General features: G+C 35.3%; 1 protein-coding gene across 1 annotated transcript; it reads right to left on the reverse strand.

The window, feature by feature from the left end:
- Positions 1–8555: 8555 nt before the first annotated feature.
- Positions 8556–53543, reverse strand: LOC149165615 (uncharacterized). The gene is made up of 3 exons (XM_089432329.1): positions 52668–53543; positions 52446–52565; positions 8556–8618 (listed from the first exon to the last, which is right to left on the reverse strand). The coding sequence occupies exons 1-3, from the start codon at positions 53274–53276 to the stop codon at positions 8571–8573; spliced, it is 777 nt and encodes a 258-aa protein (XP_089288455.1). The 5' UTR covers positions 53277–53543; the 3' UTR covers positions 8556–8570.
- Positions 53544–72089: the final 18546 nt, after the last annotated feature.

The raw sequence follows: 72089 nt of genomic DNA on the forward strand, positions 1-72089 counted from the left end.
GAATCCAAGATTAAATGCCACATAAAGGAGTGCTTGACTGATATAAAAGACGACTCCAATCTCAGTCAACAAGACATTGCATGGGATCAACTCTAGAACTTCAATTTCATCCAGCAGCCAGAAAAGCCCCTACTATTAAAGAATGGCAAATAAGGAAACCTGAGAACAACTTTCAAGATTGGCTTAAATCGCAAGCAAGGCACTTCCTCTTTTTTGATGGAGCAGCAAAGGGAAATCCGGGCAAAGCTGGTGCAGGAGGTGTTGTTCTAAATCAAATTGGGGAAAAAATTCTCTCTTATGCTTGGGGACTTAGATATTCTACCAGCATTCAAGCTGAGGCCTTGGCCCTCTTCCAAGGACTCAAGATCCTCAAAGGTCTGGACATAAATGAAGCAATTGTTATAGGCGATTTCCAGGTCATTATAAACGCAATGGTTTCCAATACTCCAGTTTTGGACCTTAATCTAGCAAGGTTGATTACTAGGATCAAAGGTTTGGAAAACAATTTTCAGAACTTGAAGTACTACCATGTGTTGAGAATCCACAATAAAAAGGCGGACATCGAAGCCAATAAAGCTGCCCTACTCTCTGCCGGGGTCAAGTTGAAAGAGGAAGAAGAATCATGGGAACCCATTCCATAAATTGATTGCTGCCATGTTCTACTGTCTGCTATTAAACAAATTTGTTTGTATCTTCAAGTGGGGGAAAATCTCTGAAATCAACTCTCTGGGTGCCTTTCCAAGGAAGAAATCTGCAAGTTTCAGCTGCACTCTCATCCTTAGCAGTGAGATACATCAGGACAAAGAAACTCATAATGTAATCAAATTTTCGGCATTCAGGCCAAGATTAATATAAACACTCCATAACCGTTTCTGTAAAGAATATATATATATATATATATATATATATATTCATTGAAATTGAATATATATAAAAATAATGATTTTTTTCTTAATTTTTTCTCATGTATTAATAACATAAAATATCTATCATATTAAAAAAAAAATGTATTACAACAATAATCTCATTATAGTAAACTATTGTTAAATAAAAATAAAATAAATACTTATGATTTATACAATTCCAAGTTAATAATTATTGTTAATCCAATTTTTTAAAATGTTATTGTCTATTAATATTTTTATTAAATGATTTTTTTTTAATTATAAAAATGAGTTCAAATTTTAATAATTTCTTTTTTAAATTATAAAATAATTTCAAATTTACTCTCACACATTTCTAAATTCAAATTATAAGTTATACAGAGTTCACTTTGTAAATAAAAAATAGTAAATTGAAATTAAAAATAATAATAATAATAATAATAATAATTTTAACCCATCATTAAAACTTCTTAAATACAAATATCATCAAACTAAACCAAAAAAAACATTACCTAGAAAATTCTTAAATTTAAACCATCGCATGCCAATACTAATTTCACAAAAAAACATTACCTAGAAAATTCCTAAATTTAAACCATCGCATGCCAATACTAATTTCACAAATATTAGAAAAGGACAATGAAATTTCCATTCCACACATAAAGATTTGCATTCTATGGGTTTCTCCATGGTCGGTCATGTATGGGGATTTAGTTTGGCTTCTTGTTTGAAATATAATTTATACTCTCTTTCAAAGCACAAAAAACAAATACCATTTTATAAGATTTTTTATAATTTTGTAGATTTATTGGAGAATTTAGACATTATAAAATAAATAAATAAAATTTAGAAAAATGCATGCATGAATTGGTCAATCTAAGAGAAAATTTTCAATCTAATTTAATTAAATAAATTTGAAAGACCGAAATCATAAATATAGAAAGTCAAAAGGCAGACAAATGTATGGCAAAATATCACTTAAGATTTTTATAAAATATGTTTTTACACTTTCATAAATGTTCCATCTTTTTGCATTTTAAGCTATCCTAAGGTTATTGTTAAATTATGCACTATACTAATGTGAGATTAATGAGAGATTAATGATGGTTGTTAGCTTTCCTTACTATTTTTTATTCCCTTGGTGCTTGTGACTAAAGACATTGTTTCTTGTTGATGTTTTGGCCTAAATGACAATTGATTTTTGATGTTCATTCTTGCTTATAGTACATTATGATAGCTTGTTGATTCTTAATGTTCATTCTTGCTTCCCCGGATGCGGGTGGTTGCTAGACATATGGCGCATAAGGCTCGTCCGAAGGGCAGGTGTCCGCCCGGACGAGCCACGCATGCCAGGAGGACACACCATAAATTCACCAACCCGCTGCATTCAAGGAAGGGAGTTAAGGGTGTTGACAGAGGCGTCCTGTCAACATTCATGGCGCGTCTTGAGAAGCGAAACATGGCGCTTCATAACTGCAATCTCTCGGACATTCTCCCGCATTTCCCGTCTGCACCTGTTCTGATCTTGCAGGAGGTGACGGAGGTTCAGCACTTCGGCTCTCATTCTGGCCCTGAGAGCGAATGTAAGTGTTTAGCAGCTGCAGAGTGGGGCAATTGGCAGGCTCACAAGCAAGCCAGTTGCGATTCTGAGAATTTGGCAGTGCTTACTTACCCGCATCTCTCGTTGGCTCTTGTTCTGGTTTCGAAGGAAGTGGTGGAGGTTCAGAGTCTCGGCTCTCATTCAAGCTTTGAGAGCGAAGGTCAAGGCTCTGCAGCCACAGCTTTGGGCAATTGGGAGGCTAGGATTCGGTCTAGCAGTAAACCTGTGCCAACAGTGGTGTTGCGTTGGGGAATTGATCGCCCTGTTCAGAGGACCAGAATGCAGCGCAATCGTGGAAGGGGTAACAGTGGAAGGGGAGGCTACAGTGGAAGGGGAGGCTACAGTGGAAGAGCCCCCTCGACTTCTTCCTCAATTGAAGAAACCTCTGAGTGCAGAAGGCCGAGGGGAAGGCCCCCGGGCAGAGGCAGAATAGGGGAACCTCCAGCGCGAATGGACTGTGGGCATACGGAACACCCAATGGTGAGATACCGCCTTCCCTGCACCTTAGCCAATTCTACTTTCTTCGTGACTGTCTCTGTGGAGCACTGCAGCAATCCTTGGGAAGATGAGGAAGGCAATCCCCGTGCCAACCCTCCGCGTGTTCCTGGGATTGTTCCTACGGTGGAAATGGAATTCCCTGCTGTTGAGATGATGCGGCCCATACATGACCCGGGAGCAGGCCCGAGAGAACCTGTTTGTGACTATGGCGCTGGCCCAAGTGACCGTGGAACGCGCAACCCTGGTAAGGCCATCCTCCAGCCTCCCTGCTGCAAGGCGGAAGATGAACCGCAGACTACTGATGAAGATTAACATGCCCAGCTCGCGCTCCAGGTTTTACAGCAAGAATTTTTCTCTGTCAGCTCCCTACGCAGTCATATATGAATCTGTTACTCTGTCTCTATGTAATTGTGTCGGTTTTCTGTTATCTTTGTTCTGTGTCGATGTTCTTCAAGTGCTTTTGTTCATGTGTCAGCTACATGAGTGTTGCTCTAAGTTTTTGTCCATGTGTCCTATGTACTCCTGGCATGAATACTCCGGTGTCTACTGTCTGTCCTAGGACAAATCTTACAGGGCCGCGGCCCCGTTGTAATTTTGATGATGTAACTTTGCTCTTGCTGTAATATAATAGTTTAGCCTTACTTAGAAAAAAAAAAAAAATGTTCATTCTTGCTTATTGTACATTTGATAGCTTGTTGAATGTGATGCTTGGAAAACATAGCTATCTTCAAGTCCTTGGCATAAGCTTGGGACTAATGTGCATAGGTAGAGATAAACTATATTATCCGCTTTTGCATGTGTTTCCTTATTTCAAGTTCCATATTTATGATATTAACCATGTCCATTTATTGGTAATTGAAGCTTATCTTCATGTGTGCATAAACAAAGTTAGTTGGCTAATGTGATGTTGTGATGGCTGTGAGCTATCTTCACCATTCACAATTTCCTTGGTTTGCTAGTTGGATTAGATATTGATGGTAAAGGTAAGCTACCTTTCATGCTTTTTGAACTTACTCTAAGTTTCATGTCAAAATTATTTCTATTTAGCGAGTGCGTGGATGGAGCTTGGATAGGATAAACATCGAGACAGGGTACATTGAAATATATAGAAAGAGAAATATTACATAGAAACTATGGATGAACTGAGCCTTAACCAATTAATGCATACTTAAATGAAAAACCAAGTGTTCACCATTTCTTCAATGGAATAATGTTTCATTGGGTCCTTTCGTCAAAAGAATCTATGTTGTTTGTTATCACCTTAAAACTGTTCACTTGTGACATATTCAGCAATTCTATCTAATTTTATCATAACCCTCACCCTCTACCTCACACCACCCCACCATCATAGAATCTTAAACTTACTGAAATCAGCCAGCTCAACCCCAAAAATTGATCAAATTCAGGCAAAAAAAACAAAGATCTAAAAAATCCTCCTTTCATAATTCACTCTCTTCATTTCACTTTGTAATATCTAGCTTTATTAATCAAGATTGAAATTAACACATGATGAAATGAAAAATTCCATTCCAAAGAGGGGCTATGAAGCTCATTTACCTCATCAAACTTTTTCATAAAAATGTTGTTTACTTTATTGAGCCAAGAGGCTCATTTCCTCTACTTTATTGAGTTTAGAGGCTCATTTTACAAATTTACATACCAGTATGATGTGTCCATCATCAAAGTTGAAAATTTGCTTATGTTAGCCAAAATAAAAATTAAAAAATTTACAGGTAAAGAAATTAGATCTCTTAAATTATATGAAAAAATTGAATATCTCTTAACTTATATTAGATACTAACTTATATTAACTTATATTAGATACTAACTTATATTAGATCCAAGATCTATACTAGTTATTCATTATATTAATGAAAAGTTCAAAAATTAATATTCTTTGATTTAATTCTGTGTTCATGTTAACTACGGTTTCTTTTGTGTAGTTGGATTTCATATGTTGGATGAATTGGGGTTTAAATGAACACCAGCAAAATTTTTAATAATTTCTAGTATCTTTGTAATGAGATAATCTATCAGAGGTATTGAAATCAGACTTCTTATTCAGTAGGATCACCCAAAATTTTCTATCATCTTTACTAAAATTTGCAGAAATCAGACTTGTTATTCAGTAGGATCACCCAAAATTTTCTATCATTTTTACTAAAATTTGCATTTTGTTTTAATCTCAGAGGCAACTGGAAAAACAAACAGATTTCTTACCGGCTGGGTTTCCCCAAGTCCATGCTTCAGGGCCTGACCGGTTGCCTTATTGACCAGAGAAAACGAAGGACGGTCTGCTTCGTCCGTTACTACGCTGTACGTCTCATCCATAACCCATTGCTACAAAAGGGAAAATAAACTCTAGCAGACTCAGAAAATCTGACCACCAAAAATCCCATATAAAACATACAAGTTTCCAGAAAATTTGTAACAAAAATACCTGGAACTCGTCAATGGGATTCGCAGACGCCAAAACAGCAGACCCGTCACGGATCGCGAGCCAAAAATTGGGATTAGCCTTGGTAAAAAGCCTCACGACCTGCCCCCCCAAGGGCAGAATGAACTCACCTCCAGGTCGCGGGCACGAATCCCCTTGAGGCCCGTAGCCAGGCCACGTGAACGAATCGTCGGAAGGTCCACAGCGAGGTCGCGGGAACGAACCCGAGGAAGTCTCACCTTCTGGTTTCTGAAATGGATGATGAAATTCTTGGGGATGGCATTTCCGAATCCCTAATGAGCATGATGTGCTTCTCCATGTGTAAACAGTTGGTGGGCATGATGACCTGTGAGTAGGGCTGAGGCTGCGGCTGCGGCGGTGGGGAATAATAACCTGGTTCTGGGAATTGGGTTCCCGGGAAAGGATGGTATTCTCTGGCGCGGGGAGGACGGGGAAAGTCTGGACTCGGCTGGAAACCGTGGTGATGCTGATCTTGATATCTGTGAGGGAGTTGGCGCTGTGGGGGTATTCCATTATGTTCCTCACTGTTGCTGCGATTCGATGGTTTGAGCAGTGAAAAGGAGAGATTGCAGAAAATCTGAATAATTTGAATGAATGCATGTAGGGGAAGCAAAAATCAAGAAGCAATTTGCATCATGCTGGCTGCAAGTTTACTACCTAGTATATTGGTGCAGGTTGCTCTCAATTCTCAGCAAGGCTTGTAGCACAATCCTGAATCCTAGGAAAATAAATGGAGTCAATTTGGTGGGAGTCCAACTGTAAATTCGCACCTAAATCGTTTCAGATTTGGTGAGTCGGGTTATATGTTTATTCCAGCAGCTAAATCTCTGAGATTTCTTTGAACCGAAGAAAAAACTCAGAAAAGTTTCTTATTTCTTTGATGTGAGAGAAACTATAAAGAAGGTTCTAAACTCTTGAGTTTTCTTTGAACCCAAGGAAAAATAGAGTAAAGTTCTTTATTCCTTTGAATAGTGAGAGTAACTTTCTTGGAACTTTCTCAATAGTCACTGTGGAGGAGGAATATAATTACTTTTCACTATATAATGTTTAATGTTCTAAGTAAATATATAATTAAATTTACTTTTCAAGAATTTATACTTTTATTGAAACTTATCACAATAGAATGTCATTTATATCATTGTAAATCGAGGAATATAATTGATTTTCACTATATAATGTTTAATGTTCTAAATAAATATATAATTAAATTTACTTTTCAAAGAATTTATACTCTTATTGAAACTTATCAAAATAGAATGTAGATGTCAAAGTCGCGGCAAGGTAAAGTTGAGTGGTTTCAAACATTTCCAAAAACCATTTTATACAATTGGTTTATAAAGGCTTTGCCTTGACAAAAATCTAGCAAATCTTCCGAGGCCTTTCATCCCTCCACCATAGTCTGATATGAGGCTTGTTAAGTTTCTTTTAGGGCTTGACCCTCTTCCCTTTTCACAGAACAAAACCCTAATTTCAGTCTTAGAACTTTTGGTGTCTTCTTGCTCCTTATTTCAACTTGGACAGAGCCCTCTTAAGGCACAAATTACCTGCAGAATTCTTGACCTATCTCCTAGGGAAAACTTAGCGTCTTTCCCACACAAAACATACCATAAACTTATGCTTCTTCTTGCTGCAGCGGCTCTTGAAATTCTGCATCTCCTTCTTGGGCTAATGTAGACACAAGATGAGTTGCTATTTTGGTTCTTCTCTCACTCGTGTAAACCCTTCAATCTTGTCCTTGTGCACTCTATTCACACAAACCGAGGCACTCAACCTCCTTCAAGGTTTACATCAACATGGCTCAATCTCCTTAGACCAGGCCCTAAACCAAACTCAACCTTGCTCTCCAACTCTCCAAGATCTCAACACCCTTGTTCCCCCTTTAAACTTTGACTCAACCTTCTCAAAATTAGAGTCTCGATCGTCTCAATATTATCTCAGCCTCCATGAGCAAAACTCAACCCTCTACTAGGGCACACCTTACACAAGAGAAGTCATACCTCTTTTGCACCCAATGAGACCCTCCTTTGGCTCTATTTATCATTTTCTCTTCAGTCGTTTAGGAAACCTTTATATCTTAGGGTTTTAGTCTCTCAACCCATTAGAATAAACTATTAATTTCTTTAGGTCCTAAACCCACTACTTTGGGTTCAAAACTCCAACTCTAGATAACTTGCCCAACTAATTCCTTTAGGTGGGTTTTCCCTCTCGGAAATACCTTCCGAGCTACCCAAAATTTAATACTCTTCTCAGTAGCAACTACAAGAAGCTCTCACCACAAATGCCTCTTGATAGTTTAAGGAGTCTCAGACGGAGAATCCTCTGCATTTGCATTTGTATTTACATTTGCAATTACATTCGTATTTGTATTTTCCCTCAGCTTGCTTTGCTTTGGGATTGGATTTGATTACCACAAGGTCATGTGAAACGCCATGTACAACTCATCCTCATTGTGATCAACCATTAAAACCAACAACAAAAAAACAAGAAAACTCTGACAAAATTCTCATTATCTGCCTCCAAAATGCACACATGTCTTGACCTACTAAGACTTAGTCTTGAATAGTTGGGGATTTAATCTGCGGACCTTGAGTAATGGAAAAAGGAAAAAAATAGCTTAAATTGAACTTTTAATATGGGTTTTGCCATAAATTCTAAATGTGTGTAGAGCTTCACAAGATTTCTAACACAAATTGATTGAAGCTCCTTTCAATTTTAGGAAATCTTCATTTCATTTCTTTAATTTCTTCTTCTTCATCTTCGTCGTTGGCCCAGCCCTAGAGACTTCGCATGAATTTAGGCACCTTGTGATATCTAATCGTGAGGCACCAGTTTGCTTCTAACCCTGACCAGCTTGAAAATTCTTCACTCAAACTACGCCTCACAAATCAAGACTTGAGTTATAAGTCTTAGACAAGTTATATATCAGAATCTCAAACTTAATCTAGTATCAAATGCATCTTTGTCTTCATTAATAGCACCCAATATAAGAGCAATTATAATTCATGTACAACATAAAACTTCATCATAATACGTATGACATGAAATGTACAGAAAGATACATGGGAGCACCCTGCGACCTTACTCCAAAGTATAATTATATAAATATGCAATTTTGGTGTTTACATAAGGTTCAATTAAGGTCTCCAACTAATTCTCTTATCTTGTAGTTGGTTGAATCCTACAAGAATACACAAACAATGAATGATATTAGTGGTTAAACATGGACTAAATAAAACATTGAATTAGATGAAAACAATCCATGAAACAAACTAGACTAAACAACTCGAAACAAGCAAATGAAGCAAAACAAATCAACAAAGTAATGGGGAAAAAACCTTCTTTATTGATTGTTGGTAGTGGAAGAGTTATAAATAGACTTTTAAGACACTTGAAGAGAGTTTTTTGAGCAATGGTGTTCAGTAGCTCTCAACAAGGATTTCCCCTTTTCAATCTCTTTTGCAATTGCTAGACTCTGATGTAGGAGCATTCAACCCAAGGAAAATCATTGTAAATTAGTAGACATAGGGGGGTCATGTATTTTAAGGAATTTGGATTCCTAAGTGATGAATTAATGTAATATTTAGGCTTTTGAGTGCATAGAATAGGAATTAATTAGATAATGTGAGATATCTTGTAAATGCTCTCGAATAAAGGAGAACATGAGTGGTTAGTAATGACAAAAGAGTTAGAAGTCAATTATAACTCTTAAAGCAGTTCATGATTCGAGGAACTAGAGAGAGTTCTTAGGAATTAAATGAAGTTAGAAGTGGACATAGAGGATAGAGGACATTTAGGAGTCAGTTCAGTAGATCTAGGATTTGAACCAGAATTAGTTCAAAGAACCTTTTTGGTATAAATGTAAGCCTACAGGCAGAGTGAAGGAAGAGGCCATTGATAATTGAAGATCAGGCCTGTGAGAAACACACAGTCTCGAATGTAATCATTTGTTTATACTTATGTATACAGAGGTTTATTCCTAGTTGTGTAAATGTGTGAAATGAGTATTTTATGAATGAATTACATATGAATTCGTAGGTTCTGTAACAGGGTTGCAGACAGAGTTCTGTAAAACACGCAAAGGGAGCGAATGATTCAGGAATCAGCACGGGTTTTAGAATCCAATTGAAGAAACGGAGTGAAGCTCTGGAGAGAAGTAGTGAAGTGAGAATTCGCAGAGGAGTTAAACTCGGAGAAGTTGAGCAGTACAGGCGAAAAGCAAAACCCTAAACAAAAACCCAAACCACAGAGAAAACGCTGAAGAATTAGCGTAAATTCTAAGTAAAAAGGAAGAGCGGAGAAGTGAAGTATCGACGCATATGAACCGTTAGATCTCAAAGATCAACGGTCATCACATGATAGAAGAGTGTGGGAAGTAACTAGCTAAAGGCTAGTTTATAAGCAAAATGGTATTTCGGGCGGCGAAGAAACCATAAGTGGTATTGAGCGTTGAGCGCCGATCCCATACATATCACGCCATGTAGCAGCAGAGGTGAGAGGGGAAACCGCTTTATCGGGCGGTTAAACCCCGTGTTTGTGGTCGATCCGAAATCTACCGTGAACTGTTGGATCTTGCAGGAGGAGATCAACAGCGGGGGAGAGAATGCGACATGCAAAGTAAGCGGACCCGAAGGGAGTTATATGGCGCAGTTAATATGTTTTGAGTTCCGAAGGTTAATCGCATATCGGAGGAGATGGGGAACCACATGTTAATGTGACCTGTAGACTATAGCAATTGCGATAAGCGAAAAGGTAAACCTCAACAAAAGTGCCAAGGCCGTACCAAGGCGGAAAAGGTGTGTTTGCATATATTTCCTTTGTAAATGGTTATAAAGGAAAATAACGTCGGAGGAAGATTGTGTGCAAGTTGTTGATCGGAGATCGGAGGAAAGCGACATCGCGATATCACCGATAGGCCGATATAGCGTCGATCAGAGATCAGGCCGATCGGTAATCGGGGATCGAAGCAGCGCTGTGGAGCAACTAAAGGTGCGGACCTGACGATAATCATGAACGCGGGTTTATAAGGTTTGAAGTCTGGCCTATGTGTTTCGGTCGGGTTTTCCTTTGTAATCCGATAAAGTGAAGCCCCGGTAAAAAAGGTAAGATTGTGAGTATTTCCTTTGTAAATGGGTTATAAAGGAAAGTAGCGTCGACGGGAGAATTTACGTGTTAATATATGTAACCAATGGTTAAAGAAGAGAAAAGTTATATATATATATATATATATATGGTTTAGGGGTTAGCGAAGGGTTAATGAGAGGGTTTTAGTCCCGATAGGAAGTCATAGATGAAAGGCTTTAACAAAGTCTTATTTGAAGGCCTGAGGGTTAATTGAGGTCCCGGTATGTGGATATTACCTGAGGGTTAGACTTTTTTTTCCCACTGGAAAAATCCGTAATTTTCATTAATATGAAAAATTACATGTGTAGATGCATTGAAGCATATGTCGTAGTCATTTTATACATTTGTGCTTTTTGCAAAAAGATCGGTATGAGTTGCTGTACAGATTTACCACGCAGGGTATTCTGTTTGAGCAGATTACAGTGTGCCTTTCCGGCATCTATCTAACTGAAAACAAAAATAAAAGTTTGTCAAAATATATACTGCTGTCATATACATGCAAGTTCATTTAAACTGTTAGATGACCCGTTGTTGGATAACCCGGGTCTATGTATGGACGGTGATAAAAATTTTGTTCCTGTTGATCTTGGACCTCAGTGATCTCCCAGATGCCTTTGTCCATCAGCGCGGCCTCCTTGGATAATTTATCAGCGCCTTTGTTATATTCCCTGTAGATGTGAGAAACAGTGATATTGTTAAATGCCGCTTTGAGTTCGAGAACTTCATTCAATATAATGCTGAGTGTGTGTATGTGACAGGTGGATATGCCATTGAACCAATTTATGATGATCTGAGAATCCCCGAAAATGTTGATACTAGTGCAGTGGTGACTCAATGCAAAATGAAGTAAGTGGCGCAGTGTGATAAGTTCAGCATAATTGTTGGTTCCAGCACCCAGTCCCGCCTTTATTTTGAATAGATGATGCTCTGATATATGGATGATGATGCCGCCCCCACAGCTCTGCATGTTTGCGGCTCCATCGAAGAAGGCCCAAGGTGTGCCTTGATCGATACCTAAGGGTTAGACTATGTTGGTTAGTCTATGAATTATTACCATTGAAGGTTGAAGATTTGACTCCTTGGTGAGTTAAATACCTGGGACAAATGTGTTTATGCAGATCACATGCATACTGTGGGTGTAAGCGGGGGAAACCCTGCATCATTAGTGGTATCAGAGCAGGTTTGTAATTGAAACAATTGGTTAAAAACAAAGAAATTCTATGTGAAAGAATTAAGAACAAATTTACGTGTCAAAGATGTTTATGAAGGCAAGGAGGGATCAGATTCTAATCTGACAAGAAGTAGACACACAAAGGTGATGTGTAGCAGAACTTGTAGATGCAAGAAACAGAGGAAAATCCATTCAAGGTACAGGTAGAATGGTGAAACAAGATCATGCAGAGATCTTGAAGGTGAGGTGATAAGTTCTGTTTTGATTTGAGAATGTGTGTTTGTACATTAATGCACAGATAAAGGTGAGAAAGCTGCAGCAATCTAGAGCGAGGAGTGCTTGAATTGGTTCCAGAGGAAAGAACCAGAAAGATGCTAAAAGACTTAGCTCAAAGGAGAGAAGCTTAGTGAGGCATATGTAGCAAGAAGGAGACTTGTTACTGCAGAGGTATTGTTGCAGATCACAAAAGGAAATCCACAGAGGATGTGGGTAGAATTGCTAAGGTAATGAAGGAAGCTGGTAAGACTTTCTAAGTGAAAGAAGAAGTGGTCAAAACCAAGTATTTCATTGTGATTGAAATACAAGAGGACAATTGTGTTCTTGAGAAGTGCAGATGAGTTGAAGCCTAGAAGGAGCAGAGGGAAGTGCTCAAAGGAGGTTCTAGAGATAGAGAACTAAGGGCTTGCCAAAAGACCAAGTACAGAGGAAAGCTTGGTGAGGTAAGAGACAACAAGGAGGACTTGTTGTTGCAGAGGCTTAATGCAGCTCATAGTGAGTAAGTGAGGAGCTCATGAAGATAGAAGAGAAGAAGATGACTACTGATAGTCATAGTAGAGGTTCTGAGGAAGACCACAGCAGAAGAAAGATGAAGAAAGAGGATGCCAAGACAAATGGCAAGAGGATGAGTCAAGAGGAAATTGACAAAGAGATTGCAGAGTTAAAAGAACAACTCGATGCATTAAGGAGGATACTAGAGGGAAACCAGAGACTAGGTTGGGTCTTGAGGAAGAAGCCAATGGAGTGGCATGAGATGCAGAGAAGGCTACAACAAAAGCAAGTAAAGTGGTTGAGGGGAAAACTCAAGGAAGTTGAGTTGGAAATGGAAGAGTCCATTTGTGAACCAGAACAGGGGGAAATTATGGGAAAAAGTGAAGACTACACTGAAGCTAAAGAATGGAGATCAAGTGAAGATCTCATGGACTATTGGGATAGTTCAAAACAACATGAGGAGATGCTGACTGAAGATGAAGACTTGAAGACTGAAACTTCAAGTGAGGCCAAAGGGTCACATGGTTTTAAATCTGACAATTTGTGTATGTTTGCAGGTGAAACATGTAAAGAAGGACAATTTGCTAATATTGTCATAAAGGAAGAAGAAGATAAGCAGAATCTAAATTCTGTTCTGGAAGAAGATGAGATAGATAGGTCTCATATACAGTTGGGGAAAGATATCAAGCAACCAAGTGAAGGGCTTGAGGAGATTGAAGAAGAGACCATCGAAGAATTTCTGAGTCATAAAGAGAACTTGGAACAACAAGGAGATATGGTGGCTGAAACATCAAATGAGACCACAGGGTCTTATGTTTTTAAAACTGATAGTTTGTGTATGATGGCAGGTATTGTAGGAGAAAAGCAATCTTTTGAAGATATCTTCAGAGTAGATGAAGATCTAGAAGTAAAAGGTGACAAGGAAAACTTCTCAGAAGAAGAAGAATTTGACTGCATACAAAAGGAAAAGTCGATGGATGAGTCTATAAAAGCTGTCATAGAGATGAGGAACCGGGATCTTATTCTGATGAAGAATGAAGGAATATTGCCTCGGAAAGGTAATCGAATGAGTTTGATTAATGATTTTGATGAAGAACAAATGCAGGAGAATATTAATGCAGATGGTGAGACAAGGGTAGCTCTTGGAGAAGGTAAACAGCAAGAGATTAAAGGAAAACTTGAAGAAGAGACTATGTTAGCTGAAAACATAGTAAAGGATCATCAATTCACCATGATGATAGACACAGTGGAAATAGCCATGGAAGATGTTGAGATAGTCAGTGAAGAAGAAGGACATCTACTGAAGGATGTTAAGAAGGAAGAAACCTATGTAAAGGATTTAACCTTAGGAAAAATGACATCTGATTATTTATCAATAACAAAAGAAGGTATGGAAAATTGTGTGAAATTTCCAAATTCTACTCCAATTGAACTTATTGAGTTATATAGAAAGTTAGACTTTCAAAGAAGGGAGTTGGAAAAACAGAGGATAGGTGTTCAAGATAGATTGTTGAAAAAGGAAGACAAAAGAATTGTCATGAATGAAAATCATAAGAAAAAAGAGATGGTAATGAAAGTTCAGTAGATTGACACTGCAAAAGAAGGAGTTCACTACAGTGGACAAGAGCAGGAAGATATCATTAGAGCAGATGATGTGGAAGAGAGACTAGTTGATAGTCTCATGAGTTCTTTTGAAATTTCAAAACAACATATTGATGTGCTCACAGAGGAGAAAGAAACAGAGCAACAAACTGAATTGTTGCCAAAGGAAGATAAGGCACAAAAGCCTTATGTTTTTTATTTTAACAAGTGCTTTTTGAGTGCAGGTTTTGTTGCAGATGCTGAAGGAAATTTGGCACAGATGAGCAGCCAAATAAAAATGGAAGAAGATTCCGTGGAAGAATTTAATCCATGGAACAGAGATGCTCAATTACTAGAGAGAATGTTGGAAAGTCATGATTCAGTGCAGACAGAAATAATCATGAAAGAGGGTAAGGATGAAAGGGAGGCAACAAGAATAACAGAACAAGTAAAAATGAGAAGAAGAGTAAGAGTAAGTGATAGCATTCAACAACTTCAAGAAGAAGAACAATGGATTGAAGAGTTGGTGAACAGCAGCAACAACCTGAAACAAAGAGAAAGAGGCAGAAGTAAGTGGCAAAGTTTAGACCAGTCCAAGGATGTACTAGAGATGGAGATTGAAGAAATGTCGCAGTTAATGATAAAACAATCCATAGGGAGGAAAATGATAGCAGCATGAAGGATGATCAATCAGAGTATGAACCTGATTGACAAGGAGAAGAAGATAGAGCAAAATACAGTAGAAACAAAGGTGCAAGACATTTGGGCAGTTACAAAACAAAGTATGGGATCCAGGAAGACAAAGATCAAAACCACATGATCAGGAGATCATGAATATTTTCTACTTTGGCAGTTTGATGCAAGAGCATTCAACCCAAGGAAAATCATTGTAAATTAGTAGACATAGGGGGGTCATGTATTTTAAGGAATTAATTAGATAATGTGAGATATCTTGTAAATGCTCTCGAATAAAGGAGAACATGAGTGGTTAGTAATGACAAAAGAGTTAGAAGTCAATTATAACTCTTAAAGCAGTTCATGATTCGAGGAACTAGAGAGAGTTCTTAGGAATTAAATGAAGTTAGAAGTGGACATAGAGGATAGAGGACATTTAGGAGTCAATTCAGTAGATCTAGGATTTGAACCAGAATTAGTTCAAAGAACCTTTCTGGTATAAATGTAAGCCTACGGGCAGAGTGAAGGAAGAGGCCACTAATAGTTGAAGATTAGGCTTGTGAGAGACACAGAGTCTCGAATGTAATCATTTGTTTATACTTATGTATACAGAGGTTTATTCCTAGCTGTGTAAATGTGTGAAATGAGTATTTTATGAATGAATTACATATGAATTCGTAGGTTCTGTAACAGGGTTACAGACAAAGTTTTGTAGAACGCGCAGAGGGAGAGAATGATTCAGAGGAATCATCACGGGTTTTAGAATCAAATTGAAAAAACAGAGTGAAGCTCTGGAGAGAAGTAGCGAAGTGAGAATTCGTAGAGGAGTTAAACTCAGAGAAGTTGAGCAACAGAGGTGGAAAGTGAAACCCTGAAGAAAAACCCAAACCACAGAGAAAACGCTAAAGAATTAGCGTAAATTCTAAGTAAAAAAGAAGAGCGGAGAAGTGAAGTATCAGTGCATATGAACTGTTAGATCTCAAAGATCAACGGTCATTGCGTGATAGAAGAGTGTGGGAAGTAACTAGCTAAAGGTTGGTTTATAAGCGAAATGGTATTTCAGGCGGCGAAGAAACCATAAGTGGTATTGAGCGTTGAGCGTCGATCCCATACATATCACGCCACATAGCAGCAGAGGTGAGAGGGGAAACCGCTTTATCAGACGGTTAAACCCCGTGTTTTTGGTCGATCCGAAATCTATTATGAACTGTTGGATCTTGTGGGAGGAGATCAACGGCGGGGGGAAGAATGCGACACACAAAGTAAGCGGACCCGAAAGGAGTTATATGGCGCAGTTAATATGTTTTGGGTTCAAGAGGTTAATCGCATATCGAAGGAGATGGGGACAACATGTTAATGTGACCCGCGGACTATAGCGATTGCGATAAGAGAAAAGGTAAACCTCGACAAATGTGTCAAGGCCGTACCAAGGCGGAAAAGGTGTGTTTGCATATATTTCCTTTGTAAATGGTTATAAAGGAAAATAGTGTCGGAGGAAGATTGTGTGCGAGTTGTTGATTAGAGATCGGAGGAAAGCGACATCGCGATATCACCGATAGGCCGATATAGCGTCGATTAGAGATCAGGCCAATTGGTAATCGAGGATCAGAGCAGCGCTGTGGAGCGACTAAAGTTGTAGACCCGACAATAAGCATGAACGGGGGTTTATAAGGTTTGAAGTTTGGCCTATGTGTTTTGATTGAGTTTTCCTTTGTAATTTGATAAAGTGAAGCCCCGGTAAAAAAGGTAAGATTGTGAGTATTTCCTTTGTAAATGTGTTATAAAGGAAAGTAGTGCCGATGGGAGAATTTACGTGTTAATATATGTAACCAATGGTTAAAGAAGAGAAAGGTTATATATATATGGTTTAGGGGTTAGCGAAGAGTTAATGAGAGGGTTTTAGTCCCGATAGGAATTCATAGATTAAAGGCTTTAATAAAGTCTTATTTGAAGGCTTGAGGGTTAATTGAGGCCCCGGTAGGTGGATATTACCTAAGGGTTAGACTATGTTGGTTAGTCTATGAGTTATTACCATTGATGGTTGAAGATTTGACTCCTTGGTGAGTTAAATACCTAGGACAAATGTGTTTATGCAGATCACATGCATACTGTGGGTGTAAGCGGGGGAAACCCTACATCACTCTCAAAGAAGCTAAGAAGAACATATCTCAATGGTGGAAACTTCCTAGCATTGGAATGATTGATTGTTTGGAGCAATTTTGACAGCATAACAATGCACAACTTCTTATCTTTTGTCTCTTTGTCCTCTTGCATTTGTAAAAATTTTGAACATCCTCTTCTTCCTTTGGCTTATCAATAAGGTTATTTGGCTCATAAATGAAATGGGAGCTACTATCCTCCTTCAATTAAGGCTTCTTGAACCTCAAGGTTCGAATGGTCAACCCTACCATGTCACAGGATTGAGTCTACTTGAAGCAAATGTGTCTCCCGAGGTGATAACTCTTTTTTTTGTGACCCTCGCGGCTATCGAAGAAAAAGTCGCGAGGGTGCAAAAAATGTCTTTAGAGCACCCACGAGGGTTGATTTTTTAAACCAACTTTAGGAAAAACTTTTAATTTTTGTCTTTCATAATGTTTTTAGCTGAAAATGTGTCCTTTGTACATTATGCTTACTAACTCTATCATATGTTGTGTACAAATGAGTGTACCATTTTTTCATACTAACAGTTGCCCCTTGATGTATGAGGTTAGGAACAAGTGTACAACCAAAATACATCATGTTTTGTTGTTCCTAACGATGAGTCATGTCGACTTATTAAGAGAGAGAAACTTGTTGTGGAGATGATTAAGGGACGAAACCTTTATTGAGAACCAAAAGAAAATCATGCTCGAAAGAAATATTGATACAAGTGTTTATACAGGTTGGCATGTCCCATGCTCATTATGATGACTCTAACTAAGATATTACAAATACAGAGGAAAATTCTGTGAAATCAGCATTGTGGTGGTTGATACCCTGTTAGCTGAAGAAGATAACTACGTTTGCTCTCAAGGTCGTCTTTGTCAAATAGGCCGAACCGAGTGCCCCCATGCATCAAATACAAAAAATTGTTTCAGGGGGTGTGATATGAACACATGGGTCTTTGTCTAAATGAGAAAACTGCAACAATCATAAAGTTTGATACACCATTGATGTGAAAACTTGTGCTAGTGCTGAACATCAAGGGGACCAGTGAAATCAGTGGACAATGAGGTTTCCCAATGTTCCACCTGAGATTGTCCCCAAAAAGGTGGGGAGCAACCAAGGTACTACTTCGATTCTAGAATATGAGTGTTAAAGTCTACAAAAAAAAAGCACCGACTATCTGGAAAATGGTTTCAGGAAATCCATATGTAGCTGAGGTAGGTATTGTGATATGACAGGTTAAAGGCATCATAATAGAGATTTAAAATACAAGAGGGATATTGACAACTGCCCAAGGTTGTAGCTATAATGCGAGTGATGCCAGCCAAAACAATAACTCTGAGAGATAGACCCTTGGGATCGAGAGGATGTCCAAAGGGACATATATGATTGTTCTGACTGTCATGATGAATGAATGAACAAATGGTGATTAATGATGTGGGTATAAAGTGAGTATGATGTGAACCCCAACCAAGGGCAACAAGGGATTGCTGCCGGGTAAAAGACACAAAAAGATGAGAGAAAAATATTTTCTAAAAGAATCTGTGTACACTTGCCAAAAGAATTTAAAAGTGGTTTTGGATGTACAAACACAGAGATAGGTGCCCCAAGAGTGCAGTGGTCTGCTTAATGATGTGGTTGTGTATCTGCAGAGGGTGGGGACCCCATTGGTTGGCCTCAATGTGAGGCAAATGAAGGGGGATGGTAGGCCAAGTGCAGAATGTTGTGGCATATTTATGATGATTTGAAAAAGAATGGTGGCTTGGGAGGAGGTGGTAAGCAAGGAGGTGAAGAAGAAAGATGAGGCCTATCTTCAAGGTCACGCAGATGAATGACTCCCAAGGCGGAGAAAATGGGCATGGATATCGATAGTGTAGTGGGAACTACTAAATGAGGTAATCTATGTGGGTGAAGGCTCTATCAACCAACATGAATGTTTATTGGGAGCAGGTGGAAGGTGACAGTAAACATGGCCGAGATCGTGGACCTTATGGTTAACTTCAAAGAAATGATGCCAGGATATGCAATAGTTCAGAGGGAACCTACCAAGTTGTTGAGGAATGATATCTTAAATTGTCAATTAGTGCACGAGAGGTCTCAGTTTTGCATGTACATTGAAAATGACCCACAGCTTTGAATCCAAAACTGCAAGTGAAAGCATCTTCATAAAATAATATGTATAGTGAGAAATACTAAATAAAAAAATGTAACCAAAAAGACAGGAAGGCGCACTTGACAAGTACTATGGGTGTGAAATGGGCCCAAAATAAAATCTTTGGTTTCTATTGCACAAATAATGTTGGTTGGTGCATTAGTAGGTGTAAATGTTTTTTTGGGAGGAAGAAAGAGCGATGATGCATGGCACCCCATGGATACTCGGGTTCTATGTTGACCTCGAGGATACCCTCGTCAGAATGAAAGGGATTCAAAAAAGGTGACGGAGGGGATGATAGGTCGTGAGGCATTGGTTGGCACATGGAAATGTTAGTTGACAAGCAGGGGAATGACTACGTACTTGTTGCAGTAGAACCAAGAGATGTTGAAAACGCATAAACAACTTGGGTCCATGTGATCATAGATGGTGCAACCTTCGCAACAGGTGAAGTGATCTCGACACTGTGGAATGATGAGCAAACAACTTTAATCATGGTTCCTTCGGAAGAAGAAATGAAGCGAACATGATTTTACGTGTCATCAACACTACGGAGCGGAAGTATCTCCCTATTCAATGTATGGGTGTGAACGTGAGAAGACTCTCGGGAGTTTCAATGTCTTGGTAGCTAAAGTGGAGGAATCATCATCGCTTGGCGAGGGATGAGGCTCCTCCGAGTTCGCGTATGGGGGGCGTTGGACTATAGAAAGCCGCCCAAATATCTGAAACAACAGACATGTAGATGCACTGTGAGAAGTGTTGGTGCAAATAACACATGGGTATAGTGCACATGGTGCAACTTCTAAGGCTATGCAATAGATGGTTTGCGTCTGTCATTTGCAACTGAGATGGTGTGATCGTATTGGATTGATGAACGATGATCAAAACATCTTGATATCAAGGGATATCGGGTCAATGATGATTATAGTGCCCATTGTGTGCAAATGGCGCATGGATGGTTGGTGCGTAATCCCTTATTGCATGTACTTGGCTTCTCTCTTGGAGGGGAGGGAGAAGGTGCAAATGCCTGAACGAGCATGAAGGAGGAATTTTTGCTCTTCCAATGATAAGCATTGATTCATAGGGTGTCTCGTCACATCACATAAGGCACATGGGGGATGTACCCTAGGAGAAGAGGTGGTTGGGGTGTCATTCTTCTTGAATTTCTGTATATCCTTTTTGGTGGTACCCTCTGCTGTCGATGCAGATGTTATTATAGGTAGTAAAGCTTCCTAAGGGGGGTTTGAGGGAATTGGTCCTATAGATGTGGTACCTGAGATAGCTGACATGGCTAGGGGTGTCAGATACCAGATAGGCATTAAGAAAGCCATATTCGGCAAGGTAAGGGTTGCCATGACTTGGTGTGAGATGAAACTAGGTGGAGGATACATGAAAGGGGTTTGTGTAATCTTGTAAGGGAGAAAAGTGAGTACGCTTGCCACAATGTTGGGGGTTACCAGATTTGGCGATTAAGGGTCTTGAGCCTGGTTACCATTTGATGTGGTCATCATGCATACAAGAGTTGCAGAAGCAGGTGTGATGATTGGTGGGTCTCCTGGACATGTGTTGAGGAGAGATGAATTTTTGAAGATTCCTGGACCAATTTCAGTCAAGGAAGGGACCAATTCGTTTTGGGACATGACAAAGGGTAACACATTATCGATGGAGGAAGAAGTCCTTGTCTCATAATGTGTCAATTGGTCAATGGTAATGATTTTCCTATTATGGGGGAAACTCATGGTGCAAAAGATTGATGATGCTACAACTTTCCTGGCGTACACATAACTACATCCAAACAAGATGTTGTAATCAAGCATGGCATCAAGAACATCAATATCGACGAGAATAGTCTTTCCGACAAGTTCAATCAAGACATTCTGAAAAATAGTCCCACAAGTGACGATGGGCGACTGTCATTTTCCCTCAACGTGATGGAGGAAGTTACAACAAGTTTGGGGGCACCTAGTTTCTACCAAATTGACTTTGACATGATACAGGGGGATGCCCCTTCATCAATGATGCAACGATGTATAATGACATTTCAAATGGTCACTAGAATTTGGAATGTGACTATGGATGGTAGTTGCGGTTCTGAGTTGTCCAAATCAAAGGTGATTAAGTGTGAATCTGAAGGATCAATAACACCTGACATGGAAAGAAGTGCTTTCCGTTGAATTGGGATGTGTTTGAAGGAAGGACCTCTAAAGCAGACATGGTTGATGGAGATTGTGCGTGGTCATCAAAATACTATAGGGTTGTGCAACATAATGGTCCCATTACGATTCAGGTCGCCACCTATTATGAAATTAGGGTAGCAAAACCAACCTAAACCCCCTAGAGCTTCCCAAAAAGCTTTTAATCAGCATAGGGCTCGTAGATATTGATTATCCTCCAAACCAAGCCAAACTCCTTTTCCTCCAAATCAATCGAAATCATATTCTATGTCGAGGAAGAAGAAATGGCTTTATATGAAAATTTCCAAGTAGTGATAAAGCCACTCAATAGGCCTACCACATCCAAGGTGCTAAAAGACCAATATTTCAACCATGTCTCCAAAACTAATCTGGCCTTTTCTCTAGTCTATGCCATAACCTCTTGAAACATAATGATTTATGGGTTATGAATTTGAAGGAGACGTTTTAGGGAAAGTTTAATGGGGGAGTCCCCAAACCTTGTCATGTAAAGCAATAGAATTTTCATCTAGGAGCCCATAACGAGGATTTTTCGGCTCCAAGGTCCCCATGTATAGTCGCCTATCTACCCTTTATGATATCATATTTTTCTCTGGATTGAGCCTTACAAAGGAGGGTTTTTCCGCTTACATTGCTTTTCCCTAGGGCATCCACTTCCATACCACCTTGAGATGACACTTCAAGAGACCCTTGAAATCTTGATCTAAGGGCATAAGATTTTGTAATTTTTTTGCCCCCTTCTTTCTACATATGGACCAAGACCTCATGGCCTTCGCTTAGAGATACTAATGATTCATGCATCTTTGTCAAAGAGGAAGAATAAGGGATGATAACCATCTCATCAAATTCAAAAAAATAGCAAGGAATCAAAGGAGGCAAGGGAAAAGTTGAGTCTTTCAGAGGTGAGGAAAGCGGTTGAGACAATAATGGACTAATCTCGGAACTATTCAATGGGGGAGAGGGAAGCGAGCAGATAAGTTTCGATAAAAGAGGAAACCAAATCATGCATCAATGTGCCTTTATCTAAACACTTTATATGAGATTCAAGTTGCCCTACCTCTTAGAACTTCCAAACATTCCTTCAGATCCTCAGTCCTAGACTACACCAACATACTTTGGGCTGATTTGCAAAACCCAAAATTTTTTCCTTGGCCTGTAATCCTTTCACCTCTGCTCACAGTGGTTTGCTACGTGCCTGATCCCTTTAAAACTGAAGTAACAAAACGATATATGCCAGTAATCCATTAGTCGTGACCACTTATGACCTCCTATTTGTAATTCAACTTCCACCAACAACCCTTCCATTACATTGGTCTCGACCTGGATCCCCACACATCTACAATATAGTTTTGACATATAGCTTAGTTTTATAAAGATGAATCTCCCCAAGTTATTCCCAATCGCTCGAAGAAAGTCTTATGTCTAGAAAGACATCGAGGGCCCATGCAGAGTAGCCCAATTTTTTTTGCAAAGCCATGTTCTCTCTGGATGAATTGAAATTGATCCACTACCTCTGGAGACATAATCCCGACCTTCCCCACTACCAATCCTGACTCAAAAAAAATCGACGTCCGAACAATTCGCAAGCAAAACACAGAACTAACCTCATAGCAAAATGTTAAAGTATGACATGTAATGTAGAACAAATTCCTTGGTTTCCTTTAACCGCACTTTATAGGAATCCATGATGATCAACTTTCCTACAAACCAACCCACGATCTCCATTTCTAACGGGAACAAACCTCTGATAACCTGACATCCTCCCCTATCACCGAATCAACTGTTGAGTGTGGTTTCACATGCTTCCTCTTCGTCCTTTCTGATTGAGATTTGTATCCAAAATCATTAAGAAAGCTCAGGCTAGAACTAGCATTTCGTTAAGAATTCGAACTTGGAAGGTCTGAACCAAACTAAGGAACCATGGTTGGACCACGTCCAAAGCCATTTCCATTGTCGTCAAGACGTAAAGCATCAGAAATTAGCTCAGCTACTGATGTAGCGAGACTCTTATGGATAAACTCAATGTCACTTAAAAAAATGCTAGATGAGCATGGGCTTTCAAGCTCATAGTCCACATCATCAATATGCATGGCAGGAAATAAAAGTCGAATCCATTTGGAAATCGAAAGAGCACGGGAAAAATCTCCAAGTAGCCCCTACCTGGAAACATTAGACTTCCGCTCCCCTGGAAAAAAAATGAAACCCTCATAAAAAATAAACAAGGAACATGATCTAGGGTTGGATCTGCCACCTAGATCCACACAATCAAACTCCGAAAAAGGCACCTGTAAAAAAATACTTTGGACTTTACAATAATGAAGTAAGTATTTTCCTTTAGATCGATCCCTAGGGACCAAATCTGAAAAAACAAGAAGGGCTATAGAGGCCACAAGTCCCGGCATGTTGTGTCTATCTCTTTTAGCGAGTGGAAGAAATCTAGGACTCATCAGTTTTCATTCTTGTAGGTGAAAGGAATGAAACATTACTAATTTTATGTCTGCAATAAGGTGTTTAAATGATTCACTGATTAAGTAGTAGAGCCTGGTTATAGGTGTACCACGATAAGAAATCAGAGCTCCTGAAACAGGGGAGCTAGGGTATTAGAGTAACATGAAGCAACGAAAGACATGGTTTATGTAATATATGGATTCAGACAAACTTATTGTTATAAGTCACATGTTATTATGTGTTAAGCATTAGAACAAGCTAATAGCTCACTAAGAGCAGTGTATTTATTATGTTCTGGTACTCATGTAAACTTTTACCAAGCGTCACTTTGACGTGCTCAAAGCTGTATCGAAGTAACCACTTTGTTCTTATATACTAGTTATGAACTATAAACACTGACATACTCCACAATGCTGAAAAACTATTGGTATCATGTTCAAGCTATATGTCACTGCATTTCTAATACTCGGTTAATGAGCTCCAGGAGGTAACATGGATACTATTGTATCAATTGTTTTCTACATGAAAAGCTTAATTACTGAGTGCATGGAGTAACATGTACTAGTCTACACCAAGATAAGCTTACATAGAGCTAAGTAACCTGGATTGACATATTTAGTCCAGGTTACTGAGTTCGTGTTAAATGATTTATGATCCGGAACATTACGTTGTAGAGTCCATACTATGGAATCCTGTATTGAGATTAACACTTAGCAGCTACAAAATCAGGAAAAGAGCCTAGATAATGACATCCTTAGCTAAATAACTCGTTAGTTTTATTCCATGATAGAACAAGTCAAGCTTTTAAAAAAGCGTATTTATAATAATATTTATGATAAAAGGATTCAAAATATAAAGTTGGGGATGATTCGTGGTTTTGTATGGTCATCAAGGGGCATTTGAATACGAAGATCTAGTGAGTCATACTCCTAGATAGTCGAAGTAAGATGCTATGATCAAAATTCCACAAATTTTATTCATTTAAAATAATATTAAAAATGACCCATATAAAAAGAATGATATGCATTTCCAAAAATTAACTTATTTTACTATTTGTTGCAACAAAAAGGTAAGATATGACTTTGTGAGTGAATACGTGTTTAAACACCGAGGTAAGTTGCAACGAAAAGGTAAGACACGACTTTGTGAGTGAATACGTTAAACATTAAGGTAACACCTGAGGATCGCTACCAAAGATACTTGTATGCATGAAAATCCCTAACCTTGGATACGAAAGACAAATTTCAATTTCATGCGGAGAAGTGGTAAGACCCTCATCCTAGTAAGTTGATGGATGGTAAGTTGGCTATTCATAAAATTTCTTGAGTGTTAATGGCGCTGGTGGATGAGGCATTAGAATATTTTAGAATGATGCAGTCAACTTCTGTAGGGAAGAGGTCTCTGTAGTGGTAACTGACTCTAGAGCAGTAACTAACCTGGGCCTGTAGAGCCTGTGTGTCTGAGGACAAACTCTTTCCCTGAAGGTGACACACAAATGAACCATAATAATACTTGGGTAAGGTTCATTCCACTAAAGCGCTAAAAGGACGCTCCGATAAGGGGTATATGATGGCCAACCTCTCGTGCGGAAGGAAGGAATGGTTGTTATGATACAAACCGCTCCAATCTAGGTCTCTGTGTTTTAGCCTTCACATAAAAGGATGAAAAAAATGAAAATCAAAGGTACATTAGTATACTTGCATGAGACCACCTAGCCTACGAGGTGTTCGAGCATTATTTGAAAACAATAAAACCAATGGACAATTATGTCAAGAGGAGCATTGGGATTACTGAAATTCTTGATAAATTTCCCCTCCGTTTATGTGCTCTCATTTTAATTAGTTTGTGATGGGACTAAACTTTGGTTTTACTATGAAGGTATTATTGTGATTATTGTGATACTTATCTGGCGCATGACTCGGTAAGTTCCTTTTTGAAATCAAGTTCTAGAGTAAATTATTTAGATTCTTTACCTAGGTAAAATAAAATAAGAGAGGAAAATATAACTCTACCACAAAACGGCCGATGGAATTAAAATAGTGCAATCTGTGTAATACAAATTTCGAGTGCAAAGGTATCTCCCAGAACTAAGTTCGCATCAATAGGGAAATATCTAAGATCAATCCCCTATGAGTTGAGGGTTGTTTTTATTTGCACTTCCAAGAAAGTACGAATGTTTTGGAGTGAAAAACATCTCCCAGAACTAAGTTCACATCAATAGGGAAATCTCTAGGATCAGCGCCCTGTGAGGTGAGTTCTGTTTTTATTTGGACTTCCAAGAAAGTATGGATGTTAGGGCTTGTTTTGTTTGTTCGTGGATTCTTACTCTGCTAAGTCTGAAGTAGTTGAGCTCATTAAATAAATTGGCTAGAGTATTTTACTGTAAATACCATGGACTATGATATCTCTTACCACAGTTTATTGTGGTTAATGATTGTTTGATTCAGACAGACATGTTTTTTTATTTTCATTAACAAACACTAGTAAATTTGTATTAGTAAAAAAATTATGGCTAGGGCTTACAGAAGAGATACAAAATTCTCTATGAGAGGGCAATGGAGTGTAACTTTGTCTTGAGGTACATCGTACTACTGATTTTTATACTGCAGCCTATTACATAAGCATTTTTTTCATATAGTGGACAAAAGAAACAGACCTTGTTTGCATGACCCCTCTGCAATGTTTACTTAATGAATACATCATAGTGTGTAGTTGATAGGCAAGGGGGAGTGCGCATTAGAACAAAAAAACAAGAAAAGTAATGTGTTTGATGCTTTAAATGTAATGTATTGGATTTTATTCTTAATGTTAATACCTCGTCTAGGGAGTCTAGTTCTAGGATTACCTAGAAACTGCATAGATTTAGCAGCTGTTTCTATTAGTATCTTATACACACACAGTAGTGCAATAGTCCCAATTTGACTAGAGAGGTTTGAATTCCATATAATATTAACTTTTTAAGTTACGATATGATCACCTTTGTATATGAAGTCAAGAATGAGAGGTATTTATTAGATCAATGTTTTATAGGACTTGCGACTAACCTCATTCACAAAGACTTCTTTAACCTGGAGATTGCTAAGGTATGTAAGTATAGAAACAAATCCTAGCTCGTGCAGCCTCGCGGAACAAGCCTCCACTGCTTGAAGCATCTACTTATTCAACAAAAAGCTACAAAAAGGGAGTGGTTCAGAAAGAGTACGAGCATGTCATCCATGCCTACCACTGCTTGAAGCGTCTACTTATTCAACAGGAAGCTACAAAAAGGGAGTGGTTCAGAAAGAGTACGAGCATATTACTTACAAGCATGCCATCCATGCTTACCAGACCCAGGTGCATCCCACCTACCATCCATTTCCACTTATAACCAGATGACCATAGCCAGCAATAGGTATTTCCAACGAGAAGGACATGTACCCAATCTGGGAAATTGGACAGCCAACTGGCTGGTTGCATGTAGCAAAGGGTTCAGTGATTGTACAATTGTTATGGGGTATGGCACCTAGATTGAAGCGGTGGCAGGCATACAAGACAAAAGCCTTCGGCAGATGGACATCTAGGAAGCAGTGGCCACTTATATGTAAAAAAGCGGTGAAGATTGTTTTTTAACTAATACTAGTATCAGTTTACTCTTTCCAGTTGCGAAGCAAATTTCCAGCAAAAAGAAGAATATAGCCTATGGTTTTGGCGTCCCGCCTCGGGAAGAGGCCAAATGAGACGATCAAAGCGATTCGTGTAAAAAAAGTTTGTTTATTCGCGATAATAACTCGTTATTGGTCATCATAAGCAACTTAAGTTAATGCCTTGCCTGCAACAAGGACTAATAAGAAATTAGTCGCCATAGCAAAAAGAAAGGTTGAAAGCTTCAAAAGAGCATAAAAGCCTTAGGTTCAGATCTCCTTATACCTCTCGCCACACATATATATATTGAAAAAATCAATAATAAAATAATATTTATTTATATTTTAAAAATAAATAAATAAATTTAAAAACTTATATTTATTATTATATAAATTAGATTAAAATAATGTGAAATTAATAAAGTTTTATTAATTTCAATTAATTTTCCAAAAAAATTTATTATAATCTCCAAATTTTATATAATAAATTAGATTAAAATAATGTGAAATTAATAAATTTTTATTCAATTTCAATTAATTTTCCAAAAAAAATTATTATAATCTCCAAATTTTATATACAAAATTGAAAATCACATTTTTATATTACCCTATTATTAAATTTATTTATTAATAAATAAAAAAACATTTAAAATTTTAAATAATTTAATAATTTAATTTTAATATTTTATAAATAAATTTAAAATATTATTTAATTATTATACAATATTGTCGATCACATACTATATGAAATGTGGATAAAATTTAAATCACATTTATTATGAATCTAAATAAACCATGGCCCATTTTCCCAAAAGAAAGAAACATATGCACATCTCTACATTGATTGGAAAAAAAAAATTGGTATAAGGAACCATCGTAGTTTTGGCATAAGGGGTAAGCATAATTTCAAGGAATAAGAATAATAATTTTGGTACAAGGAATAAGTATAATTGCAATGGAATTTGGCAAAGGGAATAAGAATAATAATTCTCGTGTAAATTTAATTATATTGGAAAAGTAGATAAAGTAAATAGTAAATATGTAAAAATTTATATTTTATTAAATTTTAAAAATATGTAAATATATTAATTTGAATTTTCAAGTGATAATAATTTAAGAATTCAAGTTTGGTTTACAATATTATATCACTTTATGTTGAGGCATTAATATTTTCTCTTAATTTTTTCAAAATTATGGAGTTTTTTTTATATGAATTTTGCTAATGTTATTTTTGAAATACTTTATCTTGTTTTAATTTTAGTGATTTTGATTTTCCTCGATTTCATTGCTTTCATCTTCCTCATAGTTTTTTAATGACAAAAATTTCACTCAATACCGTCTCTTGATTTGAAAGTTGTAATTAATTAAAGTTTCGATTATTTTTATTCCCTGAGCATAAAAATCCAGAAAAGAATTGTGTCTAATAGTAAGGCTGTCCAACATTTTGGGTTGAACTCCATGCATCATGAGGGACTAGTAAGCTACGTGATAGATGAGAAAGTGCCAAAAAGTCTTTTAAATAGATGATTTTGCTACATAACCATTAAAAAAATATTATAATTAATTAAATGATCATTTGATGACCGGTATAAAGAAGAAATTAATTAAACAAATAATTAGATGATGACTCTAATAAAGGGTCAAAATATTCCTTTCATCTGAAAAATCCCACCTAATTTAAGTATTCAAAGTCAATAGTTGTACCTCCTCTCAAATTAATAAAGTCTTCTAAATCGTGTTCAATCCTAAATCTAAACACTATGATTCCTCTCCCCCCTCAAGCCAAGTCTTTCTTCCTTACATAAAAGGGAACCACAGATCTCATTGCTAAGATTTTAGCAAAAAAGAATATTAAAACCATATTTAAACCCCATAAAACTCTTAACCAAGTTTTTCGTTAAGCCAAAGACAAATATGATCCATTACTTAGATTTGGTGTGTACCAAATTCCTTGTTCCTATGGTAAGTATTACATTGTCCAAAATGGCGAACCTTTAAATTTCATCTTAAAGAGCACATTGCAGACACCAACTGTCATCGAGTAGCAAAATATGTTATCATTGAACACTCTCTCAACACCAAGCATCTTATTTGCTTTGACCAATCAAAGATCCATGCCTCTGTTCCTTACCACAATTCTCGTATCATCAAAGAAGCTCTTGAGATTGAAAAGCACCCTGATAACTTTAATAGAGAAGACAGCTATATAATAAGCCAATCTCGGAAACCTGCAATCCATCAACTCTCTAAAAAATGTCTTTCTTTCCCCTACCCTTCCCCTCGTTTTTGCTTTCCCAGTTCTTTATCTCCATCTCCTCTCTGCCTCCTTGTTCCTTATTAGTTTTCCCTTTTTTTCTTGATTGTTTTCCTTTTCGTTCTTGAATCTTAATTTGATATATTATATTAATCGCAACCCTTTAATCTGTCATCCTTATTATAATGAATCATTCTTGAATCTTTACCTCAAATCCTTATAATAATAATAATTAATGCATAAACTTTTCCTCTCTTTCGGACCTCTAATGTTATATTATAATAATTACTTCAATTCATATGTAAAATATTTAATTCCAAATCATTTAATATTTTGATCCTTTATCAAAGTCATCTTCTAATTATATATTTAATTAATTCTTACTTTCTAAATGTCATCAAACAATTATTTAATTAAATTATAATATTTCTTTAATGATTATTTAGCAAAATCATCTATTTAAAAGATATTTTGACCTATATCAGAACTCCATTATATATTCCGCATCATACTGATCTTCATCTCGCCTGAAGTTCTGAAAACAGCTTTGTAAGAGTGTGTTCTATCCTCTCTGTAGGAGACCTCGATCTGAAAAAGTTTTCTTATAGTTTTAGTGCTCAAAGACTCGCCCAAGGAGGAAGACCAAACAGGTAGCTATATGTCCATATCTTCGGAGTGTTAGTTATCTGAACTCCTTTCTAACAGTCAATTAGGACTGTGTTTTTTTGTGTACTCTACAGCGCAACAATCTTGCAACAGGTCTGCAAGTGGATCACTGTATGTAACTTTTTATTCTGCTCAATAAAAAGTGGTTTTTTTCTTCCGGAAAAAAAAAAAGAAGATATTTTGACCCTCGCTCATCTATCACATAATTTACTAGTCGTTGAAGATAAGTGGAGTTCCACCCAAAACACCTTAGATAGACTAACTATTAGATACAATTATCTTTTAAAAAAAATAATAATAAAATAAATATAGTCAACAAGAATCGTAAATCTCTAGGCAAAAATATCTATATATATATATATATATATATATATATATAAAATTAATTAAAATATCAAATATAATTTATTTAGTTAATGATTAATTCAATTAATATTTAAATATAATTTTAATTTATTACTTATCAATTAATTTTATTATTATTCTTTAATTAATTTTAAAAAATTATATTAAAACTATAAATTGTAAATATAATACATAATTATATATATTAAAAAAATATATTGTAAATATACCCATTTAAGTAAATGTTATAAATAAATAAATCAGTGTAGTAACCACCATGGCCGAGCCACATTATAATATGGCACATGCACTTTATAATAAAACTTCATACGCTTAATGATAAATATATAACCCTCCTTTAAAAGCCTCACATATATGCCATGTTAGGTTAAATTAAAAGGGAGCTATCATATATATATATATATATATATATTAATCCTCCCCGCTAACATACGCGGGACTGTTCTTTTGGCTTTTCAGTCCAAAACATTTATCCCGGGGATTTCACAAGATCCTTTTACAAGAGGACTCAATGGAAAGATAATTCAGATGAAAATAATTTGGAAACAGCTAATTAATAAAATTTAGACAAAAATTAGTAGAAATCAAGGTTGTGAATTTATAACTAATTTGATTTTCTGAGTGAGTTTTTGGAAAAATATCATTTGTTAGGGTGAGTTTTTGGAAAAATATCATTTGTTAGGACAGGACATATTGTTGTACGAAGTTCGTTTCCAAATTAACATTTTGCCACTTATACAAAGCCTCTACGAGCTTAAAATTAGTTTTTATTAATTAATTGAATTGAAATTTAATTAGAATGTTTGTTTCGACAGTTTTGGAATTTGGTTTTTGTTTGCAAATTTCACATGCTTTTAATCATATTTTTGTTAGTTTGTTGAAGAAGATCATGACCTAGAGCCTCATATCTATGGGATGGGAGCAACTGGTAAACAAAATGAAAGAAATTTTCCAGTTCTAAAATAAGAGATAAAAACTTAATTTCGCTGTCATTCAAACAACCCTCTTTTTTTAGATTTCCACTGTATTATCTGAATCCTTGACCCATAGAGATAATTGGAACCCCTTCCTTCATCACTCAATTTTACCATGTTGACCGCAGAGGCTTCCTCCAATGGAGAATGAAGCTTGCAGAGTTACAAACTGGTGACTGTGTTACACGAACTCTTACACAAACCCGTACACAAACCTTCAGACAAGTCCAATGCAAAACACGCTCTGTCAACGTCCTGCCTATACGAGCAAACTGCACTCCAAGACTCTAAGTGAACCTCCGATGAATCTCAGATGAACCTCACAACAGTCATAATATTTATAACTCAGAAATTACGCAAATATTAGACATGCATTGATCAACAATAAACTTCTTCTTTATTGAATTCAGAATAGCTAGTGATAGATATACATAAAGTCTCTTTTTCCTTCCAAAGATGGACTGCTAAGGCATTTATTAAATATTCTAACTCAAAATTGAGTATAGAAACTGAAGGCTACCTGGCCTTTTGCAGACTCTGTCTAAGAATCAGAGATTTTTAACACAATACAAGACTCAATCCTAAAAGTCTGGGCAATTTAGGTTCTCACCAGAATTGTTCATCCTGATACGCAAGCTTCTCAGACTTATCACACTCTATGAGAATATTTATGTGTTGCAAGCAGATCGCTTAAGAAGCGCATATGCAAAGCAAAGAGTAATTCTCAACTTCCAAACTCCAAGCTCGAATCCCCCTAATGCTTACTCCTCTCCTTATTTATAGTAATCGAGGGGAGACAAAAAGCATCTTCAGAAGACAACTCATAATCTTTTTGTAGGATTGGATGAGACGTGAGTCAAATCTCACCAAAAGTCGGAGAAGTGCTCTGAGCCTCATCACAGTCTTCTGGATCCCTAAGATCCTAGTGTATCAAACTATTTACAATGTGCAGATCTTTTCGGAATCCCAGGAAACGGTCACAATCATAGTCATGTGACTAGACATTACATTACACAGTGTATACCTTTATCGTGCAAGGTCCACGAGGAACGAATAATGAGTACAATTATGAAGCTCCCAATAGGGTGGAGCTAGGGAATCTTATTTTGCAATATAGATTAGTGTCCCATGCCTTTGTAAAAATCCTACGGACTATCATGGGCTTTCCCAAAATAATTTCATGCTTAACTTTAGTCATGATAGCCCACTGGTGATGTTTGGACATAAAATCTAAGAGGATCTCATTGTCAGAGTATTTACTGAGATCCAAGACAACTGTATAGGGAAAATTGAAGCATTCTCTACCTTCACATTTTTCATATTCCAACTAACGAGCAGATTCAAAATAGAGTGGGTCCATGGCAGAGTTGTTGAGTTCAAAACATTCCCCACCATTCAGTGAGCTATTACAGTCGATGATGAAGTTGAGTGAGGAATAGTGACTCAAATTTCATCAGTGTGTAGTATGTACAACCTAGTTTATCTCTGCGAAGGAGATTCCACCATAAATTTTTATATGCAAAAAAAGTGTAGATAATACCAGGAAAAACCAAGGCTGGGTCATGATGTGGCCATGGCAATTTTAATTCAGAAGATGGATCTCTTGCTCAATTGATCACAAAATATTTGTGATAAATATTGAATCGATTGTTTTCTTCCTGCCAAACTTAAATTAAATATTTAAAATGAAGGTTTAATGCCTCTTGTGCTTCTTTTGCTAATTTGTTGGAATGGCTATATACCATGTCAGGAATCCATCGACTTGATTTTGGATATATTTTACTTTCTAGAACCAGATGATGGAGATCTCCATGTGGTTGGAGGTTTGTATTTAACACTTCTGTGTTTCGAAGTTGCCAAGTTGGTCTCCAACTGTCTGTATAATCTTGTCATCAGGTAGAATCTGGGACTTCTCTGTAGATTTCCTGGTTGCGCTAGACATCCCATTCAGTGACAATAAGCATGAGGTGTGTCGACCCTTGGAGATTTTCTCTGCTAAGAAAATCTGGAATGCAATTTGTGACACCCTTAATGTGTTCGAAATCAAAATCGAAATTGGAGAACAGGGCCTGCCATCTTGTGAGCTTGGCTTCTCCTGGTTTCTTAATATCCTTTGTTAGGATCCCTTTCATGGCAGAGGCATCTGTTCTTAAAATAAATCTTTTATTTATCAGATGGTTGTCCTGAGGATGAACCACATTGGTTGGTTCGAAACGTCAACCAAATCCAAATGATGTGATTATTCCGAAAGACATATATATACAATATGGATCACAAAAGTCTCAGGTCTAACAGGATATCAAATTTGTCAACGCAGTTCCAAGCTGCTTTGACTTCTTTCTCAATTGTAGAATAATTTTGTTTGGCAGGATTCCAAACTCCTGAAGCAAATTGTATGATTTTCTCATCATCATCCTTGTCGTGTTTAAGAATTCCTCCCCAACCAAGCTCACTAGCATCAGATTCAACGATTTTAAACAGATTTTCATTAGATACATATAAAATGGGTAAGACTTAGACTTTTTCATTTATTTTCTTGACTGCAACTATATGAAATTCAGTCCATGGATTGAGATTCTTTTTCAAATGTTGATTTTAGATTCTTCTGTCTTGGGTGCAATTTCTAGCCTAAGGTTGCATGAATTATGTCTGCAACTTCTATAGACACTGCGCCTAAGACAGAAGAATCTTCAATCAACGTTTGAAAAAGAATCCCAATCCATGGACTGAAGTTCATATAGCTGCAGTCAAGAAAATAAAAGAAAAAGTTTGAGTCCTACCCATTTTATATATATCTGTTGAAAATCTGTTTAAAAACGTTGAATCTTATGCTAGTGAGCTTGGTTGAGGGGGAATTCAAGACTAGGATGGAGATGAGCAAATTATACAATTTCCTTCAGGAGTTTGGAATCCTACCGAACAAAATTATTCTACAATTGAGAAAGAAGTCAAAGCAGCCTGGAACTGCATTGACAAATTTGATATCCATCTAATAAATAAAAGATTTCTTTTCAGAACAAATGCCTCTGCCATGAAAAGGATCCTAACAAAGGATATTAAGAGACCAGGAGAAGCCAAGTTCGCAAGATGGCAAGCCTTGCTCTCCAATTTCGATTTTGATATCAAACACATTAAGGATGTCACAAATTGCATTCCATATTTTCTTAAAAAAGAAAATCTCCAAGGGCCAACACACCTCATGCTTATTTTCACTGAATGGGATGTCCAACGCAACTAGGAAATCTACAGAAAAATCCTAGATTCTACCCGATGGAAATATTATATAGACAATTGGAGACCAACTTGGAAACTCCGAAACACACAAGTGTTAAATGCAAACCTCCAACCACATGGAGATCTCCAACATCTAGTTCCAGAAAGTAAAATATATCCAAAATCAAGTCGATGGATTTCTGACATGGTATATAGCCATTCCAAAAAATTAGCAGAAGAAGCACAAGAGGCATTAAGCCTTCATTTTAAAGATTTAATTGAAGTTTGACAAGAAAAAAACAATCGATTCAATATTTATCACAAATATTTTGTGATCAATCGAGCAAGAGATCCATCTTTTGAATTAAAATTGCTATGGCCACATCATGACCTAGCCTTTGTTTTTCTTGGTACTATCTACAATTTTTCTGCAAAAGCATTAGGGGGATTCGATCTTGGAGTTTGGAAGTCGAGAATTACTCCCTGCTCTACATTTGCGCTTCTTAAGCAATCTGCTTGCAACACAGAAACATTCTCATAGAGTGTGATAAGTCTAAGAAGCCTGCGCATCAAGACGAACAATCTTGGTGAGAACCTAAAGTGGCCAGACTTTTAGGATTGAGTCTTGTATTGTGTTAAAAATCTATGATTCTTAGATAGAGTCTGCAAAAAACCAGGTAGCCTTCAATGTCTATACTCAATTTTGAGTTAGAATATGTGATGAAAGCCTTAGCAGTCCATCTCTAGAAAGAAAAATAGACTTTACGTATATCTATCACGAGTTATTCTGAATGCAATAAAGAAGAAGTTTATTGTTGATCAATGCATGTCTAGTATCTGCATAATTTCTAAGTTATAAATCTTACGACTATTGTGAGATTCATCTGAGATTCACTGGAGGTTCACTTTTAGAGTCCTGGAGTGCAGTTTGCTCGTATATGCAGGAGGTCGTCAAATAATGGCTAGACCTTGCACGAATGATGCATTGGGGGGCGCAAGGTCAAGCCACACCACCCACAGTAGTGATCTTAGGATCCCCCTCAAATCAACCGTTGATCTTCCACCCCATCGGGGTAATGACTATTCTCATTGTTAATTAACAATTGAATATTGATAAATTTTATCACCTTCAAAACAAAATTACATATATCAATAACTTCATATATTAAAATATTAATATAATTTACATAGAATATTATTATTAAATTTGTACTCATGTCATCTACACAAATTCATTCACTCTCATTAAGTTAGCACATAGTCTAAAAACATTACAATTTCGCTCGGAAAACAATAGAAAATTTGGCAAGATTTTGAGAAAATCCAGCAGAAATTTTCAAAATTCTAGCAAGATTTTGAGAAAATCTAGCATAAATTTTAGAAAACTCGAGTTACAATAGTCAAGCTTCAGGATTTTGGGTGCCCTAGGGTTCTTGATGGTGCTTAATCCATTTATGCCATCAAAAAAATGTTTTAAATGCTACCACAGTCAAATTTCTTGAAAAAAAAATATTCAAATTCCAACAAGAAATTCGTTGTCCAAACAAAATTGTGACCTAAGTAAACAACGTCTTAAATTAATGACCTCACTACATTTATCTTCATTCAATTTGAATAAAAAAATATATATTTCTTAAAATTTACCGTGTTAAATTTATAAATAAATTAGAAAACATGACCTATTTACTATTTATTAAAGTTAAATCTATAAATAAATTAAGAACATTGCTCAATTTACTATACAATGTGCTTTGTGCTTTGTCATTTAGATGATAAAATTATAAATAAATTAAGAACATTGCTCAATTTATTATACAAGGTGCTTTGTATTTAGATGATAAATTTAGTTCACCTAAATCATCAATAAATCATTTTCCATTTTAAAAGGGAAAAATGTGAAATCCATACCCATGTTCATTGGTTTGGTGGGAAAATTAATTTGGTAAAGGAACATTTGAAAAGATATATAGGAGGATATCCTTTCAAATAGGCTTACAACATTTTGAAAAGATAAAGGAGAAGCCTCACTTTTCTTGAGTTGTTGGTTTGACCTCCTTTTCTTTTCTTTTTAATTACAAAAGTTTTACACAATATTATATTTCTTTTCTTTTTTATTACAAAAATTTTACACAATATTACATTGATGTAATATTAATTTGATGAGTTTGTATGTGTATTTTAAGTTTAGTTTTACTCAATGTGATATTAATTTGACCAGCTTGTATGTGTATTTTAAGTTTAATTTTATAAGTTTGTATTATTTTTTAGCATTTTTATTTGGATTTTTTTTTAAATATTATATAAATCATTTTGTTATTAATGTAATATTAATTTGGCAAGCTTTTATGTGTATTTTAAGTTTAATTTTTAGTGGTTTGGTATTATTTGAGTATTTTTATTTGGAATTTTTTAATTTATTTTATTATTAAATATATTTGTATATTTTATGTAATTTAGTTAATTATTTTTAAAGTGATATATTTATTATCTATTTTCTATATAAGATGATTGACAATTTTGTTGAGATTGTATAGTTTTTATAAAATTATAAATATAGGTAACATATGGTTTATAAATATAGATATATTTGTTTCGGTAATGTAATATATTTGTGAAATTAATTTGACTTTTATTGTCAAAAATGTTAATCATTTAATCTTTCATAATGCTTATTAATTTTGAGACTCATGGATACATAAAGAGATTTTATATGAAAACTATTTCTATATTTCATATTCACCTATAAAAATGATTAGGGAGGTATTTCCATAGTGAAACTAATTTGACTTTCATTTTCAAAAATATCAATCATTTAATCTTTCATAATGCTCATTAATTTTGTGACTCATGGATACATTAAGAGAGTTTATATGAAAACTATTTCTATATTTCATATTCACCTATAAAAAGGATTAGAGAGGTATTTCCATAGTGAAACTAATTTGACTTTCATTTTCAAAAATATCAATCGTTTAATCTTTCATAATGCTCATTAATTTTGTGACTCATGGATACATAAAGAGAGTTCATATGAAAACTATTTCTATATTTCCTATTCACCTATAAAAAAGATTAGGGAGGTATTTCCATATAGAAGAGAGAGTATAGTTATATTGTTAGAATGCCCATAGAGAGTTGAGGAAACAATCATTCATCCTCTCATATTTCATGGGTTTACTTACCCTCTTTGTCATTGGCTTGTGACTAACAAAATGTGAGCTTCTTTTTACTTATTAAGGTCATAACATATCCCAAGTTTATGAAGTTGAGGACCTTGATTTGATTTTTAAATGAGTTTCATCAATGAATTTTGTTCTCTCTTTTTGTCATTTTTATATGTCACTTGACTATTGTTCACATGTTTTCTTGCATTCATGATAGATGTATTGTAAGCTAGGTTTTGGCTCATGCTTCATTTTTTATTTATTTTTAAATTGTCTAGTTTGATTATTTGATGAAATATCTTTGACTAGATTTACAACAACATTATTTGGAGGGTTAATGTGAATGACTTACTAAAAAGTTGCACTTGACAATGTAAAAGCATTTTTTAAACAACTACACACTTCAACTAATGAATCCCTAATCTTGATGAGGGCATCTAAGTACTTTCACATTTGCAAAATATAAATACATGTAAATGTTAATAATATGGAGGTGTGTGGTTGACCTCTAAATGAGTCTCATATTGCAATTTCATAATAGTGTTTCTCATATAATTGCACCACTTCATTCTTGATTTAGTGCCTTGGGCTTTGAAGGGCATAGTGTGGATTAAGGCAGTGAAATGGGTAAACCAAGATATAATGGTGGTTTTGATGTCAAAAACATATCATCCTACCTTGTTTAAGTTCAATCAAGTCATTCCTCCCATCAGCAAGCCTAAGTGATAAGATTGGCAATTTTTGGCTAAGTGTTGGCGTCATATGCCAATTAAACTTTTTTCATAGATTATATTCAATTAAATGATGGGTAATCCCACAAACAAATGGAACTTAATTTCAATGAAGCACCATTGTGTGCAAAACTTGCTCTTCAATTAATACACTTTTGCATGTAAAAAAAAGAGTGTCAAGTCAAAATGCTAATTATAAAACTATAAGGGCATAGCCAAGGGATTTTGGGACTTACATATTAAATGCAGCTAACAAAACTGGATTACGTCACCTTTCATCACCTGTAACTAGGTAAATGTGCTTTAATGAAAGCCCACCACGGAAGATTGTTGAACTTAAGGGATAATAAAATATGGGTTTTCAATATTAGAATGAGGTATGTAACCACTTGCTAAAAATATTTTTGAGTATATTATGTAATGAAATTCATTTCTCAATACAATGACCAGTTGAAAAGTTACATGTCCAATTCTAAAAAAGCCATGGGTTTCTACACAAGCCCCCTTTAATTAGATTTTTTGTGTGTCTTGAAGTTGTTAGGAGCAATTTTTGAAACTTATAGAAGTTGAGATGCATTTGTAATGTTGGTAAGAGTATGTAAGTTAGGTTTCACACCCCATATTGAAAAAATAAACACCCTATCTTACCAAACACTGTTAAGCCTCCCATGTCATCAATGGCTCAATGAAACCACAATCCACTTGGTTCTCTTCATCTTGACATGCATTCAATTTCAAGGTGAGTTTCTCTAGCATAATACTTTAACTCCTGACAAAGGTTGGAATTTCAAATTAAACACCTTGTCAAATTTCATACTTTTGACAATGCAAATACTCATTTTAATAACTTGAATGAAAAAAATTAACTAATATGAGATATTTTAACCATAAAACATAGACAATATACCCATCAAATTCCATCCCTACTCCCAACCCCTTTTCTCCACCTTAAATTTTATATAACATGCTCTAAGTCCTCCAAAATCAGGGAATCAAATCATGAGGGTAGAGTGGTGATTTAAAAATTAGCTTAAAACTTGGAAATCATGTAATGGAATCATGAGAACGGAGAGGTGATTTAAAAATTAACTTTCGAGAGAAAATATAATGAAAGGTCAACCTAAGTGAGCCATCTCACTCTTAGGTGAGAGAATTCCATTACCATCGCACTCCTCTGTGTTGACAACAATCTCACTCAATTCAATGATGAGACCTCACAAGAGCCACTCACTCAACTCGGCAATCAAATTTCTCACCCAACTCAGTGATGTGGGCAAAGAAGCACACAATCGTGCATAAATCCTCTCTATTCGCTCTAAACTCCTTGACTTACTAATCTATGAATGGTGATACCTTGGAATATTAAGCAGTTTTTCCTTCCAAAAAGTTCAATGACCTCTCCTAAGCATTCTTACACTCTTTCTATGCTCTCTAATGCCTAATTTGATGTTTTACAATGAAATGTTCTTAATGCCTCCATGAATGTACACCTTGCAAGCTTGAAGAGCATTTATGCAGTTGCATGCAAGTGTTTTTGTCCAATTGAGAGGGGTGTATGGCCTCATAAAGTACTAAGTGATTTCTTGTTTCACTCCAGAGGTGTTTAGGGCCCTCAAACTCATGGGCAGCCACAAGAAAGAGTTTTGGCACTGCGTGAGCGATCTGTAAATTGTCATTGATATTCCATTAGATAATTCATCAAAATATATCTATTAAATATATTTGAAAATCTAAAATCTACACTTGAAGGTTTATTTATCCTTATATGTTTGAAATTGTTTATTGTTGTTTATTGTGTATGCATGCAAATTATAATTATGTGAAAAAATAGAGAACAACAAAATAAAAACTCACAAACCACAATTGACATAAGATGTATCTTGGGAAACACTTTCGGGAGAAAATCCAACTGGAAGGTGAGGTTGCTCTACTCTCTTTCTCTGACAAGAAAATATAAGCAAGTACAAGAAGTGAAGCTTGTGACCCGTCAACTACTACAATGCACAAATCCTCTTTGTTCGCTCTCTCCCTATCTCTCTCAACTACTTTGCTCATCTATGGAACAAAATGCACTAAAAAGGAATCAAACCCCCTTCTACTCTTAGTGGCCCAATTATAACACAACTTGATAGCCTACTAGTGGTTAGGTTTGACTAGTTCAACTCTTAACTAGAGTTACAATATCGATTCTTTTAAAGTCTTTTTGATCAGGATCACGTGGAAAGTCAACTTCTAAGATGCATAACTTTTACATATGGATTATGATTGAGGCAATTCTTGCATTGTTGGAAAGGTCTATGTGTGTAGAATAGTAAAAAAAATATGATGTGCTTAAGGCCAAAAGTTTTGACTAATTTTATAGGGGTAGACCATGTCTATAGACATTATCTCCCACCTTTTGTAGTATCTAAAAGGGACCATATCATATAGCCTTGATTTTCTTACCACAACCCTATAACATATCCTTGTTCAATTATAACCATACTGTATCTCCCATCTTGAACGACTTCTCTAGTCTATGTTGATCATGCATGGCCTTAAATTTTCCTTGTGACTTCCACAATGTCTCTTGTGTCTATTAATGGATCTAACTAATTTTCTCAACAATTTTTTATGCCCTTAAGGCATCCCTTGTAAGATCCTCCTTCACTCCTTGTTGCCCATGTGTAATATCTAAAATTGAAGGTGGAAAATATCCAAAACAAGTTTCAAATGAGGACTTTCCAATAGAAGTGTGGACTACTCTATCATAAGAGTGTTGTATATACATGATATTTTCATCCCAAGTCTTTAGATGCTTCTGATTATAACCCCTCAAACGTTGCACCAAAGTCCTGTTGACTACTTCTATCTGCCCATATGTTTGTGGATGAAATGTTGTAGACCTTTTTAACTTTGTGTCAGTCTTCTCCTACAATGTAATGCAAAACGCACTGAGAAATCTTGTGTCCCTATCTGAAATTATGCTCCTTGGTATCCCTAAGTGCACGTAGACATATCTAAAGAACAAGTTCGCCACTTCTTGCATGTCGATGGTTTTTTTATAGGGCACTATAACACACATCTTGTTGAACCTGTCAACTACCACAAACATGTAGTCATATCCCTTCCTAGTTGTTGATAAACCTCTCACAAAGTCCATGGAAATGCTTTCCCAAGAACAAGTGAGTATAGGTAAGGGGTGATATAGACCATGTTTCCTGTTACTAGGCTTGTTAGTACAACAAATCATGCATTCTCTTATGAACCTAGCTACTTTTTCTTGCATATTGGGCCAAAACATATACCTTTTCCTCTCTAATAAATTGCAATCGTTCACCTTTAGGAACACATAACTTATCCGACTTGTAGAGTAACATGTCTTAGAGATGATCGTCAATTGTGTTGGCACCATCGCGCATATGACTCTGGCTCTGCAACTGTCGAAACACCTTCTTGAAATCCTCATCCTATGAATATGCCTCTCTATATGCATCATGGGCGAATGGATCCATGTGCATCATAGTTCTCCAAGTTGTGATCTTTGATGTGGGTGGCCTTAGAAGAAGTTTCAACCAACTTGTTTATGCTTCCCTTCTTGTATTTAATCCCTAAATGAAACTACTATAAAAATCCCATTCACTTGTAATGCTTAATTTGGTGTACCTTACTCTAGGCTTGTGAGTACTGTAGTGGTTGATGATCTATGTGGATTATTGTCTCATTCCCCATCATATAGTGCTTCCACTTCTTCACAACTTGCACGACATATAACTCCTTATTGTAGGTGGGGTAGTTAAGAACTGCCCCATGAAATACTTCAAAATGGTAGCATACAGGCCTTCCTCACTACATCAAGACTGCTCCCATAGCATACCCACTCACATTTTGATCCACTTCGAAGGGTTGTTGCAAGTTTGGTAATGCCAAAATTGGTGTTTGACTTCTCTTCTTCTTTAACTCTTCAACGACTCTTTGTTAACCCTTTCCACACTGGAAACTCTTGCCACATGTTATGGCATGGCGTGGTGTTGTTACTACCGAAAACATGACTATGAATTTCCTCAAGTATTGTGTTTCCCCAACAAAACTCTCGACCTTAGAAACATTAGTAAGCACTAGTCATTTCATGATGGTGTTCATCTTGGAAAGATCTATCTTCAACTCTCCTCCACCTATCACATACCCTAGATACACCAAAGATTGTTTTACAAACTCACACTTCTTAAGATTTGCTAGCAGTTGGTGCTTCTTTAATGTCTCTAGCAACTGTGTCCAATGTGATATATGCTCCTCCTAGGTAAGCAGCGTATACTAGTATATCATTCAAATAGACAATAAAAAATGAATATATAAAAGGGTGTAATATATCATTCACTAACCTTGTAAATGTAGCTAGTGTATTGCATAGGCCAAATGGCATGACTGACCACTCATACAAAACTTGACTGATTTTGAAGGCGGTCTTCTAGGTATCTTCTTCTCTAACTCAAACCTAGTGATATCTAGACTTTAAGTCCAACTTGGTGATATATTTCGCTTATTGCAATTGATCCAACATATCATCTATTTTGGGCAGGGGGTACCTGTTCTTGAGCATAATTTTGTTCAATGCCATTTAATCTAATACACATTTGCCAAGTCTCATCCTTCTTTGGCACAATGATGATGGGTGATCCACATGGTGATGTACTCAATCAAATGACACCCTGTTCCAAGAGTTGATACAATTGCTTCTTCACCTCAGTGACTTCTATAACATATTGCCTATACAACCCAATGTTTGGCAATGGGGAGTCTGACAATAATTGGATCTCGTGTTCCACTCCCCTCCTAGGTTGTAGCCCTCTAGGCTCCTGGAAAACATCCATGTATGTTTGTAAAAACTCTTCCAATTTTTGGTTTTTGTTTCATAATACACCCCTCCAGGGATGACTTTGCTCTTGCTGACTCTTCTACATATTGATTTTCTTTTAAAACAATAAAACATACTTCTTGTTAGAACTGGTCAGTTTCGTGGCTTAGTTGGCACTTACTAATGAAATTTTGGACTTGCCCTTTTGCGCATTGATGGTGAATGATTTTCCATCCTTGATGAGGTAGTATTAGTTCGCTCCCAGCATGAAGATTGCATCTCACATGTACATATAAGGGCTTTCAAACACCACTCCACATACATCAAGCGAAACTACATCTAGTTATATTCCATCAATAAAATCAACACTGATAACAAATCTAATTTTGCACCATTTGGTTATCTTTATTTTTGCATCCTTAGTTACCCATCCATGATCACAAACTTCCAATCCCAATTTGTTGACTAGATATATTGCAATGGCATTTGCTTAGGATCTTGAGTTAAACAAAGCATCAACCCTTTTCTTCTTGCCCTGTATCTTTATGTGGAAGAGTTTGGCCATTTTCTTATGTTCATGTTGTTAAAGGCAACTCAAATACACCTCATTTTGGATTGATGTACAAACGATCTTTTCATCCATGTTTGAGCTACTTTCAACCTGGGTGCTTGAATCAGTGGCCATGAGGTTTCGCTTCTTCGCATCTTTCTTTTTGTTCTTCGTGTTAAGCTCTAAATGCAACTTCTAACACTTCTCCTCTTTATGACCATTAATGTTATAGTGGTTGTTGGGATCTTTGCACTGGTGTGTTGTGTTTGTCATCCTTTTATCTTTTCCCCTTTTCCACTTTTTCTTCCCCTCCTTAGAAACAACATAGTGCTCCTTTTGCTTCGACCCACTCGATTTCCCTTTCTTTTGGCCTATGTTCTCCGAGCACTATCCCTATACACAACCCTCATCCATTGATCCTAAGTTTGAACATCATCACTTGCTTCTACAAATGACTATGTAGGCCCCCCAAATACTTAAGGAGTACATATGGGTTTTTTGGGGAGATATCTAGTGTTATGGCCATCTTGTTTAACACAGTGGTGTAGTCATGTACAATCTACCCTTGCTTTTGCCTGAAGTATTGCCAACAGTCCCATTAGTCCTCTACATACGCAATAGGGTAAAATTGTGACTTTATGAGGGTTTTGAAATCTCCTCACTTAGTCATTGGAGGATCTCCCTCCAACCTCAAGGTCTCTGTGTGTATTTCCCACGAGGCCAAGACATGGCCCTCTAATTTCATTCGAGCAAACAAAATTTTATGTTCTTCCCCCATATGATGGACACTAAAATAAACTTCTAATTGTTGAAACAAGTGATTTGACTTTAAAGCATCAATATCACCTTGGTATGGCTTAATGTCGACCTTCGATTCCATTTTGACTAGTGACTATGATTGGTTCACAACATTAGAATTGGGTTGATCTTTTTCGAGTTCTTTCTTCGGCTCCTTTATTTCTTCCAAATCTCCTAATATCCCCTCTAATCGGACATCTGTGAGAACTTTCATCTTCTCCTAATAGCCTGAGTTGATTGGTTAAGGCCATCATGAGAGGCTCACATTACAATTTATATCTACAAATTATGATTCCAGCCATAACAACCTCTCCTTTGGGGGATCATGAGGGTCATTCACAAATTCGTTGGCCATTAATGGGGTTTTGACTTTCAACTTAACCGATCTAGATCCCCTACAACTCCCCACAATATACCCAAAGAAACATACTATAATACCAATATGATCCGTAAATTGTCATGGATATTCCACTAGACAACTCGTCAAAACAGATCTACTAAAATATATTAAAAAAATCTGAAATCTACACTATGAGGGTTTATTTCTCCTTAAATTTATGGATCTATTAATTATTGTTTATTGTGTAGTGCAAATTATAATTATGTGGAAAATAGAGAACAATGAAATAAAAACTCGCAAACCACAATTGACACAAGATATATCCTTAGAAACCCTTTTGAGAGAAAACCTAGTTGGAAGGTGAGGCCATTATGCTCTCTTTCTCTAACTCGAAAATGGATGCAAGTACAAAGAAGTGAGGATTGTGGTCCATGAGTTGCTACAATGCACAAATCCTCTTTGTTTTCTCTCTCCCTATCCCTCTTAGCTACTTTGCTCATCTATGGAACAAAATGCACTCAAAAAGAATCAAACCCCCTTTTCCTCCTATTGCTTTGATTATAACACAACTCGATAGCCTACTGGCATTTAGGTTTGATTCATTCAACTTTTAACTAGAGTTACAATATGAATTCATTTAGAGCCTTCTTCATCATGATCACATGGATAGGCCATTTTCCATGAGTAATGGGGGTTGATGTAGCATCCTCTCGAATTATGGTGGTCAAAACAGGAAGGTCAACTTCCAAGTGGCATAAATTTTGCATACGAACTTCGATTGAAACAAATATTATGTCGTTGGAAAGGTCTCTATGTGTAGAATAACACGAAAACGTGATATGCTTAAGTGATAAAGCTTTAACCCCAAAAATACATTGTTTAATGACTCAAATTGCTCCTAAAAAGTTTCATACCCTAATTTGCCAAACTGGATCCCGCTAGTAAAAATGGTCTTGTGAGTTGATTCCTACACTTTTTCCACTCTAAAAGCATCAAGATGGATGAAAAACAATATAATGATCCAATCTGGATCAATGATCCTTTTGAGAATAATTAAAATCTCAAATTCTCCTCCACAACCTAAATTTTCAACTAAACATTCTACTCTCTCTACATGGGATTGATAGGGCAAAGTTTATAAGATTTCTTGAACATGCGTATTCATGCTTGAGATTTACTAGTCTTTTACCGTTATTTAAGAGTTGAAAGGCATGTTTTCAAGTTATGTGCATGTTAACCCCATATGCTAAATCTTTTAAGAAATTCAACTAGTTGAAAATCGCTTTGATTTGAGTTTAAATAAATTGATTCAAACAAGTTTGAAATTTGCATTTGCACTCAAGCAAATTGAAATTTAACTTCCTTGAAAATTGCATTTTAGTTCTTTGATAAGATTACATATAAATATTAATTTCCAACACTGCCTTCGCTTGCTTGAAAGAGTAATGTTCAACCTTTTTCTACAAGTTCATGGATGCAATTTAATGCTTGTTTGATGTATATTTTCCATCTTTCTTTGGCATGGTTGAGAATAAAAAGTTCAACCCATATGTTCTAGCCTAGGAATTCCATTCATTTGGTGGAATTTTTAATTTATGCTCGAGCTTGTGAGTGCAAATTTTAGTTTGCTTGAAGCTAGACTTCTCGAGCTTATCTTCATGGGTAATATCTATCCCACTTAAATTAGTTCCTTGAGCTTATTTTTAAATTAATTTTTTAGTATTTCCATTAGGCTTGCTTGACATACTTTATCTTCATGATTTTTTCCTTCATGTTTAAATTTATTTTTTAGTCTTTCTATTAGGCTTGCTTGACATACTTTATCTTCTTTCCCTTTTCCTTATGTTTGACTAGCTTCCTTTACCAGCCTAAAGGGAGAAATTAATTATGTTAGTATTCAAATTGGAGAAAAAATAAGCTTGAAGTTGCACATGCATTTTCAACCCTTTCCCTCGTATCTTAACATTCATTTTGCACTTTATTTGATAGTATAATTTTTAGCTATTTCATATACTTATAATGGAAACCTTTAGTATGACATTCCCAACTTTCCTTTTATAATTAATATGCAAACCATTTAAGTTTTAGTACATGATTTCCAACTCTCAATTATAGTTGGAGATGTAATTTTCAACTTCCTTTTATAAATTTGAGTGTAACTTTTACTCATTTGGCTTATTTAAGTTTCCAATTTTCAATTTTCTTTCTTGAATTTAAGCATGTTGATTTAATTACAATAAATTTATTTAAAAATTGAAGTTATATTTTCTTCTTTTAAATTTACTAGAAAAATCCATAGCTCATTATCAACCCTCACATAAAAAGTGGATGCTACTATTTCATTGCAGCGAGAGGCGCTCCCAGAATGGAAGATATATTGTAAAGTTATGTTATGTTATGTAAACATTTTGACTCAATAAATGTACATAACAATAAAATTAAAATTAAAATAATATATATATATATATATATATATATATATATATATATATATTACACCATCATAGATCCATATTAACTCTGGATCTACCAAAAGCAGAGAGGGACCAAATATTTTGAGGTGCAAACCTCTTTTAGAGTGAAAAGAGATTTGATCTCTCTTAGCGCATGGTAAATCCAAAGTTAAAATGAACCTAAATTGGTTCAAGTTTGAATAAACATTTCTAAAATCAACACTGCTATTTCATTTGTAATTTAAAGACATTTTTAACTTTCAATCATATATAAAAATCACATTTCTAACTTTAATTTAATCCTTAATTTGCAATCTCATACTTATGTTTTAGTTTCAGAATTGTTTTCTTCGTATATATTGTTTTTATTATCATTTTTTTTTTCTTATAATAATTTTCAACTTTAGTTGCTTACTTCAAAAGTAATTTACACATATAAGTATAATAAATTTGAAATCTAAAACAAACTTTTAAAGAAAAATAATAAAAGATCATATTCATTTAATCTAGAATGGCAATGAAAAGTTTAAAATTTTGAATATACAATAATTAGTATTATACTACAATGTTTTACCTTATATAATTACTTTTTTATATATGATACAATATCACACTATATAACAATTTCATTATTTTTTTTACCTTTTTATATATGATACAATATCACACTATATAACAATTTCATTATTTTTTTTATATATGATACAATATCACACTATATAACAATTTCATTATTTTTTATATAACCTTATAGTTATATTATATGAAAATATATTTTATAAGCTAAGAAAAAATTATAAGTTCATAAAAGGGTTTTATACCCAACAAATACTCACATTTATATTTTTAATGAATTGAATTTGTATTATACTTTTGATGAGCTGAATTTGTATTAAGTAATTGATTTAAAATTCATTGAAATTGGATATATATAAAAATAATATTTTTTTTCAAAATATTTAATATGGTGTAAAATATTATTTATTTATTTATTTTAAAAGTATTAATAATATAAAAATATTTTTTATATTTAAAAAGAAATGTATTAAAAACTAATTTTATTATAGTAAATTAATGTTAAATAAAAATAGGATAGGTAATCATAATTGATTTATACAATTTCATGTTTGAGATTATGGTTAATCTAATTTTTTGAAATGTGTTATTTATTAATATTCTTGTTTAATTATCATTTTTTTAATTATAAATTAATTTTAGATTTCAAATTTGCTCTCATAAATTTGTAAATTCAAATTATAAGTTATATAGAATTCATTTTATAAAAAAAAATGAAAAAATGAATTGAAATTCTTTAAAAAAAAATTAAAAAAAAAAACAAAAACAAACTTCTAAGAAAAGTATTACATGAAAACTTCTTAAAGATAAATATAACCAAAGGAAACCATTACATGGAAAAACTAATTTTACAAATTCTATTTGAATTGAAAGAAATATTGGAAAAGGACATTGAAATTCCCATGGCACATAAAGATGGGCATTCTATGTGTTTGCTATGGGAAAAACTAATTTCACAAATTCTATTTGAATTTGAACAAAGATTGGAAAAGCACATTGAAATTTCCATTATATAAAGATTTGCATTCTATGTGTTTCTCCATGGTTAAGTTTGAAGATTTTGTTGGGCAAAATTGATTATGTACTCTTAAATATGATATTGATTGGAAAAGGACATTGAAATTTCCATTGTACATAAAGATTTTCATTCTATGTGTTTCTCCATGGTCATGTTTGAAGATTTTGTTCGGCAAAATTGATTATGTACTCTTGAATATGATACTTACACTTTCTTTCCAACAAAAAAAAGAGCACTTTCAAACAACCTTTTCAATTGTGATTCAATTTACATTTTTAAACTTTTTTAATAAATTTATAAATATCAAGTTAAAATATTTATTAATTTTTGAAAAACTAATGTTTGATCGAGAAAAACAAAACAAATATCCTATGCACATAAGGTATTTATTTTTCTAGGGCCTAGAGTATCCCTAAAATTGTTTTTTCTTAGCTAAGAGCTTGTTTTCTTTAGATGTAAGGAAACATGGGAACCGCTCAAGACTCAAAGACCTCCAGTTGGAGTGAAAGCTTGCTCTCTTACGGGCCACTAACAGGTAATTCCAAGTCACATAGTTTCCTTGAATAACAATGATGAGTCAACTTACATTTGCCAATAGCAACAAGTAATGACTGTCCTACTACTAGATTAACCACTAAAGGTAATAATTTTTCTCACTATATAAAAAATAAATAAATAAAAGCACTTATTTTACAATAAATTTTTAAATTCAAAACTTCCCTTAAAATACAAACATGTTTTAAAAAACACTCTAAGCTTCCTTACTATTGTATTTCAAATCAATCAAAAAAAATTAATGGCTATTTCAAATCAATAAAAAAAATTAATGGCCAAAATTCATAGCGATATTGCATTTCAAATCCATCATGAAATTTTGGTTGCCAAAATTTATAGCCAATTAATAGTTATGTAAAATAAATGTAATTCAAAAACATACAATCGAGCGTTGCATTTCACAATGGGAAGAGTTTATGCAATCTGTTTGATTTGAGTTAAACCTAGAATCCTGTGTGGACTTTTGTAAAAGTATGGTTATAATAAATGTAATTCATAAACACACCATTGAACGTTGCATTTCACAATGGGAAGAGTTTATGCAATTTTATGTAAGTTTGATTTAAGGAGTTAAACCTAGAATACTGTGTAGACTTTTGTAAAAGTATTGTTTTATTAATGTGAGTTTTTTTGGGTTTGTTTAGTAAGTTTGATAGAAGAATTGTGATGCCATGAAAAAACATAAAGGCTCATGAAGGTGTTGATGTTTTTTTGGTACGCTTAAGTATATGAATTTAAAAAGATAAAGAAAAGGTTGTATCGTCAAGTTGAAGTTGAAGTTGAAGATTTGAAAGAGAGAAGAGAATTCAAGTTTGTGCTTCAAATTTAAAGAGTTGTTAAAGTTAAATCTGGAGTTATTAATAATTTGTTTTTATTTAATTTAAGACAAAAAAAAAAAATAAAAAAAAAATTGAAAATCAAGAATCACAAAAGTAAAAAGTCAAGAAGTAGACACATGGAAAGTCAAAGACCACTTACCACTTTTATAATATAAGTCTTTACACTTTTACAAAGGGTCCATCCTTTTGCATTTTAAGCTATCTTTGTATGTGAAATAGAAGATATTGTTAAGTTATGCACTATACCAAGATATTGATGGTAGTTGCAAGTTTTCTTTATTTCTTTGGTGGTTGTGAAGATAGACATTGTTTCTTGTTGATGTTTTGGCCTAAATGATAGTTAGTTGATTCTTAATGTTCATTCTTGTTTGTTGTACATTACGATAGCTTGTTGAAAGTGACTATTGGAAAATATAGGTATCTTCAAGTACTTAGAGTAGGCTCGGGACTAATGTGCACAAGTAGAGATAAGCTATAGTATCTGTTTTTGCATGTGTTTCCTTATTTCAAGTTTAAAATTTATGACATGAAGCATGTCTTTTTATTGGTAATTGAAGCTTATGTTCATGTGTGCATAAACAAAGTTAGTTGGCTAATGGGATGTTGTGATGGCTGTGAGCTATCTTCACCATTCACCAGTTCCTTGGTTAGCTAGTTGGATTAGGTATTGATGATAAAGGTAAGCTACTTTCCATTTTGTACCTACTCTAAGTTTCATGTCAAAATTGTTTCTTTTTTCATGAATGCTCAAAGCTTGGATAGGATAAACAACGAGATAGGTTACACATAAATATATTAAATTGTAGATTACATGTTGCACATTACATTTTCATCTTAGTTACATTGCACATAAACCCATTTAGAAACTATGGGTGAACTGAGCCTTAACTAACCAATGCACACTAAATGAAGAACCAAGGGTTCACCATTCCAATGGGAGAAAGTTAAATTGGGTCTTTTCACTAAGTGCCTCTATGTTGTTTGTTATCACCTTAAATTGTTCACTTGTGACATTTTGAGCAATTCTACCTAAATATAACACTTTCGTATACATAACCCTCATCTCTATTCCATTCCGCTCCACCATCATATGACCTCAAACTTGCTTATCAGATAAATCAACTCCAAAAATTGTTCAAAATTAACCAACACATATTGGCCCATTAAATGCAAACAACACAGATACAACCCCAAAATAATGTTGTCCCAAAAACAAACTATTATTTTGTAAATAATTTTCAATACTAACAATGCACCCTAACTATCATAATAAAATGACAGTTATGTGACCTCATCAAAGTACCATTATTATTATTAACCATTTATCCAATCATCTTTAACCACGGTAAGAAAAAAACATATCAAAAAAATTGTACACCATATTATTATAAATAAAACTATTAAAGTCAATCATCCATTTAAATCTATCTAAATAATTTTATGTTGCTGCAAGATTCCACTTTCTAGTCTCGAACTTTTTTCTGGAAGTGGAAAACATTAAGAAAAGCCCTTTTACCTCATCAAAAATGTTGTTTACTTTATCATTCATTAAATTAATGAAAAGTTCAAATATTAATATGCTGTATTCTGTGTTCATGTTGATTAATGTATATTTTATGCAGTTTGATTTCATATGTCAGATGAATTGGGGGTTTAAATGAATACCAGTAAAAATTTTAATACTAATATCTTTGTAATTAGAGTATCTATCAGGGAATTGAAATCAAGCTTATCATATTTACTAAAACTTGTATTTTGTTTTAATCTCAGAGGCAACTGGAAAAACTATCAGATTTCTTACCGGCTGGGTTTCTCCAAGTCCATGCTTCAGGGCCTGACTGGTTGCCTTATTAACCAGAGAAAACGAAGGACGGCCATCTTCGTCCTTTAGCGTGCTGTACGTCTCATCCATGACCCATTGCTACAAAAGGGAAAATAAATTCAGGAGACTCAGAAAATCTGCGCACCAAAAATCCCATATAAAACATACAAATTTCTAATTTCCAGAAAGTAACAAAAATACCTGGAACTTGTCACTGGGATTCATATAGGCCAAAACGACAGACCCATCACGGATCGCGAGCCAAAAGTTGGGATTATTCTGGGTAAAAACCCTCACGACCTGCCCCCGGGGCAGAACGAACTCGCCTCTAGGTTGCGGGCACGAATCCCCCTGAGGCCCGTAGCCATGACAGGTGAACGAATCCTCGGAAGGCCCACTGCTAGGTCCCTGGAACGAACCCGAGGGAGTCTCACCTTCTGGTTTCTGAAATGGACCAGGAAAATCCTGGGGATGACATCTCCGAATCGCTAATGAGTACGATGTTCTTATCCATGTGAAAACTCTTGATGGGCATGATGAATTGCGATTAGGGCTGCGGCTGCGGCGGTGGGCGATACTAACCTGGTTCTGGAAATTGGGTTCCCGGGAAAGAATGGCATCCTCTGGCGCTGAGAGGGCGGAGAAAGTCTGAGCTCGGCCGGAAACCGTAGTGATGCTGATCTTGAAGTCGGTAGTGGAGTTGGCGCTGTGTGGGAATTCCATTATGTTCCTTACTGGTGCTGCGATTCGATGGTTTGAGCAGCGAAAGGGCGGGATTGCAGAAAGTCTGAATAATTTGAATGAATTCATGTAGGAGAAGCAATTTACATCATGCAGGCTGCAAGTTTTCTCATTGGTGCAGGTTGCTCTCAATTCTCAGCAAGGTTTGTGTCTTGGACACGCAACGTAGCAGAATCCTGAAAATCCTAACTGGGTTCTATCTGGTGGGAATTTGGTGAGCTGGGTTCTATCTTTATTACTGTAGCGAAATATCTGAGTTTTCTTCTAACCGAAGAAAAAACTGAGTAAAAGTCTGTTATTCTTTCAGTAGCGTGAGAGTAACTTTCTTGGCAGGCACTTTCTTATAAGTCACTATAAAGGAGGACTATGGGAGGGTTATAATTGCTTTTCAATATACAATATTTAATTTTCAAAATAAAATATACAATTAAATTTATTTTTTTTAATTTTTATTGCACAGTAAGTTTATATTTTTAGGAGTTGGTGTTATGGCAATTTTTGGGAAACTTTTCCATGAGTTTTTCTGGGCTAATTTTTCTAAAATCTGGCAGGAATTTACTGAAATCACAAGTTTGATGGGTAATACCTGAACAATTGAAGTGCACCAGGGGTTTTTCAGGGCGTTGAATCCATATATACACTCAAAAAAACCATTTTAAATAACACAAATCAACATTTCACCTCAAATTTTTCCTTCTGATTCCAGCACTGGAAAGTCCAAAAAATCGCACTAAAAACAACATATATTATTGTAACTTTTCAAAATATTTATATAACTATAAATCCATGTGTTGTACACTAGGGATGCCAAAGTCGAAGGTCGCATGCACACTGTCTTGACTTGCTACGACAAAACCTTGAATAGTCACGGATTTGATCCGACCTCGAGTAATGGCAAAAGGAAAAAATAGTTTAAATTGAACATTTAATAAGGGTTTTTGCCATAAATTTAAATGTATGTAGAGCTTCACAAGATTTTTGACATAAATTGATTGAAGCTCCTTTCATTTTTAGGAAAGCAAATTCTTAATTTTTATTCCTTTAATTTCTTCTTCTTTATCTTTGCCACTATCACAGCCTTAAAGACTTCGCATGATTTTAAGTACCATGTGATCTCTAGTCATGTGGTGCTAGTTTGTTTCTCACTGATTGCCTAACCACTTGAGAAACTCTTCAATTTCACAAATCAACACTTGAATTATAAACCTTAAACAAGTTATACAGCAAAATCTCAAACTTAATCTAGAACCTAGTGCATATGTCTTCATCAATAGCACCCAGATAAATGTGCAATTATAATTCATATACAACATAGAACTTCATCATAATGTGCATGCCAACATCACATAACAACATTCATCCATCACATGGAATGTACAAAAAGATACGAGGGAGTGCCTTGCGGCCTTACTCCAGAGTATAATTACATAAATTTGTAATTTTGGTGTTTATATAAGGTTCAGTTAAGGTCTCCAACCAAGTCACCTGATTGACCACCAACTATAATACAATATAAAGTTACCATGGTTTGTGTCACCTGAAATACTAAAGCACGAATTGTGCACACCAATCTGCAATTTGGGCATGTTTCAATAGCTCTTTAATCTACTCGTCCCAACCACCTGGTTAGAAGAGCGACCATGCAACACCAAAGAAGGAAACCCCAAAACACTTGATTCTCTTTTCTTTGTTGCAGTGCAGCTCCTTGTCTCATTGTGATATGCCTTGACCTACTATATTCCTCCTTGTTTGAGCTCTTATCCTTGTCTGAGTTTGCTTTTCCAAGTTGCTCCTCTCATCTCAACCCTTCACACACACACACATATGATGTGGGAATGTGAAAGTGTGTGACCCTTGGCACTTTTTTCATCCAAGCATTGTTATGTCTTCTAAGACGAACCATCCACACTCATTTCACCTCTTGCATGGCTTGCCTCACTCATCACATGCGACGGCCCATCCATTCAATTGGGCATGTGTGCTCCTTGCCACAACCTCATGTGATTCGTCTTGTCTTGTCGTCTCGGTGTGCATGCCCATCCTTGCACCCACATGATAATTGTCTTAACTTTATTGGGTGTATACACCCATCTTTGTGCCTACACACAAACCCATCTCAATTCCTCTCAACATACTATGTCACCTCAATTAGGTGGGTGCACCCATTGCCCTACTCAATCATACCCACTTGTCTCGGCATGCCCATAATTTGCTTAACCCATCGAGCTTGTTCATACACACAAAAACCCCAAAAATCCTATAAATGTCACATTAAACATCACATTTTTTGTGAAGATGATGTTATCATGCTCACCCCATCTCGATTATGTGTGTTCCCGCTCTGAGGACCTAACATCCTCCCCCACTCAAAATAATTGGTGTCCTTGGAAATGCTCAAATCTATAACTCCCCAAGTCACAAACTGAAGCCTTGCATCATGAAGTGTCACTCCTTTGGATGATGTATTTGATTGCATCTACCAAAATCACTCTTGCATGTCCTCCATGTGTCGGATCCTCTTGTGGCTCTGGGCTAATCAATTAGCTAATATGATTGTCGCACCAAGCTCCACAAGAACTCATGTTGCTCACCCAAATGCAATAACCTCAAACCTAAAATCACCCAAGTAACCCATCTTTGCTTACTCTACTCATATGTGGTACCATAAAGACACCTAAGATTTGACTCATTATCCAATTACAACAATTAGGCAAAATCTTCATGGCTCAATGTGAAGGTGAGGTGTGGTTATTATGGTGACTGCCATCTCCATCTCCAATCCCCATTTGTCTTGCTAGAGGTACTCCTCCATAGTTCTCCACAAGATACCTCGACAATGGTGGATGTGAACCGATATTGTCTTCCACTTCTTCAACAAAATGCTCTAGCTCTAGGCAACAAGGCCAACCTCCTTCTAAGGCTCTTGTGGCTAAACCAATCTCCTCCTTTACCTGTTTGTACCAAGGCACACCTCCCTGACCACACTCTTGCATCATAGTTGTTACCCTTGTGTCCACACTAGAAACATCAGGCATCAATCCATCCTCCTCCAAATGATTTACTCTCGACTCTAAGCTCTCAATCTTTTTAGTGAAGACCGTCACTATAAATCTTTGGTGGATCTCTAACTCCCTCTTCCTCACTATAAATTCATTCTTCACTTTCCTCAATGGGTTGGTCATTGTTGGTTGTCATTATTTTGCTCGATTGTGCTTAGATGCTGCCATTTTGGTGAGAGAGGAAAGGATAGCTTGTTAAGTTTGGCTTGGACTTGGAACCATCCTAAAGGAGGCCTTCAACACCATGGCACCAGTTGTAATCTCCCCTCTTTGTTTTAATCATTAATACAAAGCATGTTTTACTTCCCATGAGTTTATCTATGATGGTTTTCTTAGTACACTACTCCTTGATTTGTTGTATAACTTATATTGGGATGCATATGCTATGATCTCTCTTGCAGGGATTTGGACGCAAGGAATAGCGAGGAGCAAGCCTGGGAGCTAAGGGATCGAGATCATCATCAATGGTCGAGCACATTGGAGAGAGGTAGGCCACCTTCCTTTCCCATTTGTCATTTTGATTTAGGTTAGGGAATTTTGCTTATTTTTTCACGATTGCTACTATACCCACACATCGGGCTAGAGGGATCGCTTATATCCATAGAAGGGATTTCCTACATAACAATGCATAAAGCCAACCAAGTATGGGACTTCCACGTACCACCTGACCATAGATTGGGTTGAACCAAATCTTTCTTTCAGCCAATCACCCCCCTGCCATATTCCAATCATGAATGTGGGATCACATGGGATAAGCCAAAACAAAACCAACAAGGGAATCTAGAGGCTAAACTACCTCAACCATCAACCATAGTGATTTCACCTAAACCGGTCCAGGAATCACCAAAACCAATACAAGCTTGGATGCCTCAAACTTTCTTCACGATAACCAGAAGAATTTTCCTATCTCCACCCACCTATCAATATTTCCAGGAGAAAACCTTCTCCACCCTCAACCCTTGGGAATTTTTCTGAGACCACCTCAACCAGGATCCAAAATCTACTGGCAATCCAAAGCTTAACCAAAACAGGGAACCCACTACATCATGCGTATCCAGGAAATGGCAAAGTCAAGGTTGTACATCATTGTCAATCAAGAAAATTCCCATTCCAATGACGACAAACATGACTAATAAACCAATGCATAGACCATGAATAAAATATTAGCATACTAAATCACACATGCACAATGTTATTTGCAAATCCATAGCTATGTTATGCCCTTGCTTGTTGTTGTCCAAACTTCCTCTTGCGCTCCCTTGCTTGTTCCTTGCTTGCTTGCTGTTGTGGCTAGCAACACCCCCCCCTTGTTCATTTAAGTGTTGTCCAAAATACTAAATGAATGGGGACCCTTAGTTAAATTTTAGAAAAGAAAGCAAGAGTTTCCTTCCTTCAAAATAAGGTTACCATCGTAAGCTTAGAAAGGTCTTTTGAATATTTTTTAACCTAAGTCTATGATAAGGGAAATATCTTTAAAGCCGCGTTGCAAAAAAGATAGGAAATGCCTCCATTTCTCTATAATATCGGTATGCGCAAGACTCTCGTGTTAAGCATAATATCGCATCGCAATAAAGTAATACTCATAAGGAAAAAACTTCAAGATTTACCGATCTGCGATAACACGATCGCAAGATCGCATATCGCAGAAATGAGCTGACAAGATTCGACAAACATTAAACTTCTGCGACCTGCGATGTTGCGATCGTTGCGATATTATATTCGTATGTTTGCGTGATCTGCGATGGTGCGATTTGCGATGGCACGATCTGCGATGTTACGTAAGCAAATCATAAATCACTTCATCACGAATCCTTCGGGCACGCTATTCAAAGAAAAGCCACTTACCATAATCTGACTCAAGATCATGCGCTTTTAATGATGGTAAAGGAATTAGTTGTCAGCTATTAAATGAAATGAAGACGCGTGCTTTTGTAAAGAATTACTTCACGTAAGGTGGCATACTTGATATATCTGTTGCATTTAAAACTCTCCCATCACCTTTCTTGATCAGTCATTTCCATTTCACTCGTAAGCTGCAGGAACGAAGAACTAAAGACGATTCAAAACCAAACGCAGGAAGAAATGGGAAAGAAAAATAAAGCTCAAGGCTCTGAGGCGAAGGAAAAGACGAAGGAGATGGCGCCTTTGTATACAGACACAGCATGTAACAGAGACGCAGGGATATCGACATGGGAAAGCATGTACAGACTGCTTGAAGAAGAGAATCCCAGAATAATGAAGGTTACTGCTGTCGCGAGCTCACAACGCTCTTCCGAGGCGTTCTTAGAGGAGCTAGCATGTTCATTTCTTCACCGGATAGCAGCAAGGCCCAAAATTCTACCATATACGGATATGATCAAGTGGATACTTGACAATGCAGAGATGAACAACAAACAATTCAAGATTCAAGGACATGGGCTCATCGGATCATTCGCTGCACAAGATTTAAAGCTTATGTATCATCTTCCTAAATCGCAGGCGACTTACAATGCACAATTCGTTAAGAAATTTGTGGCAGAGAACCCAAACCTAGCAGAGACCACCAAAGATTGGTCCAGAAAAGAGGAGCCGCTCAAAAAAGACAAAAACGGTATGTACAGCACTGGTTCCCTCACCTCTCCGTATTTTTTTGCTGCGGCCATGCTTTGTAGATTATTTGGGATGCCGGATATCAATAAGTTTTCGTCTGAATGGCTACCATTAATAGATGTTGCCACAAATGCCGATATTATGGATTGGGCCAAGATTTTTTCTGATAATCTATACATGGCTATTATCAATTACCGGTCTAAAAGATCCTTGTCTCAAAGGATCTATCCTCCTTTTTATCTGTTCGCATATGTTATGGATTCTATTTGTTATGTGTCTAAATTTCCCACTATGGGTTGGAAATGGACTACCCAGGACCCATTACTTATCCATGTTTATCATAAGATGTTATGGGATTCTCAGTTCGTCCCACACCTCTACTAGATTTGTCACAGGCTTATCTTACCCTTGTATAGAATGATGTATGATGAAGACCCCCCGAGGTGCTCACCCGAGGCACATATAGATATCATCCCCATCGCAAGATGGTTCGGGGAAGAATGGTTCACCTATATTAGAGTGTTTGGAAGCACTGTACCTCCTCATGTCCTGCCTCTGTATATCCCCGATAAACTTTTGGCTCGGGAAATTGCATATCAAACCTGTTCAGAAGGCGGCCTGACCAAAGACCTAAAAGACAAAAAGAAGGCCATATGGCCTCAGTTTCCTGTAGCTTGTGGGGACTTTTCATTGTTCGATGTAGGACACGCTTTCACCGAAGTGGAGAATGTGACGTGTCTACAATTATTTAAATTCCTAGCAATGTCATTTGACCCAAATGAAGTTGCCCAAGATTTCACAACGAACGTCAAGATAAAAGTATTCGTTGGAAAGAAAGATTTGTTTGATGATTTATTTCAGAGTAAAAGCTCACTCCAGGAAATTTGCAGGAAGCTCAGTCAAATTTGTCTCCAGATGACCTCCAAAGATTCATGTTATACAGGGAAAGAGACTGTGTAAATGAGAATTTACACAAGGCCAATTTAATCAAAGAGACCACCCCGGGGTACCTACCAAATAAACTACGACTGGAAGCAAAATGGAAGCAGAAGGCGCAGGAAAAGGGAAAAGCGATCCAAGCATTAAACAGGTTAAATTGGGAGTGTTACTGGGCATACTTGGTCAAGCCGCATAGTCAATGGATGACTGTGAAATGCATCATAAACGCGGCCGAAAAAGTAGTGCCAGCTCTCATAGATTCTGTTTTCGCAGCCCAGCTCAGCGCAGAAGTCAGTCAACCGACTCTCCTCAAACCCATGATGAACACTTGCAGCTTTAAAGACCAAATTCAGAAGTAGCCTTATTTTAGAATGTTGTTTTTTTTCTTTAAAATTAGATTAGAAAAAGGACGGTCATTTGAAAACCGCATCCTAAATTTTGTAAATACACTATTATTAGAATTAGGAAGTAGTATTTTAACCCTTCTCATGCATTTGGAGAAGGGTCCAGAAATTTGTCAAAAACTTGTCCTCGGAACATGCACTTCTGCACCCTCAGAGGAGGTTTTGATCAATGGATGGATCGAGATTTATTAATGTTTGCATTTGATGTCTGCTACTGATGTTGCACTTTTGTACTCTTAGTAGATGTTAGAACAAGTAGAGATAAATCGTTTTTGCTTGAAGCTTATGAGTAGGATTAGTCATAAATGGTACTTTTATCTCTTGACCATTTATGCTTATATTCTTAAAGTGATATACAGTTTTCAATTGTTTATATGTTACTGCATGAATGTATGAGTTACCATTTGGCACTTCTATACGGTGGAGCCATTTATTTATGTCTGATATATGAATAACTTATTATGCGATATGATGTTCACAACTGTTTTGCCTAACTTTTTATGCAAAGTGGTTTATCTTAATTGATTTCTATTCTTATGATAGCTGAATGATCTTTATTACTAGTTATTGTTTGAAATCTCTTTAGATCGCATAGTAGAAGAAATACACCCCGGGTTAGCGTAGATTAGATGTGTTGTTTCTCATTAGATTACAATAGCATAGAGTTAGTTTAAAAGTTTGAATTAAATTAGCTTTAAGTATTCTTAGATCAGCAACATCCAACTCTGCACACACACGCATACACCCTTAGATTGGGAAACTGGTCCCATTATCCCCAGTCGGACCCGCTATACCAAACGGATAAGGAGCTGCCAACCAAGGTCCGGACCGGGTGGGTATCCCCCTTGTTGTCGACCCGATTTTCGGGGCTTCAACATATTTGGCGCTAGAAGGAGGGCCTGAACATATTGTCTGTTGGAATGATTTTCAATTATAACATTTGAATCAGGATGGCTGCTCGCAAACTTCCCATTTGGAGTTGCATCCATGTTCCTACCTCTTCCAACACTCCACCTGAAGTGGTAAGACTCTTGTCTCAGGTAAAATTCAATGGTAAGAATAATTCTTCTGCTTTTAATCATGCTCTTCAATTTATTCAAAGAGTTTCAAGTTCGGACGTTCAAAGAATTGATAAAGGCGTTTTATGCAGAATTTTTACTCTTACATTCACGGCGGAAGCTAGAAAATGGTGCAGAACCCTCCCAGTTGCCTCAATTCACAGCTGGGACCAATTCGTCAAGACTTTCATTTGTGAATTTGATTGTTATGACTATGACCAGGTATATGATGAAATTGATTATCTACGGAAACAAGATGAATCTGTTAGGGATTTTAATATGCGATTTCATCTTAATTGTCTAAAGTATGATCTTGAAAGTGAACTCATAGATGAAGAATCTTCAGATTATGCTGAGCATTCCCTGCCTCCTATGTCTGATCAAGCAGAAATTAGTCCAAGTTTTGTCTCATTTTCTTCTAATGTGAATGAGAATTCCAATTTGAATATACAAATCAGCCATGATGAAGAAAGTTCCTAAAGCCTAGGAGACATGCATCCTCTAATGCAAGAAGACAAAAGCGAGAATGCTGGAGGAAAGACTGCCTTGGAACCAGGAGATAACTTTGATACAAGGTCAGATAATATCGTTGCAAATCAACAAATGCAGATGCCAAGGTTAGAACAGCAAACTATTTCTCTTTCAAAAAGTATCAGTACACAAAGGTATGATCTAAAGCCCGATGTCTATGATGAATCTGATGAACAAAGATTTTTCCATGATGATATTTTCAAATGCATTGTTCCAGAATCGCATTTTTCTCTTTATCCTGATGTTTTTAGTGATGATAATTTTTCCCCTCTCAATATTAAAGATATCTCAAAAAGTACAGAGGATTATTCAAATCAGTCATCATTAAGTTTTCAAGATAAAAAGACAGCTATAGAACATCCTTTGATCATTTTCAAACAAGAACCACTTGACCTTCCTTGTCTGAAAATATATGACGAAAAAGAGAAATCCAGGGAAGCCTGTAAAATCATTTATGATAGCTACTTTGACAACGATGATGTTGTTGATTTATCCCAAGTAACTCAACAAAGCTAAGATAATGAGAGATATTCTAATTCAGGAATCATATCAGTCAATCCTCATTTCAAAGTAAAAGATCATTTGCATGATTTTACTATCCAAAACAATACCCCGATCTATGATTCATATCATGAGGAAACCCCCATGCCTGTACACGATCATAACTTGTCTTCTGATTCACAAGACGGAACTCGAAATTGCTCAGATCCCATAATTCTGGCCAGTTCTTGTGAAAAACAAGATATTCCAAGTCAATCCCAGTTGTGCTGTAACATTATTTGTACAGATAATCATTTCTTTCTTTCTCACTTGCACTCATTTTGTACAAAATCGGATTGTGTTTTAAATTTTCAGACTTTTGATAGATTACTATGGTATGTTGAGCACCTTATCAAAGAACATTCGAAAGATGTGCTACCATTTTGGAAAGCTAAACTGTGTCAAGGAAGTATAGAACTTTTTCAATTCCAAGATCAATCAATACCAGACTTCCTTAAAAAACTTCTTTGGCATCCAAAACACCATCAACGAAGGAAAGTACCTTTCGAAACTTGTCGGCAATTCGCGCCAATTGATAAATCTCTTTCCAGAAATTTCCATCTATTCTTCATTGATTTATTTAGTGATTTATATATGGAAACTTTCCTTTTACAAGAAATTGCTAAAAGCTTGACTTTAACGCACAGTAGGTTACAGGCCATTAAAACTGAAAGATCATATTCGCAACCTGGCTTGTCATCTTTCCTATTACGAGATCATCAATCCATAACAGAAATTCATCCTGATTTTTATGATCCAATAGGTATCCAGTTGGAAAGAAGTTTTCATGAGAAAGAAATTTCAGACAAAATTCCAACTGAAGTTACACATTCTTATTCCACATCCAACATTAACAGTCCAAGAAAAGTTTTGTTCTTAACACTGATGTTTGAAAGTTACATACGTGTAGGAATAAAAATGAAAAGATGGTTCCACTGGAAATATCATTTCACCTAGTTAATTTTTGTATATATTTAGAATAGGAGTAGGAGTAATTTAGCTAGGTTATTAGGTTTACCACAATTCTCGTATCATCAAAGAAGCTCTTGAGATTGAAAAGCACCCTGATAACTTTAATAGAGAAGATAGCTATATAATAAGCCAATCCTGGAAGCCTGCAAGCCATCAACTCTCTAAAAAATGTCTTTCTTTCCCCTACCCTTCCCCTCGTTTTTGCTTTTCCGATTCTTTATCTCCATCTCCTCTCTGCATCCTTGTTCCTTATTAGTTTTCCCTTTTTTTCTTGATTGTTTTCCTTTTCGTTCTTGAATCTTAATTTGATATATTATATTAATCGCAACCCTTTAATCTATCATCCTTATTATAATGAATCATTCTTGAATCTTTACCTCAAATCCTTATAATAATAATAATTAATGCATAAACATTTCCTCTCTTTCGGACCTCTAATGTTATATTATAATAATTACTTCATTTCATATGTAAAATATTTAATTCCAAATCATTTAATATTTTGATCCTTTATCAAAGTCATCTTCTAATTATTTATTTAATTAATTCTTACTTTCTAAATGTCATCAAACAATCATTTAATTAATTTATAATATTTCTTTAACAATTACTTAGCAAAATCATCTATTTAAAAGATATTTTTGACCCTCGCTCATCTATCACATAATTTACTAGTCCTTGAAGATGAGTGGAGTTCCACTGAAAACACCTTAGATAGACTAACTATTAGACACAATTATCTTTCGAAACAAATAATAATAAAATAAATATAGTCAACAAAAATCGTTGCGAAAGTCTCTAAACAACTATATATATATATAAATAAAATTAATTAAAATATCAAATATAATTTATTTAGTTAATGATTAATTCAATTAATATTTAAATATAATTTTAATTTATTATTTATCAATTAATTTTATTATTATTCTTCAATTAATTTTAAAAATTTATATTAAAACTATAAATTGTAAATATAATACATAATTATATATATTAAAAAATATATTGTAAATATACCCATTTAAATAAATGTTATAAATAATAAATAAATCAGTGTAGTAACCACCATGGCCGAGCCATATTATAATAGTCGCACATGCACTATATAATAAATCTTCATACGCTTAATGATAAATATATAATCCTCCTTTAAAAGCCTCACCTATATGCCATGTTAGGTTAAATTAAAAGCGAGGTATCAAAGATATATATATATATATACATATATATATATATATATATATATATATATATATTATAATCCTCCATACGCGGGACTGTTCTTTTGGCTTTTCAGCCCAAAATATTTATCCCGGGGATTTCACAAGATCCTTTTACAAGAGGACTTATGGGAAAGATAATTAAGATGAAAATAATTTGGAGACAGTTAATCAATCAAATTTAGACATTTAATGTTCTAAAAAATAGTAGAAATCAAGGTTGTGAATTTGTAACTAATTTGATTTTCTTAATGAGTTTTTGGAAAAATATCATTTGTTAGGAGAGGACATATTGTTGTACGAAATTTGTTTCCAAATTAACATTTTGCCACTTATATCACAATACAAAGCCTCTACGAGCTTAAAATTAGTTTTTATTAATTAATTGAATTGAAATTTAATTAGAATGTTTGTTTCGACAGTTTTGGAATTTGGTTTTTGTTTGCAAATTTCATATGCTTTTAATCATATTTTTGTTAATTTGTTGAAGAAGATCATGACCTAGAACCTCGTATCTATGGGATGGGGGCAACTGGGAAACAAAAGCAAAGAAATTTTCCAGTTCTAAAATAAGAGATAAAAGCATAATTTCACTGTCATTCAAACAACCCTCTTTTTTTAGGTTTCCACTGTATTATCTGAAACCTTGACCCATAGAGATAATTGGAACCCCTTCCTTCATCACTCAATTTTAACATGTTGGCCGCAGAGGCTTCCTCCAACGAAGAATGAAGCTTGCAGAGTTACAAACTGGTGACTGTGTTACATGAACTCTTGCACAAACCCGTACACAAACCTTTAGACAAGTCCAATGCAAAACACGCTCTTTGTCAGCGTCCTACCTATACGAGCAAACTACACTCCAGGACTCTAAGTGAACCTCCGATGAATCTCAGATGAACCTCACAACAGTCATAATATTTATAACTCAGAAATTACGCAGATACTAGACATGCATTGATCAACAATAAACGTCTTCTTTATTGAATTCAGAATAGCTGGTGATAGATATACATAAAGTCTATTTTTCCTTCCAAAGATGGACTGCTAAGGCATTTATCAAATATTCTAACTCAAAATTGAGTATAGAAACTAAAGGCTACCTGGCCGTTTGCAGACTCTGTCTAAGAATCAGAGATTTTTAACACAATACAAGACTCAATCCTAAAAGTCTGGCCAATTTAGGTTCTCACCAGGATTGTTCGTCCTGATATGCAGGTTTCTCAGACTTATCACACTCTATGAGAATATTTCTGTGTTGCAAGCAGATCGCTTAAGAAGCGCAGATGTAGAGCAGGGAGTAATTCTCGACTTCCAAACTCCAAGATCGAATGCCCCTAATGCTTACTCCTCTCCTTATTTATAGTAATCGAGAGGAGACAAAAAGCATCTTCAGAAGACAACTCATAATCTTTCTGTAGGATTGGATGAGATGTGAGTCAAATCTCACCAAAAGTCGGAGAAGTGCTCCGAGTCTCATCACAATCTTCTGGATCCCTAAGATCCTAGTGTATCAAACTATTTACAATGTGGAGATCTTGTCGGAATCCCACGAAATGGTCACAATCATAGTCATGTGACTAGACATTACATTACACAGTGTATACCTTTATCGTGCAAAGTCCACGAGGAACGAATAATGAGTACAATTATGAAACTCCCAATAGGATGGAGCTAGGGAATCTTATTTTGCGATATAGATTAGTGTCCCATGCCTTTGTAAAAATCCTACGGACTATCATGGGCTTTCCCAAAATAATTTGATGCTTAACTTTAGTCATGATAGCCCACTGGTGATGTTTGGACATAAAATCTAAGAGGATCTCATTGTCAAAGTATTTACTGAGATCCAAGACAACTGTATAGGCAAAATTGAAGCATTCTCTACCTTGACATTTTTCATATTCCAACTAACGAGCAAATTCAAAATAAAGTGGGTCCATGGCAGAGTTGTTGAGTTCAAAACATTCCCCACCATTCAGTGAGCTATTGCGGTTGATGATGAAGTTGAGTGAGGAATAGTGACCCAAATTTCATCAGTGTGTAGTATGTACAACCTGGTTTATCTCTGCAAAGGAGATTCCACCATAAATTTTTATATGCAAAAAAAGTGTAGATAGTACCAAGGAAAACCAAGACTGGGTCATGATGTGACCATGACAATTTTAACTCAGAAGATGGATCTCTTGCTCAATTGATCACAAAATATTTGTGATAAATATTGAATCAATTGTTTTCTTCCTGCCAAACTTAAATTAAATATTTAAAATGAAGGTTTAATGCCTCTTGTGCTTCTTTTGCTAATTTGTTGGAATCGCTATATATCATGTCAGGAATCCATCGACTTGATTTTGGATATATTTTACTTTCTATAACCAGATGATGGAGATCTCCATGTGGTTGGAGGTTTGTATTTAACAATTCTGTGTTTCGAAGTTGCCAAGTTGGTCTCCAATTGTTTGTATAATCTTGTCATCGGGTAGAATCTGGGACTTCTCTGTAGATTTCCTGGTTACGTTGGACATCCCATTTAGTGACAATAAGCATGAGGTGTGTCGGCCCTTGGAGATTTTCTCTGCTAAGAAAATCTGGAATGCAATTTGTGACACCCTTAATGTGTTTGATATCAAAATCAAAATTGGAGAACAGGGCCTGCCATCTTGTGAACTTAGCTTCTCCTGGTTTCTTAATATCCTTTGTTAGGATCCCTTTCATGGCAAAGGCATCTGTTCTTAAAATAAATCTTTTATTTATCAGATGGTTGTCCTAAGGATGAACCACATTGGTTGGTTCGAAACGTTGACCAAATCCTAATGATGTGATTATTCCGAATGACAGATATGTACAATATGGATCACAAAAGTCTCAGGTCTAACAGGGTATCAAATTTGTCAATGCAGTTCCAGGCTGCTTTGACTTCTTTCTCAATTGTAGAATAATTTTGTTTGGCAGGATTCCAAACTCCTGAAGCAAATTGTATAATTTTCTCATCACCATCCTTGTCGTGTTTAAGAATTTCTCCCCAACCAAGCTCACTAGCATCAGATTCAACGATTTTAAACAGATTTTCATTAGATACATATAAAATTGGTAGGACTTAGACTTTTTCATTTATTTTCTTGACTGCAACTGTATGAACTTCAGTCCATGGATTGAGATTCTTTTTCAAATGTTGATTCTAGATTCTTTTGTCTTGGGCGCAGTTTCTAGCCTAGGGTTGCATGAATTATGTCTGCAACTTCTATAGAAACTGCGCCCAAGATAGAAGAATCTTCAATCAACATGCGAAAAAGAATCCCAATCCATGGACTGAAGTTCATATAGCTACAGTCAAGGAAATAAAAGAAAAAGTTTGAGTCCTACCCATTTTATATGTATCTGTTGAAAATCTGTTTAAAAACATTGAATCTTATGCTAGTGAGCTTGGTTGAGGAGGAATTCTTAAACAAGACAAGGATGGAGATGAGAAAATTATACAATTTGCTTCAATAGTTTGGAATCCTACCGAACAAAATTATTCTACAATTGAGAAAGAAGTCAAAGCAGCCTGGAGCTGCATTGACAAATTTGATATCCATCTGATAAGTAAAAGATTTCTTTTAAGAACAGATGCCTCTGCCATGAAAAGGATCCTAACAAAGGATATTAAGAGACTAGGAGAAGCCAAGTTCACAAGATGGCAGGCCCTGTTCTCCAATTTCGATTTTGATATCAAACACATTAAGGATGTCACAAATTGCATTCCATATTTTCTTAGCAAAGAAAATCTCCAAGGGCCGACACACCTCATGCTTATTTTCACTGAATGGGATGTCCAGCGCAACTAGGAAATCTACAGAAAAATCCCAGATTCTACCCGATGGCAATATTATATAGACAGTTGGAGACCAACTTGGAAACTCCGAAACACACAAGTGTTAAATGCAAACCTCCAACCACATGGAGATCTCCAACATCTAGTTCCAGAAAGTAAAATATATCCAAAATCAAGTCGATGGATTCCTAACATGGTATATAGCCATTCCAATAAATTAGCAAAAGAAGCACAAGAGGCATTAAACCTTCATTTTAAAGATTTAATTGAAGTTTGACAAGAAGAAAACAATCGATTCAATATTTATCACAAATATTTTGTGATCAATCGAGCAAGAGATCCATCTTTTGAATTAAAATTGTTATGGCCACATCATGACCCAGCCTTTGTTTTTCTTGGTACTATCTACAATTTTCCTGCATAAGCATTAGGGGGATTCGATCTTGGAGTTTGGAAGTCAAGAATTACTCCCTGCTCTGCATTTGCGCTTCTTAAGCAATCTGCTTGCAACACAGAAACGTTCTCATAGAGTGTGATAAGTCTAAGAAGCCTGCGCATCAAGAAGAACAATCTTGGTGAGAACCTAAAGTGGCCAAACTTTTATGATTGAGTCTTGTATTGTGTTAAAAATCTCTGATTCTTAGATAGAGTCTGCAAAAGGCCAGGTAGCCTTCAATGTCTATACTCAATTTTGAGTTAGAATATGTGATAAAAGCCTTAGCAGTCCATCTCTAGAAAGAAAAATAGACTTTATGTATATCTATCACCAGTTATTCTGAATGCAATAAAGAAGAAGTTTATTGTTGATCAATGCATGTCTGGTATCTGCATAATTTCTGAGTTATAAATCTTACGACTATTGTGAGATTCATCTGAGATTCACTGGAGGTTCACTTAGAGTCTTGGAGTGCAGTTTGCTCGTATAAGAAGGAGGTCGTCAAATAATGGCTAGACCTTGCACAAATGATGCATTGGGGGGCGCAAGGTCAAGCCACACCACCCACAGTAGTGATCTTAGAATCCCCCCTCAAATCGACTGTTGATCTTCCACCCCATCGGGGTAATGACTATTCTCATTGTTAATTAACAATTAAATATTGATAAATTTTATCACCTTAAAAAAAATTACATATATCAATAACTTCGTATATTAAAATATTAATATAATTTACATAGAATATTATTATTAAATTTTCATTAAATTTGTACTCATGTCATCTACACAAATTCATTCACTCTCATTAAGTTAGCACATAGTTTAAAGACATTACGATTTCGCTCAGAAAACAATAGAAATTTTGGCAAGATTTTGAGAAAATCCAACATAAATTTTCAAAATTCTAGCAATATTTTGAGAAAATCTAGCATATTTTAGAAAACTCGGGTTACAATAGTCAAGCTTCAGGATTTTGGATGCCCTAGGGTTCTTGATGGTGCTTAATCCATTAAAGCCATCAAAAAAATGTTTTAAACGCTAACACAATCAGATTTCTTGAAAAAAAAATTCTTCAAATTCCAACAAGAAATTCGTTATCCAAACAAAATTATGACTTGAGTAAACAACGTCTTAAATTAATGACCTCCCTACATTTATCTTCATTCAATTTGGATAAAAAAATATATTTCTTAAAATTTACCGTGTTAAATTTATAAATAAATTAGAAAACATGACTTATTTGTTAAATCTACAAATAAATTAAGAACATTGCTCAATTTACTCTACAAGAAGCTTTGTCATTTAGATGGTAAATTTATAAATAAATTAGAAAACCTAACCTATTTACTATTTATTAAAGTTAAATCTATCAATAAATTAAGAACATTGCTCAATTTACTATACAAGGTGCTTTGTTATTTAGATGATAACTTTAGTTGACCTAAATCATCAATAAATCATTTTCCCATTTTAAAAGGGAAAATTAATTTGGTAAAGGAACATTTGAAAAGATATATAGGAGGATATCCATCCAAATAGGCTTACACCATTTTGAAAAGATAAAGGAGAAGCCTCACTTTTCTTGAGTTGTTGGTTTGACCTCCTCTTCTTTTCTTTTTAATTACAAAAGTTTTACACAATATTATATTTCTTTTCTTCTTTATTACAAAAATTTTACACAATATTATATTGATGTAATATTAATTTGATGAGTTTGTGTGTGTATTTTAAGTTTAATTTTAATCAATGTGATATTAATTTAACCAGCTTGTATGTGTATTTCAAGTTTAATTTTATTAGTTTGTATTATTTTTTAGCATTTTTATTTGGATTTTTTTTAATATTACATTAAAATGTTATTAATGCAATATTAATTTAACGAGCTTTTGTGTATTTTAAGTTTAATTTTTAGTGGTTTGGTATTAATTGAGTATTTTTATTTGGAATTTTTTAATTTATTTTATTATTAAATATATTTGTATATTTTATGTAATTATTTTTAAAGTGATATAATTTATTATCTATTTTTTTATATAAGATGATTGACAATTTTGTTGAGATTGTATAGTTCTTATAAAATTATAAATATAGGTAATATATGGTTTATAAATATAGATATATTTGTTTCGCTAATGTAATATATTTGTGAAATTAACTTGATTTTTATTGTTAAATAATGAATCCATACAGGTGATGATGGTTTTAGATAGAGAGGAGGAATGACTTGTTACAGAGTTTTTGTGAACCCAACATTTTTTACTTTTATTTTCAAAAATATTAATCATTTAATCTTTCATAATGTTTATTAAGTTTGAGACTCATGGATACATAAAGAGAGTTTATATGAAAACTATTTCTATATTTCATATTCACCTATAAAAAAGATTAGGGAGGTATTTCCATAGTGAAACTAATTTGACTTTCATTTTCAAAAATATCAATCATTTAATCTTTCATAATGCTCATTAATTTTGTGATTCATGGATACATAAAGAGAGTTTATATGAAAACTATTTCTATATTTCATATTCACCTATAAAAAGGATTAGGGAGGTATTTCCATAGTGAAACTAATTTGACTTTCATTTTCAAAAATATCAATCATTTAATCTTTCATAATGCTTATTAATTTTGTGATTCATGGATACATAAAGAGAGTTTATATGAAAACTATTTCTATATTTCCTATTCACCTATAAAAAGGATTAGGGAGATATTTCCATATAGAAGAAAGAGTATAGTTATATTGTTAGAATGCCCATAGAGAGTTGAGGAAACAATCATTCATCCTCTCATATTTCATAGGTTTACTTACCCTCTTTGTCATTGGCTCGTGATTAACAAAATGTAAGCTTCTTTTTACTTTATTAAGGTCATAACATATCCCAAGTTTATGAAGTTTAAGACCTTGATTTGATTTTTAAATGAGTTTCATGAATGACATTTGTTCTCTCTTTTTGTCATTTTTATATGTCACTTGACTATTGTTCACATGTTTTCTTGCATTCATGATAGATGTATTGTAAGCTAGGTTTTGACTCATGCTTCATTTTTTATTTATTTTTAAATTGTCTGGTTTGATTATTTGATGAAATATCTTTGACTAGATTTACAACAACATTATTTGGAGCGTTAATGTGAATGACTTACTAAAAAGTTGCACTTGACAATGTAAAAGCATTTTTTAAACAACTACACACTTCAACTAATGAATCCATAATCTTGATGAGGGCATCTAAGTACTTTCACATTTGCAAAATACAAATACATGTAAATGTTAATAATATGGAGGTGTGTGGTTGACCTCTAAATGAGTC

The sequence above is a fragment of the Pinus tabuliformis genome, chromosome 5_1 (assembly GCF_031772625.1).
Source record: "Pinus tabuliformis cultivar Carrire ecotype Pingquan chromosome 5_1, CPIR1, whole genome shotgun sequence".
Taxonomy (NCBI): Eukaryota; Viridiplantae; Streptophyta; class Pinopsida; order Pinales; family Pinaceae; genus Pinus; species Pinus tabuliformis.

Coding starts and splice junctions, on each gene's coding strand:
- LOC149165615 (XM_089432329.1), bottom strand. CDS start 53,276: ATGAATTCATTCAAATTATTCAGACTTTCTGCAATCCCGCCCTTTCGC. Junction 52,566..52,667: donor ATCCCAGTGACAAGTTCCAG/GTATTTTTGTTA, acceptor TCCCTTTTGTAG/CAATGGGTCATGGATGAGAC. Junction 8,619..52,445: donor GACTTGGAGAAACCCAGCCG/GTAAGAAATCTG, acceptor GTATTCTTGTAG/GATTCAACCAACTACAAGAT.